General features: G+C 33.3%; 4 protein-coding genes and 1 pseudogene across 7 annotated transcripts in view; 1 reads left to right on the top strand and 4 right to left on the bottom strand.

Annotated features, from left to right (window-relative positions):
- Positions 1-14,790, bottom strand: part of LOC114739951 (protein STRUBBELIG-RECEPTOR FAMILY 3) — a 16,492-nt gene extending 1,702 nt beyond the window's left edge. The window contains exons 1-13 of the mRNA XM_028928061.1: positions 14,610-14,790; positions 14,197-14,326; positions 13,895-13,963; positions 12,414-12,479; positions 12,217-12,288; positions 12,041-12,112; positions 11,889-11,960; positions 11,737-11,802; positions 11,527-11,592; positions 10,969-11,315; positions 10,511-10,860; positions 774-1,036; positions 351-489 (exon numbers count right to left, since the gene is read on the bottom strand). Coding sequence (XP_028783894.1) covers positions 351-489; positions 774-1,036; positions 10,511-10,860; positions 10,969-11,315; positions 11,527-11,592; positions 11,737-11,802; positions 11,889-11,960; positions 12,041-12,112; positions 12,217-12,288; positions 12,414-12,479; positions 13,895-13,963; positions 14,197-14,326; positions 14,610-14,694 — 1,797 coding nt within the window. The 5' untranslated portion in view covers positions 14,695-14,790. The remainder of the gene's footprint in view (positions 1-350; positions 490-773; positions 1,037-10,510; positions 10,861-10,968; positions 11,316-11,526; positions 11,593-11,736; positions 11,803-11,888; positions 11,961-12,040; positions 12,113-12,216; positions 12,289-12,413; positions 12,480-13,894; positions 13,964-14,196; positions 14,327-14,609) is intronic.
- Positions 14,791-20,591: 5,801 nt separating this feature from the next.
- On the top strand, positions 20,592-22,019 carry LOC114739939 (anthocyanin 5-aromatic acyltransferase-like). The gene has a single exon (XM_028928050.1). It carries the CDS (start codon positions 20,640-20,642, stop codon positions 22,017-22,019), a length of 1,380 nt encoding a protein of 459 aa, XP_028783883.1. The 5' UTR covers positions 20,592-20,639.
- An 8,991-nt stretch (positions 22,020-31,010) lies between these two features.
- LOC114739929 (zinc finger protein WIP2-like) lies at positions 31,011-52,035 on the bottom strand. 2 transcript variants are annotated; one of them, XR_003739651.1, is made up of 3 exons: positions 51,423-52,035; positions 48,969-49,628; positions 31,011-31,024 (listed from the first exon to the last, which is right to left on the bottom strand). XR_003739651.1 is itself a non-coding variant. In XM_028928038.1 (2 exons), exons 1-2 carry the CDS (start codon positions 52,005-52,007, stop codon positions 49,179-49,181), a joined length of 1,035 nt encoding a protein of 344 aa, XP_028783871.1. In that variant the 5' UTR covers positions 52,008-52,035; the 3' UTR covers positions 48,879-49,178. The 2 variants fall into 2 exon arrangements, 1 of the variants encoding a protein (XP_028783871.1); XM_028928038.1 differs by lacking the exon at positions 31,011-31,024 and having other exon boundaries at positions 48,879-49,628.
- On the bottom strand, positions 36,078-40,463 carry LOC114739914 (putative RING-type E3 ubiquitin transferase C3H69). Of its 3 annotated transcripts, XR_003739649.1 has the most exons (8): positions 40,175-40,460; positions 39,196-39,283; positions 38,280-39,097; positions 37,907-37,976; positions 37,309-37,397; positions 37,129-37,189; positions 36,682-36,761; positions 36,078-36,452 (listed from the first exon to the last, which is right to left on the bottom strand). XR_003739649.1 is itself a non-coding variant. In XM_028928026.1 (7 exons), the coding sequence occupies exons 1-6, from the start codon at positions 40,183-40,185 to the stop codon at positions 37,153-37,155; spliced, it is 1,113 nt and encodes a 370-aa protein (XP_028783859.1). In that variant the 5' UTR covers positions 40,186-40,461; the 3' UTR covers positions 36,078-36,452; positions 37,129-37,152. The 3 variants fall into 3 exon arrangements, 1 of the variants encoding a protein (XP_028783859.1); XR_003739648.1 differs by having other exon boundaries at positions 37,129-37,397; positions 40,175-40,463; XM_028928026.1 differs by lacking the exon at positions 36,682-36,761 and having other exon boundaries at positions 40,175-40,461.
- Positions 43,119-46,667, bottom strand: LOC114739907 (E3 ubiquitin-protein ligase makorin-like; annotated as a pseudogene).
- Positions 52,036-72,089: the final 20,054 nt, after the last annotated feature.

Raw genomic sequence — 72,089 nt, 5'->3', positions numbered from 1 at the left:
GTGTAGGGAAAAGGCAGATAACAACCGTACAATAGGGAGGATATTTGAAATTTATCCCCAACATGAAGATTCTTTGGTACAAAAACCCCAATCTGTGGAACGCAATTTGCTGAAATTCATCTCATTGATTTTCATAACTGTCATTTCACAGTTTGACCAGAGAAAAAAAATTGATCCCCTGATTTTTTACTTCCACATCTATTCCATAATGTCCAAAAACTCCCAAAGTGTTCAACAACATTGGGAAGCATCCATTTACCATATGTTTCGTTCACAAACCCCAACTATAAATCATTTGACAATTTACAATTTAAAAAAAAAAGAAAGAAAGAAAGCTTTTAAAGCCATGCCTGACCAGCAGATCCAGAAGATAGTAAAGGACCAAATCCACAATCAGAGACAAATACTTCAAGCTCAGTATTCAGTAGAACATTATTTGATTTTATATTTTGATGCACAATAGGTGGCTGGAAGCTCTCATGCAGATACCTGATTCATGGGGCAAAAAAAAAAAGAACTTCATCAATTCAAGGTTGTCCAGAAAATCATGAATGCCCAGCCTAATGTTGAGTCTGAAACATGACTACTATATTGGATTGAGAACCAAAGTTTCACTGAAAAAACACAACTTTCAAGTCATGTCATTAGGCCTTGGTCATTAGTGAAAGATGCAGAAGATATGTTTCAAACTTCCAAGGTAAGAAAAGGTTTACAGAGTTCCAGTGGTTAATAGAAATTAGCAAAACTTTTTCAAAGGAGGTCGCTAAACTCACTCTAAAGCCCTTGCAGCTCCAAGTGCCACCTGAATGCGTGCATTCCATGACAGTTTAGCATGGAGTTCATTATCTTCATGTAGTGCATCATGAAGAGTTCCAATGCTCAAGTAATTATACACAAGAAGTTGTTGACCATTCTCAGCACAGTAGCCCATAAGCTTCACAATGTTAGCATGTTGAATTTTGGAAATATTGGACACTAATTGAAGAAACTGTTCATGTCCTATAGAAGTAGCATCCAGTTTTCTCACTACAAGTTGCTGCAAAGAACATTTAGAAGACTTAGAGCCTCAGCCAATTAAGAATGTGAAACAAGGAGAAAAATAATATGTCAAGCAAGCAGGGAAAATGCTCATTTAACAATGTTTGGAAAATAATAATCATAAAGCTTATAATTTTTTAGACTGCACAAATTGATAAGATAATTAATGTACACAAGTCTGAGAGGAGTAGAGGAAGGGGCATAGGGCTCTATGAAGATATGAATAGATATGTAAATATTATGCAATTAGTATAGGATTTGATATGATATTATTATGCAATTAGTATAGGATTTGATATGATATTATTTCCTCATAATGAGCCATTAATGCATAGGCTCCTCTCTCTTGTATATATATGCATGGTCTGATCCTAAATGATACAAGGAATTATTTCACAATTCTCTCTGGAATTAACATGGTATCAAAACACTCCCTTTAGACTATTATTTTCCGGTCACTGCCTCTGTTTTGGTCTCTATCTCCGACGAGGTTCTCGACGGCGTTCCACTTTTCTGAGGTCAGCTACATCTTTCCGGCTTGTTTGTGAAGGTTTCAAGGTTTGGAAGCAACGTTTGGTAACTTGGCTCTCTCTATTTGCTCCTTATTTATAGTACATTCACTCTGTTCTTAAGCTCCTGGTGTAGTTTTTGTTCCCTCGTCCTCTAGGCTCGTCTTGTGGCTAAAGGCTATGCTCAAACCTATAGCATTGACTACTTAGAAACTTTCTCCCCTGTGGCCAAGCTCTCCTCTGTCTGTCTATTTATTTCTATAACAGCTAATTATGGTTGGGACCTACATTAGTTAGATATTTTTTTTTTTTAGCAAAACAGAGTCCATTTTATTACCAAATCAAAGGAAATACAAACACCAATCCCCTGTAAAGAAAAAAAATAAAGCCTAACAGTACAACCTAAACAAAAAGAAAAAGTAAGCCTAGAATACAACCTAAAGAAAGACAAAGAAGACCAAAAAAGGGAAGTCAACCAATACCTTCTCTCTTCACAGAAGTACCACCAAAGCTGTCTAGGTCGTGCAATAGAACAAACTTTAGAGAGGGTGGTGGATTGTCAATCCATCCTTGCGGAACCACACCTCTCATTACCCAAGCTGCAATTTTGTCAGCAGCATTATTGCCTTCACGTGACACCAAAGACAAATCCCAGTTGCCCTCTATCCTTCCCAGCTCCAAGCACTTCAACAACAAATCGGTACACCTCCAATCACAACCCTTCACATCACAATTTTTTATGCGCCTGTACAAATCCAAACAGTCAGTTTCCAGAATCATTTTACCCCCTCCGAATAAATCCTTGATTCTTAAAGCTTCTAATAAAGCCTTGCATTCTGCCGTAAAAGAGGATTGAGCTTCAATCTTTAAGCCCACACCCCCCAAAAATCTTCCTTCGCTATCTCTACCAATCACCCCTATACCAGCAGATCCATCTTTTACATTAAAGGCACCATCAACGTTAATTTTCACCGTACCTTGGTCTGGTTTCTGCCAAAACAAGCCTCTTTCTATATTCTGTACATCAGTAAGTCTTCCATTTTTTTTCCTTAAGCAGCCCCAGAATTCATTACTAAGTTTGATTGCTACTTTGAGACACCTTACTGCATCTACTTCCTTCTCTTCAAACACAGCGCTACACCTCATCTTCCAAATCTGCCAACAGATACAAGCAAACAAAGTTACATTAAATTCATCATTCATAAATTTACTGGTAACCCAACCTTCAAACCAGCAGTCAAATTTGATCATAGTTTTTTCATCAAACATCAAAGCCAGCGGCGAACCAAACCAGCACATTCTTGCCCATGGACAAAGAAAGAGAGCATGTTCTACTGATTCCTCATGCAACTTACAAACACCACACGCAAGGTTTGGAGCACATTTTCTCTTGTACAAGGCTGATTTCGTGGCTAAGGCACCACAGATAACTCTCCACAGAAAGTGAATAACTTTTGGAGGAGCCTTAACCTTCCAGAGAGCCTTCCACATTCCATCGCCTGCTTTATAAGAGCAAGCCGGGACCTCCTTAACAGTAGCCGACATCACCTCTCTGGCTACCTTATAACCCATCTTCACAGAGTAAATGCCATCCCTACACCCTATCCATACATACCTATCTTCATCTTCAATTATAGGGATTCGTACTCTGCCCATAAGCTCCTTATCTTCACTTGACAGCCATTGATCCACCTTGTCAAAGCACCATTTCCTCTCCACAATAATATCAGCAACCTTTATCTCCTTCATCTCATTAGTCAAAACCCTTTGCCTCAGCTTATAACCATCAGCATCAGGTAACCATTTGTCCTCAAACAGGCTCACTTTATCACCTTTATTTATTCTCCAAACCAACTTCTCTCCCAATAGTTGCCTACCATCCAGGATGCTTGACCAGCACCAAGAAGCTTTATTTCCTTTCTCAGCATGCATAAAGTCTTTATCATGGAAATAAAGACCCTTCAGAATCTTGCTCCACAAATCATCTTGATTCTAACAAAGCCTCCAAGCGGTTTTGGCCAGTAAAGCGTCATTAAACTTCATGAAGTCTCGGAACCCCATTCCTCCCTTCCCCTTTTCTTTACACATATAATTCCAGGATTTCCAATGTATCCTTCCCTCTTCCTCCTTCTATCCCCACCAAAAACCAGCCACCAACTTATCAAATTCCATACACACCTTCTTAGGAAATTTAAAGCAGGACATAGGAAATACAGGAATTGAATTTGCCACTACCTTCACCATAATCTCCCTTCCTGCGAAAGTTAACAACTTTGCTTCCACCCCTGCACCTTCAAACACATCCTATTCTTCACAAACTTCAAGGCTTCTGACTTTGATTTGCCCCAAACCACTGGTAAACCCAGATATCTACCAGGATCAACTAAAGCTTTTATTCCCAGTAACTCGAAGGCCTCTTGCTTCACACGATCAACCGTATTTTTAGAAAAGAAAATGCAAGACTTATCTAGATTGATAGTTTGTCCAGAAGCTTGAGAATATACCTTCAAAATCTCCATAAGCCTTTTGCAATTATTTCCTCTGGCATTAATAAAGAAGAGTGAGTCGTCAGCGAAAAAACAATGAGATAGAATGGGGCAGTGTTTCGCGAGTTTTATCCCTTCCAGCAATCTCTTCTCCACATGCCATTGTATCATCAAGGAGAGTGCATCTGCTGCAATTATAAACAAGAAGAGGGATAAGGGATCTCCTTGACAAATTCCTCTCTTCATCTCAATTTCTGCAATTTTCTTCCCTCCTACTACAAGATTCAGCTGCACAAATTGCACACATTCCATAATCCAGTTAAGCCACTTCTCACTGAACCCCATCTTTCTCATAACCTCTTCAATGAATCTCCACTCCAATCTGCCATAAGCCTTATTCATATCTACTTTCACAGCCATTTCATACTTCCTACCTTTCTTCTTGTTTTTCAGGTAGTGGTATGCCTCGTGAGCTATAATAATATTGTCCTGAATCAACCTTCCTTCTATAAAGGCTCTCTGATTTTGCGATATGATCCTAGCCAACACAGGTTTCATTCTATTGGCTAAGATTTTAGAAATGATTTTGTAAGCAAAATTGCAAAGGCCTATCGGCCTAAACTGTCCCACGCTCTCAGCATTATCAACTTTCGGTATAAGCACCACATTTGTTTTATTCAAAGTTTCCAAACTCACATTATTATTGAAAAAATCAAAGACCATTTCAGTTACCTCCTTCTCTATAACTGACCAAGCAGAATGATAGAACATTCCAGAGAAGCCATCAGGGCCTGGTGCTTTTGCTCCACCCAATTGGAAGGCTGCTCGCTTGATTTCTTCTTTCGTAACTATCTTTTCAAGTCCTGCATTATCTTCCACTGTAACCAGCTTTTGTACAAAGCTTAACACCACTTCCAGATTCCTGCAACCATCTGAGGAAAACAGCTTCTTATAAAAGCTAATAAAGGAATCATTAATCTCCTCTTCACTTTCCATCCATCTCCCACCTTCGCCTCTCAGCTTTACAACTTTGTTTCTTGCTCGTCTTTGAACAACACTAGAGTGGAAAAACCTAGTGTTTCTGTCTCCAGCATCCAGCCATTGTACCCTTGATCTTTGCCACCAATATAGTTCTTCCCTATTCCATGCCTCTTCGATTTGACTAATTAGTTCCTCCATTTCTTCTCTCTTGGCTACAGTATAATCCCCTCTTCTACACTCTTCCAGTCTTGAAGTCAATCTTTCTACAGTTCTTCGAGCATTCGGGCAAAGTCTCTTCCCCCAAGCAGAAAGAATTCTTTTACAGTTCTCAAGTCTACAAACCAGCTCCTCTACCTTGTTTCTTCCCCCCATAGTATTCTGCATCCATCCCTCCTTAACTGTAGTTAGATAATCCTCATGCTCTAACCATATGGCTTCAAACCTGAACATTTTTTGGCCCCTTTCATGCTTATATTCACAGTCAATAGCAAGCATATGATGATCTGAACCCAAAGGCTCTATATGCAACACCAGAGCTGACTGAAAAACCTCTCTAAATTCCACATTCCCCATAGCTCTATCAATCCTCTCCTTCACATGAGCTTCACCCAGTCTTTGGTTGCACCAAGTAGAGCGAGCACCAGAGTAGTTCAAATCCATTAGAGCACAATCTGACATCATACTCTGGAAATTCATTATTCTTCTCGTATCAACCGGTCTGCTCCCCATCTTTTCATATACTGAGGCCGTATCATTAAAGTCCCCCATACACAACCACGTACCCCGGATTCTGCTCGCTATACTCCTCATCTTCCTCCAAACCTCTAATTTTTCTTCAACTCTAGGCGCACCATAAACAAAAGTAACATAATTTAGCACCTTATGCACAGTAGAGTGCATACTCGTGTGGATAATATTTTTTGAATAGTGCCAAATATTTATTGTTATATCCTTCCTCCACTAAAGAGCTAGGCCACCACTCCTTCCTACCGATTCAACATACACATCTTCGTCCATCCTACATCTTTTCTTAATCCTTTTCATACCTGCTTCCATCATTCTGGTTTCCATTAGGAAGATGACTGAGGGATTTTTCTTCAAATTTTCCTCCCTCAGTTTTTTCACTGTCAAGGCCCTTCCCAAACCTTGACAGTTCCACACTAAGAAAATCATGGCCCCATGGTGGCTGTTTGAGGCCAGCCACCATCACCTTCAGCTTTACTTCCAAAAGCATCCCTCACATCTGCCCCAACTGTGTCAGTTCCCACAGAGTTCATATCAACTAGTTCCACTTCTTTATTACTTTTGAACTTATGCTTCATCCCCCCTTCCTTTCTTAATCTTCTTTTCAGAACCCTCACACTCCTCCTTTCTCCAGGCATATATTTCCCTTCACTTTCTTGATCTTTCTTTTCACCATACTCAGCAAAGATCAATTTTCTCCTTTTAAAACTTGCATTTTCCATCTCCTCCATCCTATTTCTCTTCAAATTAATCCTTTTGACCCTAAGAGCCACTTCTGAAATAGGAGATGCATTGTTATAGACAACAATTGCCTTAGAAAGATCATCTTTCCTTTTAGGGGACTCCGTATCTTCCTTCTGCACTTCCTTCCCTTTCTCACATTCCAGAGTTACATTGTTATTCAACTTTTTGGCCTTGTCATGCTCTGAATCATCATTTGGCTTTTCCTCCTTATCCCCAGCTTCCCCATCATCAATTCTTTCTCATCAATTTTGCTTCCAGATCCCTTCTTTGTTGTTTTCACCGAGATCAATTTTTTAAAAGAAGTTGCCTCATTACTCCTCATTTTAGTCCGCTCCTCTACATCCACCACCTCTTCCTGCAACAATTTAGTATACAAAACATCACATGCTTCAGTTTCCTCCCACCTTTCATTACAGCTCACAATTTACATTAGTTAGATATTAAAAATGCTTTCTTGCATGGTGATCTCCATGAAGAAGTTTATATAGAGCAACCACCAGGTTTTGTTGCTCAGGAGGAGCGTGGGAAAATATGTCGTCTTGAGAAATCCCTGTATGGTTTGATAGAGTCCTCGTGCATGGTTTGACAAGTTTAGTACCATTGTGCAAAAGTTTGGCTTGAACTAGAGCAAGTGCGATCATTCTGTGTTTTACCAAAAGACAGAGGCTGGCATGATTCTTCTAGCAGGGCATGTAGATGATATTGTGATTATAGGTAGTCATAGTTCGGGAATCACGTCCCTCAAGTCCTTTCTTAATTCTCACTTTCAAACGAAGGATCTAGGCCCTTTGAAATACTTTCTAGGCATTGCAGTCATAAGAAACAAGAAAGGCATACTCCTGACAAAAAAGAAGTACATCCTTGATTTGGTAAAAGAAATTGGAAAACAAGGAGCTGTACCAACTAGCTTTCCTATGATCCATAACCTACTTCTTGATACTGATGGGAGCATACCACTTGAGGATTCCCTTGATGATAAGAGAAAACTTGAGGCTGAGAAGAGTAAACCATTTGAGAGTCTCGAGAGATGCAAAAGATTGATTAGCAAGTTGAGCTATCTCACTGTGACTCGCCCAGACATCATTATCCAGTCAGTGAGCTTAGCCAGTTCATGGCATCTCCGACTGTCAGACAATGAGAAGCCTTGGAGCACATTTTACATTACCTGGAGGGATGTCCAGGTCATGGTATACTGTACAAAAATCACGGTTATACAAACATTGAGTCTTTTTGTGATGCAGATCATGGTGGATCAAAAGCCACGAGACGGTCTACTACAGAATACTGTGTTCTTAAGGGTGGAAATTTGGTGTCCTAGAGAAGCAAGAAACAAAATGTGGTATCTAGGTCAAGTGCAGAGGCAAAATACCGAGTTATGGCACAATCCGTATGTGAGGTAGTCTGGATACAGTAACTAGTCTCAAACCTACGTTACCCGCAAAACTGTGGTGTGATAATAAGACCGCTCTACATATAGCCTCCAACTTTGTGTTTCATGAACGTACAAAGCATATTGAGATTGACTGTCACTTTGTCCAAAACAAGCTCAGAAAACTTTATCTCTACCGGGCATGTGAGGTCTAGTGAACAATTGGACGACCTGCTTACTAAAGCTCTGAATGGGACTCGGGTTGACTATCTTTATAACAAGCTGGGCATGATTAACATCTATGCTCCAACTTGAGGGGGAATGTAAAGATATAAAAGATATATAAATATTATGCAATCAGTATAGGATTTGATATAATATTATTTCCGCCATTAATGCATAGGCTCCTCTCTCTTGTATATATATATGCATAGTCTGATCATGAATAATACAAGAAATTATTTTACAATTCTCTCTAGAATTAACAGGCTCCAAGGATCATTTGTCATATTTTGGCCTTTTGTTTGTTGATCAGTAGATTGAAAATGATAATGTCCAAATGAAACAAGGGGTACCAAAAAACATGAACAAATATAAACATGTCTATTTACCAAAACCCCTCTTGAATACGAGAAGATGAAATAGCCAGAAGCAAAGATGATCAGTTACTATCAGGCCAAAAAAAAAAAAACAAGATGATCAGTTACTAAGTAAAAAGCTTAAGTGCAGGTTGAATCATGTCCACAAAATCCAAGTGGCCCCATTAGTTTTCTATTAGTTCAATATTAATTTATTATTTCAATATTTTGTTTCTATAAGATAGGAATATAAAATTAAATAATACATTTGGTTTTATCTAGATTGGATTTATTTTATCTAGATTGAAATTTTTTAAATTTTACAGTAATTTTCTATTCCTATATGTATGGACCTAGCATCAAATAAATTCTTGAAATTGAGAATTCAATTGCTCAGCTGATTTATTCTAAATTAACATGGTATCGGAGCCATGTTACTTTTGATGAAAAACTTCCTTACTTTCCCAAAATGCCCATTTAGGGGAAGCGTTCTACGATTGAATATCCATTTTATGATCCTTTTTCTGACCTTATGTCACAACATAAGCCTTCTCATATCCAAACCTCTTATTTCCAACCTCTTGCTAAGCCTGATCCTTCATCATCTAAACCAGAATCCATTGATAATGGTTCCAACAGTGAGATAAACATGAATACTGAATCTAAGGAAACAATTCAGACCAACTAGAATAATGTAGAAGCTCAACCAGACACTAGCATAGAGCTAAAACAACAACACGAGGAGACACGTACCTCACACCAATCATTCACTCCAGCCTCAAATCCAGTACATGATAACCTAAGTTGGCCCATTACATTAAGAAAAAAGGTAAGATCTTGCACTATTAAACATCCTATTAGTAATTTTATATCTTATGAGAAATTATCCCCTACCTTGAGAGCTTTTACTGCTAGAACTTCTGGTGATGATATTCCCAAAAATATACATGACGCATTGGAGATTCCTCAATGGAGAAAGGCTATTAATGAAGAAATGACTGCCTTGATCAAAATAGCACTTGGGAATTAATTGAACTTCCTAAAAGACAACAATCGAATGCAGATGGGTTTGATAAAGAAATGAAATTCGGACAATTCGGTGAGTATAAGGCGAGGTTAGTTGCTAAAGGTTACACTCAACAATATGAAATAGACTATCAGGAGACATTTGCTCCAGTTACTAAGTTTAACACAATCAAAGTATTACTCTCTCTAGCTGCTAACCTTAATTGGCCCTTACACTAATGTGAGGGGATATGGCTTGATAGACTCTTTAAAGAGCTAAAGCTTCACGAGAAGGTCCAAGGAGGGTGTTCTATGATAACACCTCTACTATCAAACTTGTAAAGAATCATGTACGTTATGACAAGATGAAGCATGTTGAGATAGACTGATACTTCCTTAATGAAAACATAGAAGACAAGAGGGTTGAGGTAGCATACACTACTTCTAGCCAATAAGTTACTGACATCTTGACCAAATCGTTATCAATAGCAAAGTTTGATGATTTCACGAGCAAGTTGGGAATGATGAATATCTATTCTCTAGCTTGAGGGGGAGTGTTGAATAATGTCCAAAAAATCCAAGCCCATTAAGAGCCCATTAGTTTGTTGTTAGTTTAATATTAATTTATTATTTCAATATTTTGTTTCTATAAGATAGGTCTGGTTTTATCTAGATTAGATTTTTTTAAAATTCTGCAGTTATTTTCAATTCCTATATGTATGGACCCTAGCATCAAATAAATTCCTGAAGTTAAGAATTCAATTGCTCAGCCAATTTATTCTAAATTAACAAAAACAATAACGCACCAAAGATACCAGCCGATAACTCATTTCAAACTAGAGCATCATTCAATATTTTTAAAAAAAGGGGGCAGTTTAGTGCACAAGGCTCCCACCAGATGGGGTCCGGGAAGGAATAGATGTACGTAACCTTAGCGTACAAGAGGCAATTTCTAAGGTTTGAACCCGTGACCTCCAAATCACATGACAACAACCTTACCATTGCCCAGGCTCACCCTCTGAGCATCATTCAAAATATAAAATAAAAGATTTTTACCTTTCCATCAGGGAGCTCAGCCCGATAAATGACACCCAGTGTGCCTTCACCAATATAATTTTCTTGGGAAAAACTATTTGTATACTGCTGAAGCGATGCAATAGTATAAACATGCAATGAACTAGTCATAACATGTCTTTCAGTAACTTTGGTAGGCATAACTGGCTTGGTTAGGTCCTCTTCGCCAAGATTGATGGGAAGGTTAGATGGTGGTGGCTGCAATGTTGCAAGTTTGGAACTTGCTGATACTCTGTTCATATATATTTCCTGTTCATTCTGAACATCTGGAGTCATATTTGTTCTTCTATTTTGTTCGCCATATCCAAGAGATCTTATTGGTTTCAAAGATGCTTCAAGAGAAATTGCCAGGAGAGTTAGAGAAGTTAATTCACAATAGCCCAAAAAAAACAAAAAAAAAAAAAAAAAAAGAAGCCTCACATGAGATTAGTTATAGTTACCTTTCTCCAAAGGGTCACTGTATTGATGTTTATGCAACGACACTGGGCCCAAACCCACATCACTTTTTTGAGCATTTTTGTTTTCCGGCCTTTTCTTAAAGCACCACAATATAAAAAGACAGACCCCTAGTGCAATAAACACCAAGAACCCAGCAATGACAATCCAAATAACATTCTTAGATACAAAATACTTCCTAGCACTTGCAGGTATCGCTGCAACCAAGGTAAATGGACTATTTGCCACATTCCAAGATGCTTCAGCAGGTGATGGGACCATAGCAAGAGGACCTGGGGCTGCAGCTGGAGGTGATCGGATGACAGTAGTATTAAATGGATTTCCATCTTTTCTGCAGGGGGAATGCTCTTAGAACTAGCTTGAAAGCAGGAAATAAACAATATGCTGCGCAAACCTATAAAAGAAGAATCTTAATACTAAATTTATATTGTAATTATTATAAGAATAATACTATAATAATAATTTTTCTCATGCAAACCAAAGTTTTAAGAAAATAAACCTTTTTTTTTTTGGGTGGGGCGGGGGGGCACAAAAAGGCTAACCTGAGATTTGGGATACTCAACAATTGTGGAGGAATTGGCCCAAAGAATAAATTGTTCTCTATATTCCTACAAAATAAAAATTGGTGCTCAACATTTCTTTGCTTTATATGCATTATAACAGGTTTAGATATTCAGTTATACATATGTATACAAATTTATATTTCTATTCATTAATGTCTGTAAATGGCATAGGGGTAGTAAGAAATTTACAAATCCTGAAGAGGAAGGTCTTGCAAAACATTAAGAAACCCAGAAAGTTCATTGTTCTGCAAATGTCTGCAAAAAACGTTAAAACAAAATCCTCAATTCCTCATTAAAAGGTTGGCAACTAGATTATAAAATTGACGAGAAAGTATACTCACAATGTTGAAAGCAATGACAAATTTCCCAGTGAGAGGGGTAGCTGACCACTCAACTTGTTAGCTGACAGGTCTCTGCAGTATCACATGACTTCTGTCAATGCAGGATAAAATAATGATAGAAATATTAAGGTGAATTAAAACCATTTTCTTACATGTTTATCAGGCCAGTAAGCTGCTGAAAAACATCAGGGATTTGTCCATCTAGAAGGTTATTACTTAATGACCTAATTGAAGGAACACAAGCCCATCAAAATGAACAGGCTATTTTCATTACGAATTATAACAAGCCCATATTGCATTATGGGAAGAAGATAATGAATTAACTCACAAATCTGACAATTGTGTTAGAGAGGAGAGGGCATCTGGAATACTTCCATTTAACTGGTTACTTGAAAGAGACCTAAAGGTAAAAAGGAATGAAAATTTACTTTAAGACATTCGGACAAATGAAGAGAGGGAAAAAATCACTCAACACAACTAACCAAATGGTCAATATACAAAGGAATAGAAGATAATGATGCTTACAAGTTCCTCAAAGTAAGGGGTAGTGTGGATGGAATAGGTCCTCCGATGTGGTTGTTGCTAAGATCTCTAGCAAAATATGGAAAATAAAGCGTCATGAGATATTGTTAGGGATCTGACCATTTCTATCAAAACAGATTGAAAAAAGAGACTCATGAAAAAGAAGAGCTATACAAGATAATGAAAGAAACAGTACTAATGAGTAGTTACTTTCAGTTACAAGTTAAAATACCCTAACTTGGGCCATGTTATGGAAAGTAAAGAAATAGATGAGAGAATGAGGAAAGAGAAATTAGGGAAACGGAGGAGATCAAGAGAAACTGATAACTTCAATCACATCACATTGCAAAACTAAGTTACGAAGAATAGTGGGTACTTATTTATAAGCAAAAGCCCTAATAAATATAAATCTAAATAGATATCCTAATATTATTTAAACATTCTCTAGATATCCTAATCTATCCAAATCCTACTAATATCATTAAATCCTATCTAAGTTCTACTAATATCATTTAAATCTTGTTTATGCTATTTATATCATATTTAAATGTTTTCTTATTTATAATTATGCACTCTAATATAAACACATAATAAAGCTGATGAACCCGTAACTATTGGTCCTGGGGTTGCCAATGATATACGTCTGCTAGAGAATATTAAACTTCACAGATGTTACAAATGACAAAGATATAATGAAGATATGGATTACACTTTCAGAAGACTAGCAAATAAGATGAACAAAAGGACTTAAATACTAACTACACAAATACACACCAAACTCAACCATACAGGACCAGAACCTCAAGAATATAACAGGTTAGCCAACTTTTGAGAGGTTGGTCGTCTCCACTAAGAACTGACCAAAATTCTTCTTTTTTCCCTCCTCAACTACTCTCCATTAATATCCAACTCAACAACTCTTTCATTGCTCCATCCTACCATCATTACTCCCTCCTTTTGCACACTCACTCATCTATTTTTTGGCATATAAACATTTGGGTCCTTCATTGTGCCACTAGCCCCACCTTTTTGGCCCTCTGTCACTTCCTTACGTCTCCTGTTGCACATTTTGGTGGCGACAATGGATTGAAACCTGTCAGATTCTCAATCCAGCCACTACATAGTACAGACCCAAAACAAGTTGACATTTAAAACATCCAAGTTCAATATGCATTCCCAGTATTATTATAATACAATATAAACATGCAAAGTTGTCTCTTGTGGATCGAGTCAAAACTGAAGGACTCCTCCAATCACCAGAGACTTAGGACTCATGGGAGCATGACACGCATATTTGTTGGTATTTCAGAGGCAAACAAGTAGGCCACAGCTAAAGGCAACTTAAGCTCATTCAAAATTATTTGTAGCTTAGATTAACGAATTTAGTTAGTCTAAAGACAATAGATGCTACAACGTGGATTGTGGAATCAATAACTACAGGCTGATTACGTACGTGTACTGTTATCTTGGAAATCGATACTTACATCTCAATGATGGAAGGAAAATTTAAATTACTGCCCAGCTCTCCACCCAAGTTCATGCCTCTGAGACTTCTGTTAATGGAAATGCAATGATTAAGTCTAGAGCCAATTCTATCAATCAAACAACGTAGAAACATAAATGAAAGACTTTATATAATAAATCAAATTTCTCAATAATTTGAAATCCAACAGAAGCAAGGATACCTGTGCTAGTCCCCAAAAAAACAAAACAAAACAAAACAAACAAAAAAAAACAGAATATAAGATTAACCACCGGGTATTTAAGGGCGATACGGTAAACATACAATTGAGTTATGTTGGAGAAGACACAAGCCACGCCTTGCCACAATTCTGCACACGGATCTCCCCCAGTGGTTTTCCAACCTTGAAGAGGCGGTGAGCCCAGAGCAACATATAAACTATTAATTGCTGCAACTGTAACAATAGCACATCATTTAAAAAAAAAGATACTTTCATTAAATTCTGCGTTAAACAAAAGAACATGCCATGATGTTTAACCAGGTGACATTTCCCAGTAAGTTTATGCTCATTCACATGTAAAAGTTCCAGACTGTCCGAGAAAGCATTGAAAATTTTACCGCCACCATGATGACTCTATCTTAAATATGAATTTTGAGGAAAAAATAATAATAAAGGAGCAGCTTCAAAAATAAGACCAAATGGGCTAAAGAAGACAAAGAAGGAGCAGGTACCGTACCGTCAAGTAAGTCGGTATCTCCAGTACAAAAGGTTCCTGTAAAAGCTATCATCAACAAGACAAAGATTCGAACATGCAAGCCCATATTCGTATAGACCACTCTTTCAAATAAATCGACTTCCAAGGACCACCAGCTTTTCCAACTGGGGACGTCTTCTGAGGATACTACGAAAAGCCTCTAAGCTGACAGTGAAGATACTCAAACTCATTTAAAATTGAACAAATAGAGCAACACACAGGAATGGAACATTCACAAAACTCTGAAATTTCGAGAAAATAAACAAGGCCTTCGCAGAATGCAGCGAAATAGTGGAAGGAATGAACAGCAGGAAAGTGCCCGAAAAATGGCTTGCCTGGAGTCAAAAATGGAAGAGACGGCGAAGGAGAGAAAAGGTCACAAGAGATTGTTGCGACGACGAAGAAGGAGAAAGGGAGACACAATGCGCGAGCGAGAAGCCCTAGTGATGATTGCAGAGCTTCGTCCCGAGCACACACAGCCTCTGGGAAGCAGAGGGGTCAAGCCTGTGCTCATTTCAAAAGTACGAGCCATGGAAAGTGTTCAACGTTAGTTTCATTTAGGGCCTGTTTGGATGACATTGTAAACCATGGTTTGGAAGCTCAAATCATGGTTTGCCTAAAATGTCATCCAAACAGGCTGAAAATTGCAAACCGTGGTTTAAGATAAAACCATGGTTTTATCAGAAGCTAATAATTGTCGCTTGTAGTAAAAAATTTGGAACAACTCATCAGGTGGCAATAGTCATTCCAAAAACACCCTCTTCCTTCTCTTCTTCGCTGGCCGACACTCCTTCATGAACGATCAGAGTGATTATTCTCTCCATTCAGCTTGAAGCTCGGCTCTTCGCCCCTTGATCATCAGCTCGTCTCTTCGCCCCTTCATCATCAAGTCGCGTCTTTGCCCGTTCTTCATCGCCAGCTCGCCTCTTCGCCGTCGCTGCTCTGAAATTCTACACCGGTGAGATCGCCCTGGCCTCGCGAAAACAGGGGCTGGTCATGTGTTTCTCGGCTCGCCAAAACCAGATCAAGCGTTGGGTAGTCCGATCCATCCATCCTCTGTCTCCAATCTTCGTTCTTCAGTTCGCTCGGTGAGGTCGGCTTGTCTAGTTCGGTTGGTCAGATCTTGTACTCAGGTTAGCTCTCTCTGGTGATATTAAAAATTTTGTTCACTCATGTATTTCCTCCATTCATCGATCTATCAGCTTCCTGCTTATGGTTCTGGTTCGGTCCCTCCTCTGTCTTCGATCTGTCATCCCGTTGCAAGTCATATGAATTTTTTTAGAACCGTGCCTATTAGTATGTTGACTGTGATATGTTGATTTGGAATGATTTGGCTGTATATCCTCTTCGAATTGCAAGCTTCCTCTCGGTTCCATTTTTCAACTTGCTCAACCAGGTTTTTGTTGTTCGAAGGAATGATATCATTATTGCTTAGTTTGGTAAATTGCTTCTGATTTTATGAAACGAAGAGGGAACAGATTCTGGTAATCAATGTCTGGTTTTGGAGGCAGGGGACGTATATGGATGAGAAAGTCTGGCAATTGAATTCTACTGGTTATATAAATTCAATGCAAGTTGTTTTTCCTGTTGTTGCTTGGCGTGGGATCCTTTTTTCTGTCCAGATTTCCCCCGGAGAAGAAGCCTGTGAAGTCGAGACTTTGGTTTTTTTTTTTGCCGTGGATAGTACTTGTGATTAAGTAAATTCATTAATATTATTTGTTAAGAGTTGATCTGATTTGGGATGAGATAAGAATTGTGTTGTCCTGTACTGTTGTATTAAGGATTTTGATAAATTTATGGCCAACTTTTGAGAGTGAGGAAAAATGAAATCACAACTGAAATCCATGTATATATATTGAAGGAAGTGATTTGTATTTTGGTCAGAGGTTTATGTTGCTAGTTTTTTTTATTTTCGGTTGACAAATCTGATAAGGATATAATTTTTAAAAAATATTATGAAAGGCTTGTGCAACATGTTATTTTTTAAAAACAATAATGTGCTTTATAATATTATTGCGTTCATCATGAACATTTGTATTCATTACACAGTTGAACGAATTTTTTTCAAATATATTCGTAATACACAATCATTCAAAGGTTAAGTACAAGATGATTTATAGTGCATGATAGTTCAAATATGGTTATTCTTATTATTTTGGCCTCCAATCGTCTTTCTACAATAGTTAAGAAAAAAAAAGTATATTTAATTAACATGTTATTTTGGACGTTTTAAAAGTTTTAGTATTTTGAAGTAAAAACAGATAATGAAGTTTAGAAAGGAGGGGGTGTATTTTTTCTAGCCATGTAAAATTAGAATTTTCTTGTGTTTGTTAATTTTTGTCACGCATGGTTTGGTAGGAAGGAATTGAGATTTAAAATGTGGTCAATTTTTTCACCTATTGCAGTAGACAATATGATTTTTGTTATTTCATATGATTTTGGGTTGATTAACTTGTGATGACTGAAGAGCTGTAATTGTGCTATAGCATAATGGGTAAGGATACGGTGAAAGCTTCCTGGGATCTAAGAACCACTAAAGTGTTTCTTGACTTATGCATTGAACTTGTGCAACAAGGGGAAAGAAAAAGTACTAGCTTAACAAAGAAAGCTTGGGATATTCTTGGTGATAAGTTTACTGCCAACATTGGGAGAGTGTATGAAAAATCTCAATTTAAGAATAAATATGATTCCCTACAAAAGGAGTGGCAGACATGGGATAGGCTGCTTCGCGAGATAGGATTGGGATGGGATACTGAAAGGAATACTATCAGTGCAACTGATGATTGGTGGGAGAGGAAAATAAGGGTAATTATTGAACCTTTTGATCTTACATTTTCTCTGCCTGTTAATGTTTTGTGCATATTTACTGTTTTTTTTTTTGAATATTTTATGATATTATTGGTGTCTAATGTGCAGGAAGTTCCAAACTACAAAAAATTTAGAGAAAGAGGACTTTAATTTAGGGATCAATTAACTCAACTGTTCGAGAGTATGGCTGCAACTGGACCACAAGCATGGGCACCTTCTTCCATGATACTTCCAAGTGAAGGAACACCGAATGAAGATTTGGAAGAAGGGTCCGAAGATAGCGATGAAATTTTAGGTGCACCAACTGGTATAAGTAGGGAATTTAACACAGTGAACTTCAATGATAATAGTGGAGGTAGTGGAGGCAACACTGAATTGAGGCAGGATAACAGTGGTGGGGGTACAAGCAGAGGTAGGAGTCGACCTAGTAGCTCACTGGGGGTCAGAAGAAAGAGTGAAGTCAAGAAGAAACACATATCTCCCTCTATGAAAATAGCGGATGCACTTAGCAAGATTGCTGAAACAAATATTTCTGAGGCCGAACGTGGAAATGAGGTCATTTCATGAGTGGAAGCTAGAAGGTTGGAAGAAGAAGCTAGAAGGTTGGAAGAAGAAGCGCGTGCTTATGAGATTTCAATTAGGGGAGTCCTGTCTCACCTGAAATCAGTTCCTGAAGTTGTCAGTGATCCTGATTTCTTTAGACGGTGCACACAACTCCTTATGGAACGGCCGGAGGCACGGGAAATGTATGCAGCTCTGAAGGATCAGAAGGAACAACTTCTGCCTATTTTGGAGTATTACACTAGGGATTTATGACTTGTTTATTATATTAGACAGTTCCATATGTGTATCGTTTTATGTTACTAGTGGGTTGTTATATGAATCAAACAACTCTGTAACTTTTATAAATGTTTCGTAATTTCTACGTAAGAATTCTAAATTTTATGTGTATGTGCACAGGATAAAACGAATATGGATGCTGAAATTAAATGTGTGGAAGAGCATGCTAAGGGACGAAAAAAAAGGGTTAACAAAGTTGCAGCATTGGTCGGTGCATACGCTACTTTGAACTTGTGTAAAGAGCCTCGACATACAAGTGCTTATACAGGCTGCTTATGGGTAAGGGATGTTTTAGATGGCAACTCCAGTCGTTGTTATAACATGTTTAGGATGGAACGGGATGTGTTCTTAAGTCTAGTGGAACAATTGCAACAACATGGTCTAAAAGAAACTAAAAATATAGGGATACATGAATCAGTTGCAATGTTTTTACATACCGTTGGCCATGTACTTAATAGCAGAATGCAACAAGAAAGATTTCAACATTCAGGGGAGACAATTAGCAGACATTTTCATAATGTCCTAATGGCATGCTGTAGACTTGCCATGTCTAATATCAAACCAAAAGATCCAACATTCCGGCATGTTCATACAAAAATTCGGTTTGGTAAATACTGGCCTTTTTTTAAACATGCTATTGGAGCAATTGATGGCACACATGTTTCCTGCGTTGTCAGTGCAACAGATCAAACTAAAATTATCTCTAGAAAAGAAACAGTGTCACAAAATGTCATGGCAGTTTGTGATTGGGATATGTGTTTTACTTTTGTCTTCGCCGGATGGGAAGGTAGCGCACATGATGCTCGGATATTTGATCATGCCCTCACAACTCCTTCATGAACTTTCCCCATCCACCTGAAGGTATTTTTTTATTTCCTACATTTTATTTATATTTAGCTTAACAATAGAAACATAAATTTACAATAATTTCATTTTTTATATAGGAAAATATTATTTGGTGGATGCTGGATACCCAACACCAAATGGATATCTCGGCCCATGCAGACGGAGCGTTACCATCTGCCTGATTTTCGAAGGACATCTGGGTTTGAAAATGACAATGAGGTCTTTAATTATTTCCATTCAAGTTTAAGGAGTACAATTGAAAGAACTTTCGGAGTTTGGAAAAAAAAGTTTGCAATCTTACAAAACATGTCATCCTATGATTATGAAACACAAGTTAAAATCGTTTGTGCAACGATGGCTATACATAATTTTATTAGAACGACATCTATTACTGATCCTGGATTCGTTCAGTTAGAAGAAGAAGGTACTTATGCAGAAGAAGATGATGATGGGGTTGGATTTTCATGTATACATTCATCAATTCAATCTTCATCTTACATGGCTCAGGTTCGTGACAGCATAAGAGACGAACTTGTTAATTCAATACAAGGATAGTAGTCATGTCTTATTTATTTCCTTTTATCATAGATTGTAATATGTAGTTAAAAACAAAACCTATTACAAATGCTTTGTATCGATGCATCATCTTAATTATTATGAAACTTGTTTATTTATATTTCTTTTATTAATATTATACCTTATATTCTCAAGCTAATTATTACTTACTTTAATAATTAATAAATTGTTTTAAGACGTGTTTATTCTATTTTATCAAACAATATCATCCCATTTTATGTTTATAATCTTCATGAAAAATACATGATTTTCTGTTTGCAACAAAATAATTCATCTTCTCTAAAAATATTTTTACTCTTATATTTTATGAATATATATATATATGTGGTGTGAAAATTAATTAATTAATTGTATTAAACATCAGAGGTTATTATACATGTAGTATGTTATTACAAAAAGTAGTTGTGAAAAAATGTTATGGGATTTCATGTTTAAAATCTGTAAAGAAAATAATATTTTTTTTTTGTTAGCAAAAAAAAAAATCATTTTTCTATAAACATATTTAATATTATGTTTTATAATATATATACACATATTAATTATGTATTAATTATATTATCCTATATATTATTAATTATGTTAGTAAAAAAATTTTCATTAACAATTTATTTCTTCAATCAAGATATATCATAAAATCTATCCCTTATATAAATATCATATTAACTTATACCCTTTTTGGTAATTTTCACATGTAAAAAGTGCTTCTGGTAATAACTATCCAAACACCCTCACTTCTCATAATCACTTTTTCTCAGAATCTATTCTCCACAGAATCTATTCTCCAGAATCACTTTTTCAAATCACGGTTTGATTTCATCCAAACACACCCTAAATCTAATTTTTGTATGGTTTAGATTTCAAATTTCATTGATACTGAAATAGGCTGTCCGCCATCCTGTTATCGTCTTCTTCCTCTTGGGCTTCCTCCCTCGGGTGACAATCATGTGCGAAGGTCTCAGAGTGAAGATTATGGAGCAGAGCCGAGTCTCTGCTCCTCCACATTCAACCTCACCCACCTCTCTTCCACTCACCTTCCTCGACCTTCCATGGCTCTTCTTCTCCCCGAACCAACCTCTCTTCTTCTTCCCCTTCCCTTTCTCTCTCTCTCACTTCACCACCTTCACTCTCCCTAACCTCAAGCTCTCCCTCTCCCTCACCCTCCAACATTACTTCCCCTTCGCCGGAACCTTCGTTCCCTCCCCGGAACCTTCCAAACCCCACATTGTTTACTCCGAAGCAAGCTCAGTCTCTCTGGTGGTCGCTGAATCCTCCGACGACTTTAGCCATTTATGTGGCAACCATGCCAGAGATGCCAATCGCTTCTACTCACTTGTTCCGAAGCTGAAATCTGGAAAGGAGGAGATTCCTTTGATGGCAATTCAGATTACTGTTTTCCCAGATTCTGGTATTTGCATTGGACTCGCTTATCTGCATATTGTCGCTGATGGAAGGACCTTCCACAATTTCATGAACACCTGGGCTGCGTATTGCTCCTCTCAAGCTTCATCGTTTCCACCCAAATCTCTACCCTTTTATGATCGAAGTGTGATTGTGGATTCTCATGGGCTTGAAGAGGTTTTCTTGAAGCAATGGCGTCGCAAGAAAACGTCTTTCATCGACGAAACAAAGGTCAAGTCGTCATCTTCTTCATTGAGCGACCTGGTTCGCGCCACGTTCTTGATGGATCCTACTCAAATGGAGAAGATCAAACGCTTCATTGTTTCATTATGCAGAGACAAGTCCCAGCCTGAGCACCTATCTCCTTACGTCTTAACTTGCGCTTTTCTATGGGTCTGTTTGCTCAAAACTCATCAACTTACTGACAATGATGAAGATGTCCATTACAAGGATCCGGCTTATTTTGGGTTTATCGCCGGCGGGATGACCCGGCTGCAATTTCCGGTGCCGGCAAATTACCTTGGGAATTGCGTGGGGTTCGGCCGTGCATCAGCGATGAGGGAGGAGTTACTTGGAGAAGGTGGGATTGTTGTTGCAGCGAGAGCCATTGGAGGCACAATTAAGAAGCTGGATCATGGGATGCTAGTGGGGGCAGAGAAATGGGTATCGTATTGGGAGGTGATGAACGGGTCGGAGCTCCATGTGGTTGCAACATGGTCTCCAAAATTGAAGCTTTATGAGACGGATTTTGGATGGGGGAGGCCAAGGAAGATAGAGGAAATCTCCATTGATAAGAGCAGAGCCATTTCACTTATTAACAGCAGAGAAGTTGATGGTGGGATAGAGATAGGGTTAGCCCTGCCTCATAAGAAAATGGATTCTTTCACCATGTTCTTCAACCAAGGCCTGAATGCAGTTTCATAATAAGATAATGTAATTTTTTTTTAAAATTTTCTTCAATTGTGTGATTGATAATAAATGAGTGGTACGACCTTTTATTTTATTGGGAAAACACCCCATTTACAATTTATCCTTACGTTTCATTTAGCATGAACTCGGCCTCTAGAATCTTAAGAGGTTAAATACACAGCAGTTATGTTTTAGATATATTTAAATTTGCTAATATGGTTTCAATTTCATCCTTTAATTTTAAAAATTATGTTTTATTCATTTAATCCTAACATTTTCAATCTGTAATTATTATTTTTTTATATAAACCATTGTTATTTTTAAAATTAAACTTAATATATTAGCATTTAATAATATTCTTTCAACATTTAAAATTTTAATGTGATACTTTTTTTTTTGTTAATGGCGTTGCATTTAAAAAACTTAAAAAGTAAGAGTAAGGCATTATAATTAAATATTTTTAAAGTTAAAGGGCTAAAGATAATTTTACCATTCTAAAAAACTTGTAATGAAGGGTTTTGAAATATTAAATAAATTTGATGTCAAGAGTAATATTCTCTAATAAGTAATGATCGACAAAAGAGCATTGCATATTCATTAAAATTTTATTTAATATATGTGTATAATAATCAAAGTATGAGTACCATTTATTTAATATTTTAAAATCCAAAGGTAAAACTTTGAGTGCCAAAAATTTCATTTTTTTCCTTTTTGATTTGACTATTAAATAATTTGAAGGTTTATTTCTCTTTAACTTCTCATTTTATTCAGGCAAAAAAAATTTTATTTGAAAGAATTAAAAAGCTTTTTATTACCAATCCTTTTTACCGTATGCTCTTTTTCTTTCTTTTTGGCAAAACATTAGATGCTCTTGTTTTTTGAAGGCAAAGATTTTTTCTTCACAAGGCACAAGTATCTCCCTATTAGAGATAATGTTATATTTCTTTTAACGTGAATTCGAACCTTAATTTGTCACGTTGTGAGCAATTAACCTCTTTTATTAAACACATCCCTTAGTATCCTCTTCTTTTTTTTTTCCCGGTTGAACCTCTCCGTAGAAATAACTAATCCCTTAGGTATCCTCTTCTTGTTCTTTTTTAACCCCTTTTGTACAACGTTGGTATCCTCTTGGTTTGTTTTTTTGGGCATACAATGCTCTTGTTAACTGACCCCGTATGTGTTAGTATATGACCGTGATGGGATTGTGGGCCTGAGCCCAAGTCCAGAAGTGAAATAACAATATATGCCCATATGTGTGAAACTCCTGCTCTTGTAATTGCTGGAGACAAACAACACAAAACCCTCTCAATTCAATCTATAATGTGCAAGAAGCAAACCACAAACAATTGTGATCGTGAGAGCCTGAGAGGTATAAATGTATAAGCCTTCGTAGGCATACATTTGAGAGAACTGAAACAGTGGAGAACAATGCAGGATTTCATGCGCATCTCTATTGTGCGCCGTTGGAGTGATAAAGGCTTGGTGAAACGATAAGTTTGAAAATGAGAAAATCAATCTTTTCTTGTTTTTTAAATATAACTCAATATTTATATTTTAGTCATTTAAAAAACAATAAACCCTGCGTTTTGAAAAATAAATCTGTTCCTTATAATTTTTTTAAAAACAGTAGACTAATATTTTAAAAAATTAAAACTACAAGAACTGAATTCACCGATTTAAAGTTAAGAAACTAAATTTTAGCCAAATCAAAATAATAGGGACTAAGTTATACTGAATTAAAATGTATGAATCGAATTACAACTAAGTTAAATTACAGCAAGCAGATTAGTGATGTACGATCCCTTTAACTGCCAGAAGGGACAAAAAAAACATAGCACAATGGATGGAAGTACTTTCACTCAGGGTAATTGGATAGAAACTAATCATGATTTTAAAAATGCTTTTACAATATACAAAGTAAATATGTGGAGGAGTTTATCTCGTTTTACAAAAAAAAACCTTCTGAGAAGCACTTTTGGGTGCTTTCAAACACCTCTTGAGCTATGCTCAAATCGTAAAAGATGACTTGTATGCTGAAAATCATAAAAGATGACTTGTATGTCCTCCGGTCGTTAATGTAAGATCTAATTATAAAGTTAATTTTAGTTTTATATGTAAGACCTATTTTATATATTATTAATTTTTTTTCAAAATAGCCCTATTGATATTTCCTCAATAATAATCAGATAAGAGAAGGAGTGAGGAAATTAAAAAGATGCTTATAATATTTGAAAAAAACATATGATATAACTAATTTAACTAACATATTTAATTTATTCAAATTAATTAATTAATTCGTATATTAAGTACTGAGGAATACATACCGAGCAATTAATAGGTGTGTGTCTGGCTGCCAGTTTCCAGAATCTAGTGTTGCCATTAACTTGTGAAGAGGACGTACTACCATGTAAAGAAGAATCACCCAAGCTTGTGTACGATATGTGAAAAGACCTCTTCTTAATACATAATTATAAAACTATTTTTAAAATGATAACCATGGTAGAAAAAGAATTGAGTTAGAGTGTTAAAATACTACCATGGTTATAAAGAGTTTGACTTATTTCGAAAACGTCCCAAGTAGCTCAGGATACATAAAACACCCATGGATTTAACAACGTAGAACAAAGCCTCATGGCACAGTAACCGCCCACAAGCCCAACATAATATTCATCCCACAAAGACTTAGGGCACAAGAAACATAGGTTGCTCAACCCAGCCCATAAGGCATACACATAAGAGTATCACATACAGCAGAGTCTTATGGCCTTCAGCCATTTTAACAGCATTCCATCAAATACAGTCATCCAAACAAAAGAAAGTATATGTCAACACAGTTGTGGGCCCTAAGATGGCAATATACATAACATTACATGCCTAAACCAAAAGAGGACTACTAGGCTATGCTCGCCTATGCCTCTGGTTGCTTCCCTTCACGCCGAGCCAAACTAGATGGCTCTCCTGAAAAGTATTGATGAATAGCGGGGTGAGACGTAAAGTCCCAGTAACCAAGTATTAATTTATGACATATACAAGTAGGATGGCAAGTTGGTGAAGTAGTGCTTAAATATAGTTTAAGAAATAAATGGTACTTTAATAGATATAATCACATAAAAAGAGTATATCTCTCCATCCACAACACAATTCATATAAAAGTACATATATGCAACAACACAATGAAATATGCCCTCCCATCACCTTGCTCCTCCTTATGACTCCTTGACAAGGACCCGGGCTTTCTGTGCTGAGTAACCCGGCCAAAGGTCACCCCACTCACATCAAGCAACGGGCCCCCTCCTGTACCTACACCGCCCAAGAATGGACTATGGTGCAAGAGGTGTCTACCCAAGAGTTCATTCTCAATTCCGGGCCAAGGAAAAGGAAGAACTACAGGGGTCTAACAATAAGGCCAAACACTGGGATCCGTAGTGTAGGCATGCCGCGCGGGCTTCAAGAACAATTATCCTCCACATAACAAAATCCCATCCTCCACATATGAACCCCATGCATAGTCACAATATAAATCAAAATATCACAATCTTCAAAGTAAGATGATATAATTTCAAACAAAGTATAACACATTTTCATTTCATTTAATAACATAATATTAGTATATTAAATTCAGTACTACACGAAAACACAATTTCCAATAAAACACAACTCAAACATAATTAGATCAACATACTTCCCACTTCACCAAAATTTGTCATATAATAAAATATATATTTTATTCACAGGCATACTTTTACAAATTAACTAGGAAAATAAAAACATAATAAACACCTTACAATCCAAAGCGTGTATATAAAATAAATTAACCCGGTTACCTCTACTCCAAGCTTAACCTCACAGCTTGAGAAATAAGAGCGCAAATTACAAACTCCGAAGTACAAGATAATCTACAAATAATATAGATACAATTTAATATACATACAAATAATTAACTTAAATTACATAGAATTTATTATTAATATATTATACATATATTACTATCCAAAAATTCTTACTTCAAATAACAATTTTTCTCTACCCAAATAACTAATTTAAATTATAAATATTTATAAAATATGGTTTTTATCTAATATTGTAAGAATCTCAATTTATAACTTAAGTTTCCAGCTTCAAAATTTTTCTAATAATATAGTCTTAACCTATTTTACATTTTAAACCGATTAAAATATCAATAATATATTAAGTAACCCAAATAAGTTATTTAACTTAAATTTAATCGGTAAAAACATTCTATATATCTTGAATAATACATTTTTCAACTAAAATCTTAGTTTAAAATTCTCAAAACAATCAATAAACAAATATAAACCGATTAAAATTTTAATAATATATCGAACAACCCAAATAAATTATTTAACCTATTTTTAATCGGTATAAATATGATATATATCATAAATGACAGATTTTTCAACAAATAAATTTAATTTTAAATACCATAGATAATAAATAGACAAATCTAAACCGGTTAAAATTAACTACTTATATCTCTAAATTTCTACAGTCATATATTGTCAAAAATCATTACTTACTCTGTACCCAGCTCACAAAATTTTCTCTAAACATTGTAAATATACTAATATAAAGTTCTAAATATATATAAAATATTCATAAAAGAAATCTAATAGAAAGAAGTATTTTTATGTACCTAAATGATCCCCAAATGCTAGCACGTCCTTGCAGAAATCTTCACTCACTCTCTTGTTCTTTGTTTTTCTTCCTGCGTCTCTCCCTCTCTTTCTCTATTCTACGTAACACTCCCTCCTCTATTTATCATTCTCATTTCAACCGTCCACCCCAAATTTTCTTCTCTCATTTATTATCCTTCCCCATTTTCCTCCTCCCTCTTTAATTAACCGCGTCAACATTCTTCTTTGCCTTCAATTCACCCCAGCTTTTCCACCGACTTGGTGGAAAAGTTGGGGTGTGTTGTTTTTTTTTTTTTTTAATATAATAAAATATTATTATTTAATAATAATAAAATATTATTTTACATTATTTAATTTATTATATATATATTTTTTTAAGGATGTTACAATATGGTCCCTCATTAATTTATTAAGCATCCGCATTAAGCAAGCATGGCCAAGGGCAATAACATAAACACCATAAAAATTTACAAATAGCATCAAATTAAATTTAGGAATAGAGTGTGAAGCACAACTTATAGCGCCATCAATTCTGGGGCATCATCACAATGTGAAGTGTGTTTCTATTTTCTAGTGTGTGGTCCTCTATTGTTGCTTAGACTCATATTGAAAACCTAAATAAATGAACCCCATGTGCCACCAATCCAACCCCTTTCATAAATTTGCTTAGTCTTACCCAAATGAATGAACGTGTACGTCCTAACTAAGTGTCAGTAAACTCTTGCTTCAGGCAAAGCGGAAATATCAAACTCTTAATAGCTTGGTGACAGCAAAGCTCTTTATTTTTTCATAATTAAGAAGAATAAACACTAACAGTATAAAGTTGAAAATAGGATCAAATCCATGACCTTTCATTCATATTAAAACTTACATATCAATAGGCCAAAAAGATATCACCTCCGGCACTTAATATAAAATCTAATTGACTAATTTCGAGAGATTAAAAAAATTAGTTAAGTTGGTTATTTGTTATAAATATATACACTGTCTTTCCCAAAATACCCTTGATAATCATGTATATTAGCTAGGATTACTATTTAATGAAACATTTAACATGTGTAATTACTACAAAGATTGTTTTGAGAAGATGGATAAATATGAAAAATAAAATGGATTGTAGTATTATATTTAAAATCAAATTAAAGGTCAAATAAGCTCCTATATTAAAAATCGAAGTAGTATTAACGATATCAAAACTCCTTTTTTTTTAAAAAAAAAAAAAAGGAATATGAGGGGTCTGTGTGGGCGTAACTTGAAAAACCCATGGGAAATGAAAGCAAAATTCTTGCACTTTTTTTTTGGGGAATGAATCACCACAAAGGCGCATAATTGTAGTGAAAGACTAAAAGACATACATATGTAGTGAAATATGGTCTAAAATTTATTACATGGTTTATTATCTATACATTTTTATATTTATAATCAAAACAAATTTCTTAACCGACTTATTTAGTTGCGGATGGAGTGTATCATAAAATATGCTTAGTTTAATGGGTAAGTACATAACTTAACACCCTGCAAAACCATGAATTCAAATATTAGTGTTAATATAATGAATCTCATTACAAAGTGTATGTCTTTCTAGGTGGTTAAAAATGGAAGATTCATGAATTGAAAGTTGAACAAGGCACCATATATTTCTTCAGTTGGTCCACCAAAAACAAAAAAGAAAAACACTGTTGCACGTTGCGCAGACCGTCCAACCAAAAGTTTTTCTTTTTTTTTTTTAGAATCATTTTTGTGTGTTAAGTACTATGTTTCTGTCAAGAGACAATTTTATTCGAGTTACTAAGGGTCTGTTTGGTTGAGGGGAGGGAAGGGGAGGGAGGGGTAGGGAAGGGGAGGGGAGGTTTTATCTTCACCTTGTTTGGTTTGATTAAAAAAAGAGGGAGGGGAGGGTATTTAATGATCCCTTGTTTGGTTCAAGGAAGGGAGGGGAGGGATAGTAATAATCAATTTACCATTTTACCCTTACATATTAGTTTATTTTTTTATTGATATATTATATAAATAATTTACATCTAATTTAAATTATATAATTTATAAAAATTCAGTCTTATCATTTAATATGTGTATTAAAAAATTGGTATAGTAATTTTTTTTATTCTAATTATATAATATATATTTAAAATAATCAAATTACATTTTATATGCTCTAAGAAAAATGAAATTTTATTTTCTTTGGCTTATCTTTTTTTTTTTCCAGCTTTAAAATATATTTAATAAATAATATATTTATAAAAAAAAATTAATTTTATATATTATAATTTTTTATTTAAATAAATTTTTATTTTTAAATAATTTTTTATAATATATTTTAATTATAATAATGTATATATTTTTTTATTCTTTTACTTAGGATAATATATTTTTTATTTGAAATAAATATTATAATAATATATTTTATATGGATAGAAGTGGAATATTAAAAAAACCATAAGAGCATAATGGTCCAAAATTTTGGCTCCCCTCCAAAAACCCCAATTTGAAGGGGAGCCAAAATGGGGGAGGGGGGGAGGGAGGGGACATTTTAGCTCCCTTCCCCTCCAAAATTTTTAACCAAATGAGGGGAGGGGCTCATTTCCCTCCCCTCCCCTCCAACCAAACACACCCTAACAGATACTAAATATAAATTTTCTGAGAGTATAAGTGATTTTTTTTTTCTGTTAGATCAATTCGGTGTTGGGTTTTAGAATAATTATTAGGAGAAGAACAGAGTTTATGTGAAAAGCGAAAGGGCCCAAATTCACACATTACTACATTAGCTTGCTTTCCTTGAACGCCAAGGAGACGCGCCAACCTATCGTGTTAAACAAACTACACTCTCAAATTACGTATACTTTCGGAATTCTTATTCTTAATTCTTAAACAATGTCTGCTTAATTACCTGTACATTCCTTTGAAAGAGAAATACTTAGACCTGTCATCACGGTGTAAACACCAAACATGAAGAGTTCATTTGCATTTACCACATGGCTCCCAGGTGTAACATATTTTTAGGTGAAAAAATGTATATTTTTAAAAATTTAAGGATATCTTACATTATAAAAGGTGCCTGCTAAAACTTAAAAAAAAAAAAACACCTTTAAAAAGTAATTTTAAATAAATCACCCCAAAATTTTTCTTATATATATTTTTATGTCATAAAATCAATTTTAAAATTATGATTCGGTTGTTTTTCCAAACATCTATCAGCAAAAAAAAAATAATATATAGTACTTTATTTATAAATTATGAATAAGATTTTATAATTGAAATAAAAAATAATATATAAATTAGAAAATAAGAAAAGGACATCCAGATCCAGGCTCCGGCAGGTAATCTCCCAGCCAGCCAGAGGCAGCCAACAGAAATTTCAAAGTCTTAATTATATATACACTGATTGATTGACGTTACACCTTTAAATTTTTTTAATAACTATTTTTCTGTACTTCGGAGAAAAAGAATAAGGAATCAAATAAGGTCGCGTCCCACCACAGGCATGCCCAGCACACAAACGCCCACACACTTCCTCATCTGTTCACATTTCCCACCAATACCACGGCTACGCACATACACTAATCTTTCTCTCTCTATTATTTCTGTTGTAACCACGTGGCCAGCCCCTCTTGCCAGCTGTCCCAGCTTTCACTGGGTCCCACGCGCCTCCCCATCACCACCTCCTTCCTATAAATACCAACCATTCCAAGCAAACCCTTCCCACTTCTCGAATTTTCTGTTCTCTCTAGCCTTGCAGTTTTCACAAAGTTTCTCTTTCTGGCCGCTTTGCTTTCTCTCTCTTGCTTAACACAATGGCTCCAGTGACTACATTCAAGGCCTTGGCCGTCGTCTTCGCCGTCGTTCTCTTCTCCGCCGCGGCCCTGGCTCAGGAGTCCAGCCCCTCGTCTTCTCCAGCTCCCGCAGCCGGTGCCGCGGGATCTGTCTCCGCCTCTTTGGCCATGATCGGCGCTTCCATCGTCATGTCAATTGCGGCCATCTTGAAGCACTAGGTGTAGATCTGAGGGAGGAGATGTGGTCCATTCATTTTCTCGAGATTTATATTGTTTTCATGGAGCGAGCGAGTGGATCTACATATACTTTAGAGAGAGAGTTAGAGAGTGATTTTTACTGTTTTTTATTTATATTGATCGATGCTGTTAGCAGTATTATTATATTTGATACTCTATTATTTATTGTAGGTGTTAGGGGGAAATAATCTGCAGAGTTTGTTCTCTGTGGCTAGCTTGTTCTTATATTATATGATGTGTATGTAATATTATTTGATGATTATGATTGATGGTTTTGTTACATTCTGAAGTCTTGATGCGCTCCTTTACCGGTCAATGCTATGTTCTTTCTTTAAGATAGTAATAATTAGAGTCTGAGCTTCGGGAATTTGACCATGGATCTTCAGTGTGATCGAAAGAAGTAGGGAGGGGTGAGGTCGGATGAGTCGCGTGGCAAAAGGGACTGACGCAAAAGTCCGAAGGATGCACTTCAAATTTTGATACCTCAAGCAGGGTGTTCATCCATTCCCGCTTGAGCATGACAGTGAAAAATCAACGAATTTGTTAATTCATTAAAAATAAGAGTATCAGATATAAACGATTTTATGAGTTATTAAGAAAAATATTTATTTTTCCAACGAAAGAATGTCTATCAGAATTGAACGGATTTGCCTTGATTTATTCAACAACATCGGATATCAGGAAGGACAAGAGAAATTTCATACAAGTTTTTGAAGCAAATTTACAGCTTAACTAAGGACATTAAGGATGGCAATTTGAAAGTTGTACATTATGAATTGTAATGGGAGAAAACTGATTTTTAGTCCAACTGATTTTTATAATTGAAGTTAGAGTAAAAGTTAGTTAAGGTATGTTTGGATAGGTACTTTTAAAAAATCAATTGAAAAAGTTAAAAGTTGTTTAGATGATTAATAAAAAAGTTAGTTTAGTTGTAAAATGAAAAATAATTGAAAAGTTTATGTTTTTAATATGATAATAGTTTAAAAAAATACATAAAATTATTATAAAATATAAAGTTTATTTGTAAAATTATAAAATAAAAATATTTGTTACGGAAAAAAAATTTAAAAATACATTTTAGATAATTAATTATAATTATTACCGTTTGAAACTACAGTTAGAAAAGTCAAATTTTTCTCCGTTGAGTCCAACTGAGATTGAAGGCTAGAAATTGATTGGAAAAGTTAGCCCAACCAAATAATATTTTTTGTCCTACTCAGTTTACAATCTCAATTTTATCATTTTAAAGACATTTTTATCGTTAGAATTTAGAAACGGCAATCTAAACATGCTCTGATACGCTGTGCCTTTTGGCTTCTCATAAATAGAAAGCAAAAAAAGAGAGTAGCCGAAAAGAGAAGCAAAAACAAGGGTAGAAATTGGAGGGAGGAGGCAATAATGAATGCTTCTTTTACGGCAAGAGACAAATAGGGACCCTACCTTGATGTTGGACCATAACTTTTGGTGGAAATAATGCCCTTTCGCATTTGTGTTGCTCTCTTTTGGCTGCCTAATTTTGATTGCAATCAATTGTCACTCAGTCTTCTACTTCTTGTCTTTTTACAAATTTTTTCTGCCAAAAAAAGAACCCATAAATCTCAAGTAAAAAAATAAATAAATAGAGAGTTCAAATAATTCAATCCTTTTTCTTTTTACAAATTTTATAATCATGATTTATAAATAACATAACTCCACTTATAAATTCGAAAGTTTAAGTTACAACTTACAAGCATAACTTGATTAGATTTTATTTGTAAACATACAAGTTTAATTTTTATATATATATATATTCAAAATTTATTTGTAGATATGAATTTTTAAGATCTTTTTGTAAATAGGTTTTCAAATATATAAATGTAAATAGTACTATTTTTTTAAATCTAGCTACAAATGTAAGGATTTTATTAGTGAATCATTTGTGAGCATCTCCATTCGTATTTATTGAGTCTAAAGACATATCTTGAACTCATTGAGCCCAAATGATTTAATTCATCTGAATTTTTTTTGTTATAAAAAGTATTTTATAAATTTTCTTACATTTTCATTCTATATCAAATTATTTATCTTTAGTCTGAAAAACATAATTATTCCTAATTTATGGAATATATATTTTTTTGAAAAAAAATATTACAATACCTTACATAGCAGCATCTAATTTTTAATTTTTGACGTTGAGTATATAATTTTTAATTAAACTATATATTTTTTAATTTTTCAGAAAACTTTAATGAAAACATTTAAATTATCATATACTGCATAATGCGTAAGGTACTTGGTGGGACAGTTGAAAAGGAGCTATCACGCAACTGGCAACAACTAAGCGTATAATATGTAAATAAATAAATAGAAATAGACACATTAGTTTAATAAATTTAACCATAGATTTACTAAAAGGCTAAGATGCATCCACCAAAGTATTTTATTAAGTACATTTATTATCCTAAAATATTTAAATACATTGAGCATCTTAAAATACTACCTCCAGTCCTTAATATAAAACCCTGTTTGACTTTTATTTTGGTCCCAAATATAAGATCCCAATCCACTTTGTCTATCATATTTATACATTTTTTTTCAAGTAGTCCTTCTAACAATGATAGTTCTAGTCAATACACTTGATTAGCAAGGATATTTTAAGAAAGATAACACCTATTTAAGACAAATAACTAACTCAACTTATTTCCTTAATCTCCTCAAATTAGTCAACTAGCTCTTATAATTAGGATCGGAGGTAGTATTTTTTTTAAATGCATCCAATGTATAAAGTATTTTTTATACATTTAACATCTTAACATATTTTTTTTAAATACGTTTAATATCCTAAAATATTTTTTGATACACCGAACACGAAGACAAAAAGAAAAATTTTACGATATTGAATGTACCTGGAAAATACTTTAAGATGATAAGTGATAGATATTTTATCATGGTTTACTTCTTATTCATGACTTAATGTGAATGTTCTTTTACCCAAAGAAGATAAACTTTTGAAGGAAGGGACATTTTATTGTAGGGATAAGTTAAATACCCCAAAAGAATTACAAAAGAGCACTTAACATTGAAATTTTTTTGTTACTTTTAAATGTTTTGTAAGTTTCATTTTGTAGTATTTTTGCCTTGCACGATTATTCGTTGTTAAGTTTGACTGTTAGAAATACTAGTCAAATCGTATAATTTAACAGTTAAATTTAATGATAGATAATGATCAGGATATTTTTGCTACGAAAATAAATTTTCAAGATATATAAGAGTCAAAAAGAACTTTCAAGTGCTTAGTGCTTGTTTGTGGATATTTTCTGGGTATTTAAACACCTTATTTCTTTCATTATATCCTAAAATTTTGAAATATTAAGAAATAAATATATTTTTGTTTGCAAATTTAAAAAGAAAAAATGACAAAAAAAGAAGTTGAAAATTACAAAATGTCAAATAAGAAATATCAACAAAAATTTATTGTCATTGACAAATTCAGTATTGTCAACACCAAATAAAATGTTTTTTGGAAAATGACCAAAAAAAATAGAAATTACAAAATACAAAATAAGAATGTCAACAAAAATTTATTATCATCTGTAAATTCAATGTTATCAATACTAAATAAAGTGTTAATACCAAACTTGATTTAAAATTAAATAATTTTTATTTTTATTTTGTTATTTTTAATTTAAAAATAGGGGGTTTTTTTTTTTGGTGCTTTGAACAGGAATACTGCTGCTGCAAATAGTAGTAAAATCGAATATGAAGAAAAAGGGGTAGAGAGTTGAAAGGGGCGTGAACGTGAATGTTGGCGGAACCTGTCACATGATGTTTGTCAGCTTTATTTGCAATACTTACATATCTCATTGGATTGCCTCTCTCTCCACGTGATTTCTGCTCCCTCCGCCCATTTTTGTCCCCCTCTTTCTCTTTTCTTTTTTTCACCTTTTCTTTGATATGAACATTATCGTTTTTTATTTGCTGCATGCTGATAACGTTTCAAAGTGACATTGAATTTAAAGCTTTTTTTTTAAAAAAATAAATTTGAACGGCATTAATGAGTTTTTGCTTCTCCTAACAAATACGCTTTTTAGAATTAGAATTTTTGATCTCTTTTTTATAACAAAATTTTTTTTGGGCCAAAATTTATAACAAATTGACTGCTGCTGTATAATAAATTCACAGTTGCATTTATAACCATGTTTTTGAAATTGACAACTACTGGATAAGATATTAACAATCATCCTTAAGAAATTGTCAGCCTTTTTTAATGGGTTGGAGACTGCATTTGTATACATATACACATTCATATAGAATAATTTGTATCATAATTTTAGATGTATCAGCAACTCAATGATTATGGGTTTACTTGGAGCTGCTTATATCAAGTCTTGTAGAGACATTTTTATAAAACGAGATAAAATTTTCCTCATGTAATTTATATTATCTCAGTTCTTAATATAAGAGTTAATTAACTTTCAATTTAATTTTAAATATAAGACTTAAATTCATTTTGTTGCTCATACTTATTTATTTTTTTTAAGATAGTCCTTATAATAGTTCATATGTTAAATGTTTCATTACATGGTAGTTTAAGCTAATATATAATTAATAAGAATACCTATTTATTATAAATGATTAACTTAACTAACTTTTTTAATCTACTCAAATTAATCAATTAGTTTTTGGGAGTGATATTACTCCTCCAGTCCTTAATATAGGACCCAATTGTTGAGTTGGTTTTGGTCCTAAATATGAGACCCATTTATCATATTTATCAATTTTCTCTACATTATCCCTATGAATACTCCCTCAATCATAATTAAATAGAAGAAGAAGATGAGGTATTAATAAAGATGATTATAGCATTTTAAGAAAAACGTATCATATTTCTTATAATTAACTAACTTACCTAACTTTCTTAATCTAATCAAATTAGTTAAATAGGTCTTATATTAAAAATCGAAAGAGTATTTCTTAAACTCACGACTAGGGCTTTGGGATGACAGGATGAGCAGCTAACAGTGGGGGCACATCGAAGCGGATGACCATGAACCAGAGATTTTTTTTTTTTAAAAAAAAAACTTTTTAAAGTACAGATATTTTGATAAGTGTACATAAAACTTATTTACATTTAAAGTAAGACTTTGGAGTATTTTAGATGCTGTGCTTGAAGTAATTTTTCCGCTAAAGTTGGTGACAGAACAAGCGATGTGTAGACCCATCAATCCTAACTTGGACGGGTCGAAACACTTTTTCAAGTATTGAAAATTTCTTAACTTGCATGATTGACAATTTTCTAGCCATATATCAACGATAGGCACAGTTTGAAATCACCTATAAATACATTTCATACAAATCGAGATAAAATTCTTCATTCATACTTCATATTTCGTAAATTACGGCTAAAAAATTACTCATAAAACATTCCAAACAGGTATAAATGAGCACCTGAATTTCTTCCAACATAAAAAGAAGGTACGTAAATGATGCTCATAACTGCAGAACTTCATTCATCACCCAAATCAGTTATTTCACAATTCACATAATCAATATATGGGCCATCAAAGTGCTTATTTTCTCAATTCACACTCGCTGAGGGCTTAAACAAGGAATGTGGACACATGAAGTTCATGACACCATCATCAAAAATACACACTTGCAGTTCTGTATGATGCCGCTTTCTTTAGAGAGCTTATTGAGATTACAGTCGTCATATACGTCCTTCCGTTCATAATCATACACTGGTGCACTTTATTACGCTGCCCACACAATGCGCTGGTTTCGCCATTTCCCTCATACTGATACTTCTGCAAAGTCACAATACAAGTCAGAAACCTCTCACAGAATTTGGTAAATGATCAGTGTGCCTTGCATCCAAGTGAAGCTTTTTTTGTTTAAGCAATGTTAGGGATAGCAAGAACATAGAATCCAAGAAGATAAAATCAAAACAAAGAATTAAAACACAATTTCAGCATGACTTATAATTCAGAAAAATTTGGTCCTTAAGAATATACGGTTAACTGCAGAATCACCAACCATGAAAACAAGAAGAGCTTGACTTGAATAAAAAGGAACTTTGACATTGAAGCTTATCCGTTTTTCTTTATACAAGTATCCTGCAAAGACAAGACAGGTGAAGCGATTAGGACAAACTGCGGCCAAACTTCTAGACCTTTATAAAACCTGCAGGAACTAAATGATGTTTGTATTTGTTAGTGAAGACAAACTTCAAACCATGCGTAAGAGTAAACCAAGTAGTCATCTGAGCTAAATAAATTGTCGGTTTAGATGTCGCCGCTGTGAGTAAGTCTTAAAGTCAAAGGGGAAAAAAATAAATTTAGAGAAGGAAAAACATAAAAATCCTCAACAATAACCAAGAAAAAAAAAGAATTTTTTTTTTTTTTTTAAAACTAGCATCATAAGCATAATCCACTTAGAGAAGGCATTTTCATACGAAGAGAGACTACAAGCTTAGAAACTTACATGAGAACGTATGAGCATCACCCTTCATCTTAAATGCATGTTAGAAAGGAAATCTGATAGCCTGTTCGCCCCATGTTTCAGTTAGTAAAATTTTTTGCATTAAACAAGTTATAGGAAGAGAGGACAGGTCAAACGGAGCAGAGCAGAAGATAAAATAAGTAATAAAATGGAAAAGCAAACCTGACGTCTTTAGCAATCACAGTGTTGCCATCTGCAGCCCCAAGATGCCTCAGAACTACTTGCTCAAGTCTGCCATCTCGGTAAGCATGCTGTTAAAAGAGAACAGAGGTGAAGGCTACCATCAATTTCTAAACATCACTTTAAACTTGAGCATCAGAATTAGTATGGGCCAAAGTCAGGACATCATCTAAGCATTTCTATGGACTGGTGCATGGGAGAAGTAGAAATCATATAGGTCCTAAACATTAGACCTAATTTGTAGTATAATTTACGTTACGAACTAGCTTTTATATTTATGACTAGAGGTACTACCACAAAATAAAACCTCATGTCTATATCTAATTAGGAGGTAAAATATCAATCACTTAATTATTCTATTCTTGTATCATAAATCAAACAAATTTGTTTTGCTTAGAAAAATGGATTGAATTTGGCCTTTGTTCACGAGGATAAATTAATAATGTCAAGTCTCAGGACCAAGAAAAACCAATATTCCATATATACAGGTTTAATGACTTTTTTCTTTTATTTTTAGGGGAAAAGGCCAATAAACAAAAAGAGCGTACAAAAAATACTACTAATAACATTCATAAATTACCTTGTAAAAACAGCTAGTACCAAAAGGGCAGTTTCCATTCCCAAAGTCAAAATGCTTGCAATCAATTGATCTACAAAGAGCAATCATTAGCTACAACACATGCCCGCGCGCACAGAGATATTAATGTTCCAACCAAGAATCATCATGTAAAATCAGACTTTGCTTACACATGCATACCAATGAAGAATGAGAGGTGAAGTAGAATTACCAATAACCCCCCATAGATGAAATATGCAATTGTGATTCGAAGTAAAAACACCCCAATCTAATTAGTGATCTAAGTCATAGATTGATTACAAAAAACCTGTGGTTTTAGAGTGTGTGTGTGTGTGAGAGAGAGAGAGAGAGCATTCTTCAGTAGTTAAGAAATTACTTGAGCTTTTCCTTGTAGCTGTCGATGATTTCCTGTTTTTCTTCCGTTGTAGAGTACCAAATGACACTTGGAATCACAAAGTAAGAGAGCTTACGACAAATTGGACAGGCCCTCAATGTGGTATTCACGTCCATTCCCAGAGTTGGGTTACTATTACGCCAATTCCTAATACAAGATATGCAGAAGGGATGATCACACTCAGAGAGCAGCCCAAACTTGCGTTCAGCTGCAGTGGGCTTGGAAAGAACACGCTCAAGGCAAACACTGCATTCAATTTCTTGACTTCGTTTCAAAGCCTCAAGATGCTTTTGCTTTTTTTGGCAAGCATTCGTATGTTCCTCTCTTTCTTCAGGTCGAAAAGGATGTAAGCAGTGCTTTCCACAGGTAGGACACAAATCTCCGTGAATAAAAGGGCATTTCTCCTTCCTAGGACAATTACCAGCAGCAGCAAAAGAACAGATAGGACGCTCAGAAGGATCATTAATTCTGGATTCACTGACATCACTATCCTCTAAAAAATCCTGATGCCCAGGTTCTGGATTCCAAGCTTGAAAATAATCAGGAATATGAGGCTCAGATTCTCCATTCCATGCAGGAATAATAGGAAAGGAAGGTCCACTACGAGTAGTCAATTCAGGAATTGTAGCAGCCCCATTTGATGCAACTCTAGTACTACCAACTATAGAAGAATCTGAATTTAGGGGGTGTACACTGGCAGAAGAAGATGGATGATAGGACTGTTCACGGGAAGCTTTGACATGGTCATATCTGCAGCGACTGCCATAGGCACAGGCTCCTTTCTGATAAAACGTACATATCTGTCAAAACAAGACGAGATGCAAGCAGCAATTAAGAGCAATGTATATCACCGAATATTTAAAGGAAATCACTGAAGCAAAGAACTTGTATCAAATACGTTGTTTGGAGGATCTTTCCAGTCATGAGAAAATTCACAATGCTCCCCCTTCAAACATGCTCCATGGGCAAAGAATTTGCAAAGAACCCTAGAGGATTCAGAAAAGGACAGTATAGAAGTTAGAATAATATGCAAGCTGAAATAGAACGACATACCATCTCAAAACAGGGAACAAGAGCATTGATTGTCCCATAAACTTCAGAAAACAGGGTCAGAATTAGAAATAGTTAGACTCATATCCACAAAGAAAGACACCGTGCGCTAGTTAAAAGATTAATTCATGGCGAAAAAAAGACGTCCAAGGCCAACTATAAAACTCATAAACAAGAGCAACGAAATCAAATTCCACCCCTGTATAGAGTTCTGAACATTTCCTAGCAACCGAGGAACATTTTTGATATTCATTGGCTATTATGATAAGAATTAAGTAAGTCGGATTGTACACAACAATAAATCTACAATTTACCTACAGCTATTTGCATCGAACAATAGCTTCCCAAAATCAAAAACAATAAAAGGAAAAAAACTTATGCCTTCGGAATAATTTATGGGCCATAAATCGATTGAAAATTTTCCCGGTGTAACATAATAGCACAAACTTCGGGCGAATTGTTATCCATTTTGCATCGTTTCTTGGCTTCCCTGCATTTGACAATCCAACAAGCCAAACAACCTAACTTTCATGGTCAATACTCATTTCATACACGCTCTTTTGTTCATAAAAAGATTCAAAATCTCACTCCTTTTTCATTTCTATCTGAAATATGGAAAGATTACCCAACCAATAAGAAAAACTAAAGTGTTTCCTTCAAACACCAGAAACCAGAAATAAAGAGAACCAATGACACAAACGAAAACAGATAAAGAACCAACAACAACCATAGCCAAATCACAATATCCAGAATCAGGCCACAAAAATGGAAACCCCTGCGTACAAGAAAACAATCAATCACACATTTAATAGCTATAAGGTCCTCACCTCTTAGACATGGTGGGATTTGAAAATCCGTTAAATTAATCGAGAGAGGCGGGAGGATCAAAACCCTAAACCTCGAATAAATTATTGTTGTTTTGAAATAAAAAACAAGAAAGAAGAATCAAAATCCAGAAATCTCTGTGAAGTATGATTGGAGTCCCGCCTGAAGGAGGGCGGTGTAGGGGGCGAAGGATAAGGAAATAGAAAAATTATAATTATGAGAAAAGATAGATTTGCGCTCAGAGATTTGGACGGTGAGCATAAAACAGCCTCAGTGACTGCAAGTCGCAGAAAAATGGTTGAAGCACAACAAACCAATCTAGCGCCGTTTCAGCTCGGTGGGTTAACTCGCCCGAGTCCGACCGTCCCCTTCCTCCCTCGGGCAGTGTCCCTGTCTGGCACATAATTTTTTGGGGAAATTTCATTGTAGGACCGCAAAAGATAATTAATTTCAAAAAGCCCCCAAAACTTTCTGAAATTTCACTGCAGGACCAAGGGGGCAAACTGATATTAATTTCACAAAGAAAATGACCCTATTGCCCCTCATGTGAACAAGTATGGGAGAACCCATTTGCAAGTGAGGTTAGATAATTTACAACATGTATAGATATATTTACAATTAAAATTAGTCCATTTACATATTACCTTCTTCACCTGAAGAATGTGTCTGGGTGAACAAGTGTGGGACAGCCCATTTGCAAGTGGACTAGACAATTTGCAACATACATATATTTATTTACAACTGGAATTAGTCCATTTACATGTCACTTCCTTCACCTGAAAAAGGTCTCCGTGAGTGAACAAGTGTGGGAGCGTCCATTTGCAAGTGGAATTAGTCAATTTGCAACATACATACATTTATTTACAATTAGAATTAGTCCATTTACATATCACCTCATTCACCTGAAAAAGGTGCCTGTAAGTGAATAAATGTGAGAGAGCTCATTTGCAAATGAAACTAGTCAATTTGCAACATACATACCTTTATTTACAACTGAAATTAGTCCATTTACATGTCACCCTGCAATAAGTATTATGAGAGGCAATAGCGTCATTTTCTTTGTGGAATTAATATCAGTTTGCCCCCTTGGTCCTGCAGTGAAGTTTCAGAAAGTTTTGGGGGCTCTTTAAAATTAATTGTCTTCTGCGGTCCTACAGTGAAATTTTCCCTAATTTTTTTAATATAGCATATAAATTAATATCTATATGTAAATATTATTTTTCAGAAATTATACCAAATCAAGTGCATTATTTATTGATGATATATTGATTGATTGGATATGTAGAACACTTGATTATTGGTTAAGAATATTTCCTCAATAAAAATAAAAACATCAACTATTATTTTTAATATCAATTTTTAGTGAAATTTCTTTTGGATTAATATCATTTTTAGTCCATAAAATTTATTCTCATTTTGATTTTAGTCTCCAAAACTTTAAATCAACAGCTTTGATTAATGAAATTAGATTCATTTTGGTTTGGCATAAAAAATTTTGCTTTTGAACCAAGGACCAAAACCAAAATAACGTTAAATTTTAAGGACAAAAATTACCTGCTTTAATTGTGAGGGGTCACAACCAAAATAAAATTAAATTTTATGATCAAAACTATTAATTTCAAATTTTACAGAATAAAATCAAAATGAAATGCCAAAACTAATACCTAGCGTTGACTACCTGCCATTGAAAACGAGATTAATGTAATCAATTAATCATTTGAGTCTCGTGACAGAATTTTGATTCAGTGTTTGCTGAAAGCAACTTGATTATTGATAAAATGGCCAAGGCTTCACTTAAGAAGATGTGTCATGTAGATTGAATTAGAAAAATGTTTGAGGATTCAAGATGCTGGATGAAGTCTCTTTTTCTTTCAAGTTAAAGTGCATTCAGCATCTCAAAATATTTTTTCGAGTGTATCTAATACCTTAAAGTATTTTGTAATGCATTCAACATTCAAAAAATTTTTTGGATGCTTGGATGCACCACAAAATACTCTAAGATGCTAAACGCACCTGAAAAAATATTTCAAAATACTAAATACACATTAACCCCTCTTTTCTTTCATGTTTTTGTTTTGCTTATCCGCTTTTTTCTTAAACTTTGGTGTTGTTATGCCTAAGCAATTAATATCTTGTTGCCTTTTGAAGAATTATTCTAATTAGGTTCAATAATGCTTGAATCTCATACAATCATCAAATAGTCATTCAGGCCAAAAAAAAAAAAAATCAAATAGTCATAAAAAAATGTTGTTTCTTTGTTGGCCCAAAAATTCGGGGGGAAAAAAAGTGACGTGCGGTCATTATGCAATATAAAAATAAGCTAACACTCAAGTCAACCATGCAAACTGCCTAAAGAGCGAGACTTATAGCGGAGCAGGGAACATAGTTAATACTTCTCCGGTCCTTAATATAAGACCCATTTAATTAATTTAATTAGATTAAGAAAGTTAGGTAAGTTAGTTAATTATAAGAAAAGTGACACATTTTTCCTAAAATACCATAATCATCTTTTTTAATACCCCTCTCCCTCTTCTATTTGATTATGATTGAGAGAGTATATATAGGAGTAATTTAGAGAAAATTGATAAATATGAAAAATGGGTCTTATATTTAAAACCAAAACCAACTCAAGAATTAGATCCTATATTAAGGACCAGAGGAGTATTTTAGGTTTTCAAAAAGTTAAAATCAGTTCTAAATGAACATGCTAATATTACAGATTAAAGACAAAAATAATGTTTATTAAAAAAAACAAATAATGTTAAAAATATTCTACGCATGATTTTACTTATTGAGGAGTAAAACAAACACTTAATTTCTATAAAGCTGTATTTCTATTCTTTTCACTCCAACTTCCTTCATGCTAAATAACTCTCAAAATAGATAGCACAAACTGTACTGTTCACGTGATGCATCGGTTCTATTTGTGAAGAGGACCACAGTCAATAACTGAAGAAAAGCTTTCCATTTCAGCTTCAATCTTAATATAACCTCACATCAAATATTAAGCAAATTTAACATTCCTTCATGCCAAACCAACTCCAGGGCTGTAAGGATCAAAAGAACCTTGCCATGGGAAATCTCAACCTGTAAAAGTAGGCTGACAAGTAACATCTTCGAAAAGATTGCAACCAGCAAAATATACAAACCGGCAAAGGATCCACAAAATAGAAGTGCAAGAGCCAAAAGCCTTCAGTTACAACTGACATTTTCCAATATGAAATGTAGATGCCGTGCATTAGATGTAAGGAATCACCTCCAAAACCTAATTAATCATAAACATTAAATAAAGTAAAACTAGTCATCCTCGTCCCCTTCACTATCTTCTTCCAAGTTAGATTGCATTATCATTGATAAGAAGGCTGCTTGCGAAGGATTTAATTCATCATCATCCCCAAAAGGGTCATCCAGCGATGCTGATAGATCCGCCATATCCAAAAAACCCATTTCATCATCAGAATCTTCATCATCAAAAAGTCTCGGTCCTGAACCAGAGGAAGCCAGCATATCTGATACAGCCATCATCTCATAAGGATCCATATCTTTAAAAAACTCTGATTCCCGCATGATGGAATAGAATTCACCACTTTGTAAATCAAATTCACTGAGCATATCTATCATTTCATACATATCCATATTATTTTGTGCTCTGGAGCGGCGACGACGTGGTGGCTTGCCATGTTTCCATGTCACTGAGCCTGGCTTCACAGTATGCTACAAGACCAACCATCAAAATAACTACAGGTACCACGATAATTCTTCTAATGAATAAGAAATTGGAAACGATCCTAGGCAAAACCGTAGTCCCTGATTCAGATGGGTACCGTTAACCCATATTACATAAACTCATGATCCAAGTATCACAAACGGTTCATGCTAAAATGTTTACAAACAATACAGAAAAATCCCACACAAAGGCTTTTTTTTATTTTATATAGAGTAACAATCAGATTGGAAACATTATTGTTCAGTTAATTAAGTGGACAATTCCCTATCTTTTCCTTCCCCGGGGGGGGGGGGGGGTTGGGTTGGTTTTCAAAAATTGTCCAAAGAAGAGTGCTTCATGCACTTGTCAGCAATCATGACAATCAACCATACACGGAGATGAGAGATGATAACTCTGTTACCTTATAGAAACACCTAGCTCCAAATGGACAGTTCCCATTTCCAAAGTCAAAATGCTTGCAATCAATCAACCTGACCAAGACAAGAGCACATTTAATAAAACATTCGAGCTGTTGCATCACCCAAAAAAGGAAGGGGGAAAAAAAAAGCTCTTTAGCTTTTAATGATTTATTGTTGAATTTACCTAACGTTCCACGTAATCAGATTGTTCCCTAGGTAACCTAATATATTGTGCCCAGAACTACATTGTAAATATAAACCAGTGCATGATAAGAAGAAAGCATGCATTTGAAAGAGAGGGTGCAAAAGGCATAAAGCAGCCAAGATAGGAAGGGAAATTTTTGGACAAGAAATCACAATTGGTTACCACAATTAAAGAGAAAATGAAATTAAGCGGTTAATAAGTTTAATGATAATGTTGAAGAAGATAACTGGGTAAGAAATTACTTGCAATTTGCCTTGTAGTTATCAATAATTTCCTGCTTTTCTTCCTTTGTGGAGTACCATATAGGACTTGGAATCACAAAATATGATAGCTTGCGACACACAGGGCAAGTCCTCACTGTATTATTGTTATTAGCAATTTGAAAGACATCCGCTTCAGAGTTCGAGGCACTGTTCCGCCAATTCCTGATACAGGATAAGCAGAAAGCATGGTCGCATTCAGGAAGCATCCCAAACTTACATTCAGAAGCTTTAGGCTTTGAAAGAACACGGTCCAAGCAAATATTGCACTCTATTTCTTGACTATCTTTTAATGCCTGATTGTATTTTTCCTTTTGTCACAAGAATTCAAATGATTCTCTCTCTCCCTTTGGTCAGCAGGATGCAAGCAATACTTTCTACAATACAGACACTGGTCTCCATGAATGAGCAAGCATTTTTTTCCCAAGGGACAGTTGGCGGCAGCATAGGTACAAAAGATATGCTTTGAAGGCATAGCATTACTAGATTCACCAACATCACCACTCCTCGGAGAATTCGCATGCTTAAGATGACCAAAGCTAGCAGAATTTGTATTCTTGGGGATCCACCGTGATTTTCCTCCGCTAGTATGATCTATGACAGACTTTGAAGACAGAGATTGCCGACCATTTTCTGAAGATGATGCAGAACTTGCCTGAGAAGCTTTGACATGTTTATATCTACATCGACTACCATAAGAGCAGTGTCCCTTCTGATAGAATGTGCAAATCTGCTCTCAGCAAATAAGACAAGTGAGAAACATATACAAATAAATTTTTGCATGGGATACATATACTATGGGCTATGGGATACTGATATTTCAAAATGAAACCATGTCATATCTGATGCATGTTTGACACATATCAAATATGATAAGTAACAAATTACAATCGTACGGAGATACTATTTTTATTTTATGATGTCTCATATCCAAGTCAGAATCCACTCTTTAAAGGAAACCAGTAAGGCAGTAAATTACATCAACTGGAGTATCCTGTACGTCATGAGAGTAATCACATTGCTCGCCTCTGAAACATTTTCCACGGGCATAGAACTTACAGACCCTATGAGGAATTAAGAAAAGAATTAGAATATATAAATTACCGGCACGAATAATCAAAGAGGAGTCTGCAATTCCAATGGAAAGATATAAAAAAACACAATGACATGATATCATACAAATTAAATCTCACAGTTTTGAACTTGCTGAAAATTCTGACATAGTATAAATTGTAAAGTTTCAACCAACGATAGTAACGTAAAGTTACAGCAAACGCGTGCCAAATAATGAGGTCATATATTAACCCACAATAATCCCTCAACAGGCATCCATTCTTTTAATATCAAACAAAGTGGAAGAAAAGCAATCAAATAACTACACGAAACGCTTCTTCCAACATCGTTCATGATGTCAATCGATAAGGATCCATCCTCCATCAAGAATTCGGAGAACACTGCCCAATCGATATCCCCAAGCCAGGTTCATTCCACATATATCAGCAGCCTAAATCATCCTAGAAACCAAACGGCCAGCATGCAAAATAAACGGCAAATACTTAAATGAACGAATGAACATCACAAAATCACAAGAAAAGACACCAACAGCGACGAAAGTAGGCAACATTCGAAACCCCATTTCCCAAGAGAACAACGAAGGATTAATCAATTAAACCTAACAATTATATACAAAATTTCACCAAATAAGACCAGAACAAAGATAAATTGAAACTCTTGCCTCTGAGACATAATGATCAACTGAAAAAGAGCGAGCGGGCAAGCGCAAGGAGGATCAGGAGTTTAAAATTGAAGAATAATAGGCCTTAGAGAGATGGAGATGGATATGAAGCGCCGATAATTTCGCAGATTAAAGGCCTGACGCCTTGACCTAAGCAAGAAGTAAAGCTTGACCCATTTGAAAGATGATGAGCGAGGGTTTTTGGCGGTTAGGATCCTATACAAATACGAGCACCAGAAGGCTTTTATTTCAAGCTTGAACACTCCCGTCCGTATGAAGTTACCAAAACGCCCCCACCGTGCGGTTTCCGCGTGAAGACTACGCGCTCTGTGGCGGAAAAAAGAAGTTAAGGACTGGATTTTCTTTCGTAACAAACAAATTCAATACAAATTTCCGAGCATTAATTAATTCTTTTCAGATTTTAAAAAACTGGGCTGTTTGGTATTTGTCACGTCGTTACGGAGTGAATGCGATTTGATGTTGATTTGAAAATTTATTTACCATGATATCTTATTGATTTATGGTTATCTTCATTGATACTACCTCATGGTTTAATTATAAGACCCAGTTAACTAATTTAAGGAGATTAAAGAAACAAGTTAAGTTAGTTATTTGTAATAAATAGGTGTTGCCTTTTCTAAAATATCCTTACTAATCAACTATATTAGCTAGAATTATAATTATTAGAAGGACTATCTTAAAAAAAATGCATAAATATGAGAGACAAAGTGGATTGGAGTCTTATATTTAAGATTAGAATAAAAGTCAAACGAAATCTTATATCAAAGATCAAAACTTTACTAAATATATATGTTGGCAAAAAAAAAAGTTTACTAAATATACACACACAAGTATGGTTTTTCTAAAAACTTATCACGAAAGAAAAAGAATACTTAAAGGCTTGGAATTGGAGCTCCTCGGCCCATTAGGTGTATCAGGCCTTTGCTTAGTCTACTTACAATCTAAATATTCTCTTTCTTGTTTGGTAAAAACCAAGCCAACCAAGAAGATGAGTTTAATAGAAGAATTTAGTCCCTCGTAGTATAACAAATTAATGTTTAAATTTTTATTAGAAGAAGTACTCATATTTAGTTTTTGACAGTGTTTCGAATAAGATTGTATCTAATAAAAAAATATTTATGTGTAGGAAAAAAAGCAAGCCAAAATATTTTCTTTATGAAAAATATTATGAGTGTGATTTTCCCCAATGCACTTTTCAATTAGATGTTTTTTCCCCAACCAATTAGAGAGCGTTTGAATTTTGAACACTATTGTATATTTCGTTCACTACTCTACCTGCACTATGAACTTGGCCTTTCTCCTGATCTGTTATGTTATGTCTCCTCCTAATAATAATAGGGGGTATTATTACTTTATGTTGAAATAATATGATCTTCTAATCCTAAATATAAAAGTTTATTAATTCTAAATATGTAGAAGACTTTATTTTACTCTATTTCTTAATATATTTTTTTCAAGCTGTTCTTACTGATTTCATACATTAAAAGAGAGGTTCTATATGCTTCTAAGGTAAATAATCAAAATATATTTTTATATAAATAATAAACTTGAATTAATTTTTTAATACTGTAAATTAGTTATTTGAAACAGTATGTGCATAGCAAGATTATGGGGGTGTTTAGTTGAAAATCAAACCATGATTTTATAAGTAATTTTATGATGTGAAAATTATTACGTAAGAAGAGTTTTGTCTTAATTTGCATGAAAATAATTTTTAAAAGTACTTTTTGAATAAATCAAACATCCCGTCGAGAATTGCAACGTTATATGCATAGAGGTAAATGAAGGAACACATACATTAGGGCAGATTAAAGTTTGTTACGTAATTGATGGGGTTTTGTGACTCCATACTCTAATTGTAATTGTAATACATGTTCAGAAAAAATTATAATTGTTATAACCTTAAGCTTTTTTGTTTGTTTTTTGCAATAATAATACCCTTAAGTTTGAGAATATAACCCATTAACGTCCTACAATATAATACCACAAAAATGACGTAATTAGCTACATATTAATAAGTTAGTGTATATATAGTTTATAGCAATAAAAACCTGATTATGTATATTTTGAGAGAGCACATAACATTACCAAGGTCTTCAGCCCTTGGAAATCATGTCATTTTTTGTAACCAAGCTCATAAAGATTTTTGAAAAGGAAAAAAATGTTTGAGGGATTAAACATTGATCTACCATAAAGATTTTCTCAAGAACGTGTAGATGAGCATACATTAATCAACGCATATATATACATGAGGAAAAATCACGGTACATTCAATCACATGCATGAAGAAAAAGTACAAAAAACCTTTTTTAAAAACCATATTTAAGCAGAAGAAATTAAACTAGACACTAGCAATATCACAACATATATAAAAAGACAATAATTAATATCTAAGAGTATATATATAATACATGATTCTATTGTTTTTGGTTCCTATTTCCAGAAGTGACACTGAGTCCCGACCAATTGGAGTCTGAGTCCGAGTTAAATCACTGATTCCTAACAGTTTTTTATTCACAAACCTCAAACTCACAAGATCTTAATCAAACTTGGAGAGAAGAAGTCAGGTGTAGTAGAACCTCCTGGAATAGGAAACATGTACATATGCAGATAATTAACTAGAGGATAATTAATGAGTTGAGCCTTAGTTTTAATTATCTTCACATTGAGTTTTCAGCATCATGTTCAATCTCAGAATTTGCTTCATCTTCTTCCAGCAAGCTGCAATTATCAAGGCCAGGAAAAGCTCCGCCATGGCCATGGCCAAAAGCCCTAATGTGGTCTTTAAGAGACCTCTTGTGTTTGAAGTCAGAACCACAAAGGCAATACCAAATTTTGCCACAGTTCTTCTCGTGGGTCCTCCAATCACCTTTCACAGCGAAAGCTTTGCTGCATTTTCTGCACATGTAGGGTTTCGTGCCGTGCTTCCTCTTGTAATGAGTTTGCAGGGTTCTGAAATCCTTCAGAGGCCTTGCCCTTGGATGCTCTATGTTGTGCTTGCAGTTTGGCGCACAACAGAAACATGGTAGCCTTAGCATTGCCGTAGGTTGTGTTCCTCTTAGAGAATCTGGACCCTTTCTGTACTGAGACCCATGCCCCCACATATGCATCTGCAAAACCTTATAGTGTTAGTGTCATAGTGGCATTTCTCATGTTTTAGACATAGTCTAAGCTAAATGGCATCCAATAACAGGTTTTATACATGGATATGTAGAAGATTGAGAGGGTGTTTGGCAACCCTCAAAAGTGCTTCTGAGAAATACTTTTTCGTAAAACGAGACAAACTCCTCTACATGTTTACTTCTTAAACCATAAAAACACTTTTGAAATTATGGATTGATTTCCATTGAAATACCGCCTGAGTCATATTTTTCTAACTGGTGTTAGAGATAAGAGATAAAGAGAATAAAATATATCTAGAGTCTACTAATTCTCTCTTTTTACTCACTTCTAATTAATTTCCCATCTCTAAATCCATATATATTATGCGCTTACCAGCTTAATTTAAAAGATAAAATATGTTAGATGCTTGCATTAACATGACACAATTCTTCAATTAGAAATAAATATTTGGCACGGGGTGCCTTGCTCTAATAGTAAAGCTAGTCCCCTTGCATGGGGGAAGGTAGAGTGTTCTATCCCCACAGGGCAAATTTCGCCTCCTTTACAATTCAAATAATAATAAAAAAAGAACATTTCCAAGTTTATGATCTGACATGTTTCTGATATACTACCTCCTGTCTTAATTATAAAACCTCATCTATAATCTATAATCTTAAAACGAAGTCTGATGATTATTACCAAAAGCAGTATAGAATGTGTTGGCTTTTGTAAGCTTTATAAGTAAGGTGTTTATATAAAGCTAGCCAATTTCTAAGTCCTTGTGGCTTCATAAGTTGAAACTTGTAATGCTTATTGGAACCCGCATATCATAGTTCTTATTTGCTTCCAATAATTAAGAGATAACCACAAATTTAAGCTTCTTTTCAAGGGATTAAGAATGATTCAGAAACTGATCCAACCAGTAATAATGTTATGTAGAGCTAGAAAGAAATGAGATAATATAGGGGTTTTGTTTTTTTCGTAAATGAGTCAATAATACTCCATATTTACACACACGTTCACATGATACGCTTTTACCGATAACTTGAAGTCTCCGTACGGTGTTTGGAAACAAGTTTCATTTAGTTCAGAAACCAAACAGGTTTTCTGTATTCTAGATCTGGGCTCTGATGAGAACAGGCTTCAAGAATAATGACTTCATATAGATGCAGGAGTAGTACTACTGCCTTTGGCAGAGAAAAGTGAGCTGATGAAAGACAAAGGCTTGATGAAGTAATTAAGTAACATCTCAAACAGACCCTATATATATATATATATCATCATTAACTGGTAATTACTAATTTGTTTTCCTTTCCCATATTGCACAGTTCTCAAGGTCACCTTCAAACAGAAGAAATTAACATCTCAAAGTTCAAACAATTACTCTAACCCTTTCCATGAAACGTAATCAAAGTGCTGAGCCTGGGTATGTGAGACCGAACAAATAGTCACGTTTAGATATGAAAAAAGAAAAGAAAGAAAACCAAACAAACACATGCAAAAAAAGGGTACAAATCAAAACATAATAATGGCCTGGAACTGTATTGTAACCGTAGTGTACAGTAGTGTTTAAAATAAGTAAAAAATAGGTATTTTCATACCAGTTAGAACATATAACTCTGTGGTTGTGATCGGGAAGTCGTAAAGGAGACGTATGTGTAAATGAGTGGGAAAAAATACGGCCGAAAGTACAATTATATAATTCGCATCACGGTATCCACAACAGTAGAAACAAATAATCAAAATTTAAAGCTAGCAAGCACTTTCAGTTCTCACATATCTAAACTGGAGAAGGAGAGTACCTGAAGATTATTGTATCTGTTGAAGGTTTTGGAACAGACAGGGCAAGAGAACTGTGTAGGGCCAATGAGAATCTGAGAAGGAGTAGGGATCCAGTATTGGCCTTTGGCCAAGGGATCAAAAGAGTAGTGCCCAGAAATGACACCACCTCCACGACCCCCACCACCACCACCAACTTCTTCTTTCTCCATGGTCATCGTTTCAATGGAGGAACAGGAGTTTGAAATCTGAGTATTACTACTGCTACTGCTAGTGGTAGTATTAGTAGCAGTAATGGAGGGGAGTCCTATGCGTAGAGCAACAGTCACAGTTTCATCGCTGGAAGTCTCAGCCTCTCTATCTAGAATTAATGGTTCCTTACTATTGCTTGAAGGTTGTTCAGCTGGTGCTTGCTTGTACTGGTTTGTGAGAAGACTGAGATTGTTCAGCAGAGGAAGGGCTTCTCTTACAGCAGGAGGAGGAACAGAAGGAGGAGGGGGTTGGAATTGAATGGAGAAACTACTGTAAGAATTGGAAGGGTAGAAGTGAGGATGGAGGGGGATGAAGTTGAAGGACTTGGAGAAGAAATTGGAGGGAGGATCTGTCATGATGATGAAGAAGAAGAAGAAGAACGGTGAAATCAACCAGTTGTGGTGATGAATGGTTTTAGGTGTTATATATATATAATATAATGACTATATATAAATATCGCGTGTAAGAAGTGTGTGTGACAGCGACATAGAGAGAGGGGGGAGGGAGGGATGATGATGAAGATGAAAGAAGAAGGGAAGGAAAGAGAGGGAAATAAGAAATTACCCGATGATGGGAAAAGCGAAAACCAAGAAGGGAAAAGAAAACAAAGGGACAAAGTAAAAGCGGAGGGCAGAGTCAGAGGTTAGACTAGCAGCTTGTCTCCCCAAAAAGCTTGAGAATTGTGGCTGTTGGGTTGCACCACCCGCACTCCTTAATTACATGGCTTGACCAGCATCAAAAACACATGCTTCTTCCTCTAACATGCTATTCTTAATATAATACTCCCTCTGTTTCTTATTATAAGAGACATTTGATACTTATGGCATGTTCTTATATATAAGAGACACTTACAAGTTGTCTCTACTTTTTTGTTTTAATTTACTATTTTGTCCATATTTATTATCTCCAACTCACACTCTCTCTCCCTCTCACTTCTCTTTCTTTTAATAATTTAATTGTTCTCTCTCATGCTCTCTCTCCTTATTAATGAGGGCATTTTTGGAAAAAAAATTATACTTTTTACACATTAATTGTTCTTAACTAATTTTAACTGTTTTTTTAATCAACGTACTTCGGTTATTTGTCTCTTATAATAAGGAACGGAGGGAGTAGCTATCTAAGTACTTCTCTTGTCATATTTACAAGGCAGAAAAAGAAGATCTTTTTTTGTCCTATTTATAGAGTGTTAAGAGAAATTTTTTACATGAATGTACAATTGTATCTCTTATTTATTATTGTGTTAACTTTGTTTACATGTGGTATAATGTATATTAAATAGGAAAAAGTTAGAAAGTTGTTAAATTTTAAATGAAAGTTAATGAAATTTAAGGTTTTTTTGGTTTATGTAAAACATGCTGAAAGTGACTTATAAATAGGACCAGAGGAGTACCAAATTTTAGGAGGTATTTGGATATCCTCAGAAGTATTTTTTAAAAGCATTTTTTTTACAAATTGAGACAAACTCCTTTACATATTTACTTTGTATACTGTAAAATCACTTCTAAAACGTCTTGTTTGGTATCTATTCAAATACTCTCAATCTATTTTATCTTTCTTTCGTATTTATTATTTTTCTAAACTAATTTACTTAACTTATAAAATTATATAAATAATCTAATATTATATAAGGTTAATATATAAATTTGCCCTAAAAATTTTTACTTATATGTAGTGGGTTGCAAATTTATTCTGAAAGTTTCAAATCATAATAATTTTATTCCTTACTGTTAAAAATGTTAATGGTTAATATCTCTGTTTTACACTCAAGCTAGATTAATTAAAATCAAATGTGACTTCCGAAGAGCAGGTGGTTTGATTAAAAGAAATGAAGTAGAAAGCTCTAATCAAACTTTTTATCCAAGCTTTTTGGTCTTCATGACTTGTTACTATGTATGCTTCAAGAAATTAATACCATTTCAACAGAACCCAGACTCATGGGACCATTCGTCTCTATTTTATTTTCTAGATGACTCAGCATGAAATTATATATCCTATCCCAAATGAACAGTTATATGATAAAGTTCAAAGTTTGAACATCATGTTAAGGATAGTTGTTGAAAGTGAGACATTACAGTTACAAGGAGTAAAAGGCAACGGCGTATAAAAAAGAAAGACACATCTATATCACATATTTTAGGGAGTGTTTTGCAACCTTCAAACCATGGTTTCATAAGCACTTTTCCACAAAACGAGACAAATTTCTCCACGTATTTACTTCGTAAACCGTAAAAACACTTCTGAAATGATAATTTTTGCTCTTTCCCTTCTAAGCTGGCAAGACTAAGCTAAGTATATATACAATAAATTGTATTTCCTTCCATCCTCATTATAAGAGCACAATAACAACTTCGTATAAAATAATAAAATTAATTATTTGTCATAAAATATTAAAATTATCTTCAATAAAAAATATTAGTTAGGGTAGTTTAGTGAGTTAATTAAGATTTTGTAATCGGTTATTATATTATGAAATACTCCTCCAATCCTTAATTAAAGACTTATTTAACTAATTTGATTATATTAAAGAAATTAGGTAAGTTAATTAATTATAAGAAACATGACATGTTTTTTCTAAAACATCATAATTATCTTTCTTAATATCCTCCATCCCTTTCATGTTTAATTATGATTGAAGAAGTATCAATAAAAATAATTTTAAAAAATTAATAAATATAAAAAATAGGTTTAATGTTTAGAACTAAAATCAACTTAACAATATTAAAATATTAAAACATAGGAGGAGTACTATGCTGAAAAGTTGCTTATTATAATAAGAACGAAAATGGTGGGAAGAAGTGTGTGTATACATATATGTATGTATATGTGCGTGCGTGTGTGTGTATAGATTATGTGGATATTAATACATAGGCCAGCATTTGCCTGGGTAAGCGGGTTTAGTGTTCCTTACAATTGCACACATATTCTTAATACTTTAGTTAATTCCACCATTCTTCTATTTCAGTCAACGACACACTCATATATTAAAGAGTTTACAGGTTTTAGAGCCGTTTAATTAGTTTTGATGATTTCTAAATCACTAGTGGCTTAGTACGTAGTAGTAGCTTCTACTACCTGCTTCTTCTTCTCTTTTTAGTGTCGCTTACGACTACAATTAGTCATAAGTTCATCTTCCTAAGCACGAAATTAATTAATCTAGTTTGAGGTTTATTAAAAGAAAATCTATATGCATTGGACTTTTAACTCCGCAATTCCTTGCACGTGTGTTTGCATAGACCTAATTATAGCTTTCAGATCGTACGGCGTTTGATCAGCTAACGTATTTATGATTCATAAATGGTATATTTTTTGAAACAAAAAATTATCAATATACAACACTTTTGACGTCAATCAAAAGGACGAGGAAAAGGGGAAATTAATATGAATTCCAAAAGAAAAAGAAAATCTTTAAAAAAATCTCAATGATGAGTGAGGCGCATCGGTCATGTATCCTTTCTTATATTATACTCTCTCCGTTCCTTATTATAAGAGACAAATAACCGAATTACGTTAATAAAAAAAATAGTTAAAATTAGTTAAGAACAATCAATGTGTAAAAAATATAATTTTTTTCCAAAAGTACCCTCATTAATAAGAAGAGAGAGCATGAGAGAGAACAATGGTAAATTATTAAAAGAAAGAGAAGTGGGAAGAAGAGAGTGTGTGAGTTGGAGACAATAAATATGGGTAAAATAGGAAATCAACACAAAAAAGTAGAGACAACTTTTAAGTGTCTCTTATATATAAAAACATGCCATATGCATCAAATGTCTCTTATAATAAGGAACGGAAGGAATAATGTGTTAATTTTTGTTTTAGTAATTGTATTCTTTCTTTGGGTTGATGTGGTGACTTCTTTATTGAAATAAAAAAAAATGTCAGCTACAGATTAGAATTGAAGTTATGTTTTTGACAACTTATCTTTGTTTCAGTAGAATATTTCAATGGCATGTTTTGGTCCATTTTCTCATCAGCTAGAAAAAGTGAGCCAACAGTTCAGGTGCAAAATACTATTATTACTGTCTGGACAATTAGACATCCGACCTATAATCACAATGATCTGATTACAAGAACGAGTTCTACTAAGTATGAATAGATGAATCTCAGGATCACAAAAAAAGGTTATTTTAGAACAAATATCAAAATCTAAATTATATAAAAGAAGTTTTGTTTGCTTTTTTACATTATATAAATAACAATCTTATTTATTATTTTAACATTATGTATACTGAATATTGATTAGAGGACTTCAATAAAGGCCAACTCAGAGCACACTTCATCCTCACCTTTTTGACGAGCATCATAATTGACCGTCAACATTAATTTTGAATTATTTGAGTTATTTTAATTTTTCAAAATTTAAAACTATTTTTACTTAACAGATACAAAATTTAAAATGAAGATAATCTTTATATACTACTTTTTTAAAAAATAAATTTATTATTAAAATATAAATTAAAAATATTAAATCTAAACTATTGATACCAAATTTGAATGATTCAGATTACTTTGTAGGAACAGAAAATTAATGAAAAGTGCATGCATGTGATAATTCCTCAAGATTGAAGATATAAACAGGATGGATTAAGAGATGTCAGCATTAGGAAAGCAGCCAAATATTGATACGAAATGTCGTTTTTAAAAGCACATAATAATTCCTATTTTTATTAAACAGGGTCAGTACGGAGTCAGTGATAAAGAGGTGTACTGAATGAAACGAACCACCGTATAGTTTAGAAACAAGAAAATGACAAGGCCGGTTGTCGTTTCATTCTGATATGAACTCCACTCGCGCGTAGTAGTAACGACAACGAACAGAATTAGGTGACGGTGGATCAGTAATCAATACATCATCATCAATTATATAATAGTATAGTACTAATTTTTAATTCTAGGCATGCCCTATAAATAGTACCATTCCGTAAGCTTTGCTTTTTAAAAGGACAAAATACAATAAAGTCCCAAAATTAAATAATTTTTTTTTTGAAATTATCAAATTATCCTGAAGTGTCAAAATATCTTATTACAAGAGATTTCAATTATTTAATTATCAAATTATCTTTATCTTTTTTTAAGTATGTATTGATAATTGAAAGTGTAATCATTATTGTTAATGACCGACTTTTTAGTTATCAATACATATTTTTTAAAAATAAAAATAATTTTAATAATTAAACAAATAAAATCTCTTACAATAAGATTTCTTAAGACTTTAGAATAATTTGATAATTTTAAAAAAAATTTATATTTAATTCTTTTGATTGCGATCTTGTTACAATTTTTCTTTTTAAAAAGTTAGAAGTGATAAGTTTAATTTCGCTCATAATTTTAAGTTATTTGTATCTACTCTTTTAACAAGAAAGAGCTAAATAACCAACTTAAAGATGTTAAAAAAATTAATTAAATTAATTATTTATCATAAATATGTGTTTGTTTTTCTAAACTATCATATTCAATCATGTGTATTGAAATACCTTCTAGTGATAACTTCTTACAATTAATATGAATATTTTGGGAAAAAATAGAAGGTAGAGTAAATTTTATATTTAAGATTAAATTCAACTTCTAATTAACTCTTATATTAAAGACCAGAAGTAATAATAGAATTCATTTTTCATGACAAAAGAAAAATCATTTAGGAAAAAATAGCAAGAGATTAAAATTTGTTAACTCATACTCACCAAGGAAATAACTCAGGAAATTGGGAGGAAATTTATCGTCGAAAGTTTTATTGCTGAGAATGATTTAAATTATAATACTGATGTTTTGTGTGCATAAAATTCGTAAAATATCAAATACTTTTTATACATAAAAAGCCTAGAACTCTATGTGAACAAAATATTTGGAGTATCAAAATTTGTTATTAATGAAATTATTAATGGGAGGATTTTTTCTCTCCATTTTTTCAGGTTAGCGTGGTAATGTGAATACACATCTAGAGACACTTAGAATATTGTACATGTGAAATAAATAAATAATTATATATTTATATCCTATTTTTAATTCGTAACACTTGTTTATGAACCTTTCTGGCCATAGACAGTTTTTTTTTGGGCAACAAAAGTTTTTCTTTAAAATAGTAGGAATTATATCTATAAATTAATTTTTTTAGGTGAACTAGAGATATTCCTAAGTCATAATGAATTTGAGACTAATTCTTTTTGAGTCTGGAATGGTTAAAGAATAGCCATCCCAACAAGTGTTTTCAAGATTTGAATTTGTATTCTCCTCTTTACGAGTGTAAGGGTGCTACCACTTGAACCAATAGCTTATTGGTTGTTTGTAAATTAATTTTAACCAAACTAAAGTCTTACCTAATGTTAATCCAAACACATCGCTTTGAAAAGTTTTGAACTTGGAGAAATCGGTTTTTGGCCTTTTTTTTTTTTTAGGGGGGTGATTTTGGGAATTGCATGATGGCTACAAGTGTGATTGGGGACATGGGGAGCGGAAATGAAATGGAGAGGAAAAGGGAGACACGCACAAAAGAGTCGGCAAAAACACTGTTTGGACGCGTGCAGGACAAATTGCTAAGTGATGGAGCCACGAAAGGGAAAGAAAGAAAGCGGCCTTCAAGACAAAAACGTGACCACTGCACATGATACTACCTCTTTCTGTTTTTATTATAATATCTGATTACTTAATTTGAAAACATTAAAAATATTAAAAAATTATTTAACATAGTATATATTACATCATTTTTTAAAATACTTATATGCATGATTAAATTATATTCTAGTTTATAAGACAGACAAATTAGTTTTAAAAAATTATAAATATAATATTTTAAATTAATTTTTTAATTTTTTTAAAATTAGTTGATCGGATTTTATATTAAGATTAGCACGAAATACCATATACAGCCGCGCCCGACAGTGGAGATCAAATTCTGTTGAATTCCCTTTCCATCACATCACGCTTGCTAATTAATTCATGACCCTACATCAACGGAGGCATTAATATATCCAAATCCAAATAGCATATTTGACTAGGCCTGAGCAAGCAACCCGCAACCCGCACTACCCGCCCGCAACCGGTAAAAAATTTGCCCGTTTAGGCCCGCCCAAAAAGTGTGCAAAATGGGCAGGTTTAAACGGGCGGGTTATTAGAATGAATGGGCGGGCTGCGGGCACAGCCACGGGCTGCCCGTACCCGCCCATTTAATTTTTAAATTTTTTATATCTTGCATTTTATTATAATATATTTAGTTTGCACCACACTCACAAAACTTGCCTTCAGTTTAGCGGTAAAGGAAAATTTATCAATTGCAAGGTAGTAGGGTACCTGGTTCGATTCCCATACTCTTCAAAGTTACCGTTTTTTCTTAAATTTTTTAGATAAAACATTAAAATCTTAATTTTTTAAATCCTTAAAAACTCAAAGTAACCCTACTTTTTTCACTGCAACTTCGTTCCTCCTTCTCCCTCCCTCCGCCGATTTTGCTTTTTTCACTTTTTCAACTTCGTTCCTTCTTCTCTCTCCTTTTGCTGATTTTTTTTCCTTCACCTCATTAATTTCATTCATTCTTCTACCTCCCTCCATTGATCATCTCCTCCTCCCCCTTCTCTGCTCACTTTCTCCTCCTCTTCCTCTATTGAGGATGCGACCATGCGACTTCGTCTTCCTCTTATTCTCCTTCTTCCTCTTCACCAAGCTGCTGTGGTGCTGCTATTTTTTTTTTCCAAACTTGTTCAATCTGATTGCTTTTTCTTCTTCTAAAACATGTCGCTGTAATTTTTTTTCCAAGATGCTGTTGAAGCTGATTGTCTATCCTGAAGAATGAGGAGGGATGAGCAGATAAGGGGTCTCTATTTTTCTCAAAAAATTTTTCAATATATAAATGGGTTGCCCCGAACCCGGTAAAACCCGCCCATTTATCCTAACCCATTTATAACGGGTTTTAACGGGTTGATCACGGGTACGGGCTAACCCGTACCCGTGTAACACTAAACGGGCGGGCTACGGGTTAGGCCACGGGCTGCCCAACCCGCCCGTTACTCAGCCCTATATTTGACTTTCGAATGTTAAATGGATTACATGGGAAAAATAACAGAAATGTTAATTTTGCAAGTTTTTTTTTAATAATATTCTCTCTTTCATATCCTAATGAAACTTAAGAGCGAGGGAGGCAATTCGCCATCAGTTCAACACTCACTAATCAGATCTATAATGAATTATTCAGATATAATATTTTTTAAAAAATTACTAATATAATTCTTATAAGAAATTTAATCTATTGGTTATTATATTGTATGGGGAAACTAAATATATTTTAAAAGTGAAGGAACTAATTTATATATATTATGTGACTAAAACTAGGGAGATTGAGTTGAGTGAGTGCATGTTTGGTATGGCGTTTTTAGGAGTAAACATGCATTGGACAATATAAACCGTAAGTTAGAAAAAAAATTTAAAGATTACAGATGTTTGGTTTGCTGTTGAGTAACTTAAGTAAACATGCATTTACTCTTTCGAACGCCCCAAAGTGTAATTTTTGCCTTTTGCACCGCAACTCAATGGGATACACATAGGTGAATGATAAGATATTTTTATTTTTAGTTTTTGCCCGAGAGAGAATACTTTTAGCCTTTTAATATAAGATTTAATAGACTAACTTGAAGAGATTAAGAAAGCTAAATAAATTACTTAATTATTTGTTATGTTACATGATCTCTCCAAAATACTTATATATATATTATTAGATTCTATATTAGTTTACAAGTCAAGCAAATTAATTTGAAGAAAAAAATAAATATACATATTTCAAAATAATTTATTAACTTTCTTAATATTATCAAATTAATTATATATATTTAATTATATTCTATGTATGTTCAAAATTTTCTCACTAACAGATATTTTATTTTACAATTATAATTTTAATTATTTTTTGACAATTATCATATTAATATCATATAATATAAAACATTAATATTCAATAAAATTCATGTCATTTTCAGTTATTTACATCTAAACTTACTTTTTTATTAATCATTTAAATAAGTTTAAACTTTTTTAACAAACTTTTATAAAGGTCAATTTAAACATAAATCACATTATATTAACTGACTTTTACTCTAACATAAGTTTACAAAAGTCAGTTTTGTCACGGTTAATTCAAATACTCCCTGAGTTATCTGGCAGAATAAAAAGGAATTCAGTGAGTTAAATTTTAGGATCTGATTTATAACCAAATCAAAAGTGCAACAATTAAATGATTGGTTTTTCCTAATATTTAATTTTATAAAAATATCCATAAAGTGCCAAACTATAATAATTAAATCTGATTTGTTCATCGCAAATGTAATAGTTCGGATCAAAAATATCCATAAGTGGACTCTGGGAAGTTCCATTTATGGGGTGAGCAAAACTGAACCGTAACCGAAAACCGAACCGAACCGAATTTAATTTTGGTTTTTCGGTTTGGTTATTTCGGTTTTCGGTTATATTCGGTTTTTATTTTTTAAACAATTCGGTTTCGGTGTTCAGTTCGGTTAGTAGAAAAAAAAATTCGGTTATAACCGAATAACTGAAATAAATATATTATATATTTATATTTAATAAATATTATTATAATAAATATATATGTGGGTATATGTGAGCTTTTTAAATATATTTATATTCAATAAATATGGTTATAATAAATATTATTATAATAATCACATTGAATGATGAAATATTTATTAATTAATAGTTGTAATTGTGTTTTATTATTATTTTTAATTTAAAATCATTTTCCATATTTATATATTTCGGTTAATCGGTTAACCGAACCAAAATTTTTGATTAATTCGGTTTTGGTTAGTTCGATTAACCGGTTTCGATTTGGTGTTTAAAATTTACTCTATTCGGTTATTCGGTTAATTCGGTTATCACCGATAACCGAACCGAAAAACTGAATACTTACTCCGATCATATCTACATGCCCATATGTTTTTGTTTTGGAATAAAAAGCCACGTAAGAAACTATCTAATTTAACCTTTATATACTGTCTCTAGTCACCTAAGACTGAAATTTTTGAAGAAAGTGACTCTTAAATTTATAAGGAAAATATCCACTCTAACCTTCATTTGATGATACTAGTCGGTTAAACAATTGACAATTTGGCATAATATAGCTGAATTCAGTTATGCATTAAAATGTTGCTTATTCGTCTAGTCAAATTATTAGACTATCTCCGGTCCTTAATATAAGATTTGATTGATTAATTTGAAAAAAATTAAAGAAGCTAAAAAAAATCATTTAATTATAATATGTGTTACATGATCTCTCGGAATGTATATTATTAGATTATATACCAGTTTATAGGCTAGACAAATTAATTTGGAAAAAAAATAAATATAATATTTTAAAATAATTTATTTAATCTTTTAATATCCCCAAATTAGTTAACTGGATCTTATATTGAAGATTAATATAGTATTAGATTAGTGAGTTGTTTGCAACATTCTAAAAGTACTTTTAAAACGTATTTTTTGACAAATTAAGACAAACTCTTTCACATATTTATTTTTAAGAGTTAAGGTACACTAAGCACCCTGAACTATTTTTAGAGGTGCAACCAGCACTCTAAACTATTTATTGGTGCAATTTTGCCCCCATTGTATTAAAAAAAATGGAGCAATTCCCACCCCCAATCTAACAGAGTAAAACACCATTATGTACACCCCCAATCTAATTGTGCCTCTGTTCTTTCCCTCTCTTACTGAAATAGAAGCACTAAGAGTTGCACAAGGGTAAAGGACCAGTAGCAGCGATGGTGTCCTTGGGGTCTTCCTCCATTTTCTCCTCATGGCGTCTTCTTCATAACAGCCACCGGCATGGAAGAGAGGATAGATCGGCACTGTGGCTGAAGCTAGACAAAGACAATTTTAAGAAAATTAATCAAGCATAAAGTGCAATTGCCAACAAGTGGCGACTCATGAGGGCTGCTGGAGTTGCTTGCTTGGAGAAATTTCTCATCGCCTCTTAAACCTTGGATACAATTGTTCCATTTGAAAATCAAAATGGAGTCCTCATAAAAAATCCTATCGAGTGCGTTTTAATTAATAAGTTGGTCAAATTTATTTTTCATCTCTGAGCAAGCGTAAATAGATGGCTCAGGCTAACAATAATATAACCAATTAATTAATCGGTTACTAGAAGTGTAGCAGGAAAAGTAAAGAGATTACAAGTGTTGGTTAAAATTTTGTGCTCAGTTTCCAAACAATGCATGAAGACCCAAGGATGCCATAGCTGTTGGTGGTCTTTGCTTCCTATGCCACTAGTAGCCCTTCTATTTCAGTAAAAGAGAAGCGTGTCTCAAGTCATGATCAACAGTGCACATAACAGTTATTTAACTTCCGTTAGTTTGGAGGTTGAAATTGCTCCATTTTTAATACACAGAGGGCAAAATTGCATCAGTAAATAGTTTAGAATGCTAAGTGTACCTTCAAAAATAGTTTAGGGTACTGATTGCACCTTAATCTTTTATTTTATACACCGTGAAATTACTTTTAAGATTATGATTTAGTTTCTATCTAAATATTGCTATTTAGAGGAATCCCCATATGGTTGATTTGATCACCATAGACATGCATTATTGGGACGCAGAAACGATTGGCCTCCTGCCCTCCTCTTTGTTCTTTGGATATTGAAAAGTCGGTTTCCATACTTGAAGACAAATTTCTCAAAAAATAAACCCGGTTGGGTTTGACTTTTGCTCTTTAGAAAACTAAAATAAAAAAAGATTTGCTCAGTTCGATTTGGTGTTCAGGGGTGTTTAGATCGAATCTAAATTATGATTTCAAAAATGATTTTATGATATACAAAATAAATATGTGGATGAATTTGTCTTAGTTTGCAGAAAAATGCTTTTTAAAAGTATCTATCTAATGTATTTATGAAGTCTTGTAATACCCGCTAATGCTTAAATGGGTCGGGTTGAAGATCCATATCTAGATTTATTTCAATTTCATGCGTCCTTTTGTCTTCTGTATCAGTTTCTCATGTAATTATAGTGAGTTATTAATAATAATTTAATCCATTCAACTTTATACAGTAATACAGAACTAATAATTTTTATGGCCAGATAACCCAAATTTATATGTGCATATGCTCTCTCTCCATATATACGTGGCTTATTTTTATTATTTTATTTTTTTATAAAAATTTATATTTTTAAAAAATACAAAGCAAAAGAAGAATATTTTGGGATGGGGAGAAATGAGAATTTCTTGAAATAAGAGGGGCCGTGAATACAATCCATATACATATGGCTTATTTGTATTATTTTATTTTATAAAAGAAATGTTATATTTTTGAAAATACATAGAAAGTTATAAATTTTTTATAAATTTTCAAGAAAAACATATCATAATTGTTTCAATAAGAAGTGGCAAAGAATATAAATAGAATAACATATCCTAATTGAATCAAATATGAAATAAACCTTATAAAGATGTTTCACTTATTTCAAATCTAATCATATGTAGTTACACACCACCCTGTGCATCGCACGGGAAGACATTTCTAGTTTTTTTCAAATGCCAAACACCCCCTTCAACTAATTTTTGAAAATTAGGTGTGCTTTCAATTTTCCTTTTTGCCCCCTGTGTGCTTTCAATTAGAAAATATAGCTTATATATATATATATATATATCTCTCTCTCTAATCAGCTATAAATTATGTTAATTTATCCTTCAAATCTCCAATTGTATGGAAAGAAAAAATGTTTATATAAATATATTACAAGAATTGACGCGGGGCGTCACATAATGTCTGAGAAAGATTGGTCCTTGTTTAGGAATTTAATAATCGGAGTAAGTCCGCGATTTCCGGCAAGTTGCGAAGACACGTTAGTTTCCTAGTTTTTTTTTTTTTTTTTTAGCTAAATATACTTTAGTTCTTTTAACTTTACATAATATTTCAATTTAAAATATTAATTTCTTTAAAAATACATTATGACTTTTTAATCATAAAACTGTTAAATAATAAATGATGATATTGAAATTTTAGATGTTGATAAATATTCTTATATGTTGACATATTAAAATTAAAAAAAAAAGTTACTAAACTCATCATGGAATGCTAATAATTTTAAGGTTCAACAATCAAAAATATATTTTTCAATTGAATATGCCTGTAGGAGAATTAAGATCTCAAATATTATACCAATAGAGGCTATTAGATTTTATATGACAAATTAATTTGAATAAGAAATGCTCATATTTAATATTCAACTATAACAAGTTTTCAACCAAAGAATGTGTGTTTAATAAAAAAAAAAATCTCAAATAATATAGGAGAAATAAGTATGTATAGGTGTGCATAGTGGGCATTCTTTTTTATGAAAACAGATTAGGATGAGGCAAAAAAAAAAAAAACACTGTCTCTTATTCTTATTATAAGAGTTACTTGTTATAAGAATTAGTTTGACATTTAATATTGTCTTAGTTATAAGATCACAATCCATTTTGTCTATTATATTTATCTATTTTTTTTAAAGATAATCTTTGTAATAGTTACAAATTTTAAAAATTCTATCAAATAGTAATTTTAGTTAACACATACAATTAGTAATAGTATTTTAAAAAAATATTTATTTATTATAAATAATTAATTTAATTAATTTTTTTAATCTATTATAATTAGTCAACTAACTCTTCTATCACGTATCACGCACCGTAAGCTTATGCATGCAATATTCTGTCAGCTCCAACCATGATGTATGCGACTGAATTTAAAATTATTACTACCTCCAATCTTAATTATAAAACTTTGTTTATAAATTATAAATGAGGTCTTATAATTAGAATTAAAAATAATATATTTTATTTTCTTATTTAATAAAAAAGGAGTTAAAGTAAGATTATGTTACTTTTGAACGAGGCAATATCGATTGAATAAACTGAGCAGGTCAAATTTATTTTTTGGAAGATTAAAACAAAACAAATAAAATAATAAAACAATGTGAAGTAATTTTTCATCCTGAACTGCTGGTCAATGAAGCTTTGGAACTGAAGCGCCGTAGATGTATTGACTCATTAAATTTTGAAAATTTATTATTAATTTGTAGCATAAATGTACGAGTACTATTATTTTCTCTTCTAATCCTATTTATAAGACACTTTCAACATGTTTCATATAAATTAAAAAAATTTTAAATTGTATTAACTCTTTATTAAAATATAACAACTTTTTAACTTTATCTCTATTTAATATATACTCCCTGTAAAAGAAATAATTATTTACATTATAATAAATGAAGGACAATATAGTATATTCATAGTAAAAATTTAATGAAGTGACTTATAAATAGGACAAAAATTTTTTCTCTCTCTGCCCTATAAATAGGACCAAAGTATTTATCATTATATAAATTGTTATTTTGCTGCAAAATGCATGTATTCCTTTGCTAGACGCATAATTGAGGAGTTTATCTTAATTATAAATCTAAAACCTATTTTTTATATTTATTAATTTTTCTCAATTTATCTTTAATGATACTCTCTCAACAATAACTAAATAGAAAGGAGATGAAAGGTATTAGAAAGGATGATTAGAGTATTTTATAAAAACATATCATATTTATTATAATTAATCATAACATTTTTAACCCAATCAAATTGGTTAAATAGATTTTATATTAAGGATTATATGAGTATTAAATAGAATTAAAATTGAACGGTTGTTATATTTTGTCCGCGGACAATTGGTCAATTCATTTGATACTTTTTTCAAGAAAATTATTAAGCTCGAATGTTATGATAATAAAAAAAATATATTCAAATTCATATAGTATGATACGGCTCAATTCGAATTGACAAAAACAAAGTGCTCTTTCCAAAATCAAGTGATTTTATAATATGAAGGTGTAAATTAAGATCATAAACTTTGAATAGTCAAAGCAAAAAACACACAGTCGAATTTTATTGAAAATCTCTCAACACTTATCTCAAAGCCACTCGTGCAATGAACAAAGCAAAATGTACAGAATTTAGATTATTATACTCAAAATAGTTTATGCTTTCAATGTGATTTAAATGCTTAAATTAATGCAGGATTAATGCATTCGAAGACCTTGAGGTTTTCATCCCACGTTCGTTCTTTCTTTCTTTTTATTTTATTTTATTTTATTTATGCCATCCAGAAACATTTAATCGAGGCATATTATATCCCTCCCGCCTATAATATAAAACATTTTAAACATATATTACCTATATCAAGAAAAACTAATTTATTTTTTTAATTTTATGCAATTAACTTATTTGTTTTCGGTTGGGAAAAATATTTTGGAGATAGTTATATTTTCTCTCAATTTTTAATTTGACATGTATAAAACTGATTTTGTTGGAAAAGACAGTGTCTGCTTCAGGGATTTCTATGCCTCAAGATGAACTAGTTTTTAGGGGACTAGGGAGAGTTGGTAGTACATACCAAAACAAAGGAGTATATACTCTTTTGATTCTATTTATAAAGTATTTTAATATATTTCACACATGTCAAAGAAAATATTAAATTTCATTAACTTCATTCAAAATTCAACAATTTTTTAGTTTTATCCTGTTTAATATATGTTGTGCCTTGTATAAACAAAGTCAACACAATAATAAATAAAGGGTAAAGTCATACATCCATACAAAAATTTTTTAATACCTTATAAAAAAATCTTCTTTCTCTAACCCAAAAATAGGACCAAAGGATTCAGTTCTTTTATCTTCAGATGTACAAAACATAAAATTTAAAAAGGCAAAAGTGGAGTTGATTTGGGAGATTTAGACATGTCCCTCTTTCAGGTGCGAGTAGTAATTTTCCAAGACATTATTGAGTTCATGAATTGGCCTTTTAAAATAGATCCACCATGTCTCCTTGTGACTCCATATATAGATACCTTGAAGGGTATATAAAAAACATATATATAACAATCGTTCAACTTTACAATCAGCTATTGCCCAAAAAAAAAAAACCTTTATAATCAGATTACAAAATTCTTGTAATACGACGACAAAGTTTTCTTTAGAGTCTTATTATTTCAGCATCATCTTCATTCCATTCCACCCCAAATCATTAAAATCTACAAGTTAACTGCATATTTATGAATTATATGTACTACTAATATAGATTAGAAATACACATACATATATATATATACATTTATGAAGATGTGAACTGAATTAAATTTAAAACCATTTTTACAAGCCAATCCAAACACACACAAAAAAGGAAAAAATTATTTTAAAAAAAAGGTGATTAATGAACTAGAAACCATAGTTAGGAGGTAAAACCATGGTTCAAAGAAAAGTTGGGTTTCTGGCCAAAAAAGAAGGAAGAGTTGGATTAATAAGCTTTTGAGAAAACATATTCTCTGAAACAAACGTTTTCCCCAATCCAAACACACTCTCAATTTGTTAATTTAATTATGAAAAAAATTTAGAAAAAGAAACCTAAAATTATTAATTTTCAATTCAGGCACTTAAGAGTTGAAAATAATAGAAAAAGAAGTATTGCATAATTTGACATTTTGCAAATATAGTTAAATGACTAAAATATCCTTGTATTAGATTTTTAAAAAAAAGCCATCAAACTTATCATTGTCAGTTATTTTTTGTCATCAGCTGTTCAACACTTATAATAATCAGTTCACAACTTGTTAATAAATAATTTGTCATTATCAATGTATTTCTTGTCATTTTTTGTTCATCACTTATTATTACTAGTTTAGAACTTATTAATAAACATTTTAATATAAAGATATTTTAGTTATTTAATTACATTTGTAAAATAGCAAATCAAGCACCAATTCCTTTTGTGTCATTTTCAACTTTTAAGTGCCTGATTTGAAATATTATATTTTTCAGTTTCTTTATTTATCAGATTCTCTTTAATTATTTGTATATCTTAAGTTTGAAATTTATAATTTGAAAAGACTAGTCTTTCCCCTTTGAACTAACATATCCATACCTACCCAATTAAAGGGTGTGTCTGATATCATTTACTTCATGATTGAAAACAAGCTCCTTTGGAGGTATGGTCTTATATTACTTTTCATTGACATCATATGCAATTAATTAAGTAGAAAACACAATGCAAAGAGAATATCTTGTTTTGACATTTGTGATGAGGTTGTGAAATGTTAACAACGGCTTTTGTTTTTTTTTTTTTTTGCCCGAGGCTTTTGTTAAATTTTATATAATACATAAATATTATTAGATATAGAGACGAATACACGGCTATAAAAATCAGATACAGATATATAGATTGTAGTACCTCTGACTTTAATATAAATGATAGCTGGACATTAAATTACGTTTTAAATATAAGACTTTAATACAATTTATCTTTCAAATTTAAAATGTTTTCTCTAAAATATTCCTGTTAATTGTAAAGGTTTCTATCAAGAAATAATTCTAATGTACATGATTAAAAAATTGAAGGTAGTTTATAGAGATCAACTCAATTGTTGCAATAACTAACTTAACTATTTTTTTTAATCTTTTCAAATTAGTTATCTAGGAGGCAATAATAATTAAGAATTATATTATACAAGTAATATTTAATAAGACTTAAAACGAAGTTGAGTATTAAACTGAGATTTTATGATTTTTAAGTGATAAAACAATTATGCTATTCAAAACAATGAGTTTTTATAACACTCTTACACTGGATAGTCACATCTCATATATTTAATATGTATATCATCAGTACCAAATACAAACATTTTAAATTAAGATGTCAGGAGTAAGATCACATGGCACCAAGCTTTGTCCATATATATGCACTTATTTGAACTGAATTGCTTCTCTAAGTTCACTGTAACCTTACAAACTCATCAGGCCAATAATGTAGCAATTGCAGATCACTACTTCACATCCAGACACACATATAATATAATGCAGCTTCATCACAAGCAGTTCCAAAACAAGAAAAAAGTTAAAACCTTACAAAGGAAACCCAGAAACTAATGGACAATGTTGAAACAGATGCCACTCTCAAATGGGGGGGAGCCCCTAGCTAGGCCCTCACCAATAATATTTTGAGCCGAAAATGTTGGTTTTATCATCTATCTATTTGCAGCAAGATGCTATATTCCCGCTGCTATATATAAATCTCTTCCCCATTTTCTCAGGAAAATTTCTGGCCCCACCACGCACCACCACGCACCCTCGTCCTCTTCACCATCTTTTACGTGAAAATGGGGATATTAATAAGGTGAAAAAAAAAAAATTGTCTCCATCTCAGCTTCTTTGTCCCCTTAATACGCATTGAAAGTGATGTATCAATGGAGGTGTATAGCAGCAGATTGCAGAAACTGCACAACACTCCCCTTGTATACAAAAGGGCCAAAGTTTGTGTAGGTTTGATATATATATATATATATATATATTATGTGTAGCTTTTGATTCAGAAAAGGGTTTGTGTCAGTGAGTAGCGGTGAGGTTGACGCATCAGGGAAGAAGCACTCCATATCCTTAGCCTTCGTCCCAGTTTCTCACTGCAATGGTACAAATACAATGGCGTCAGAAAAAGGATAATATAGGCTTTGACCCTTATTAGGTTTCAACATCACAAGGACGCTTCAAGCAAATTCTAAACATTTCATTTCTTCTTCCTTATTCAACTACATATGTGCTTTTTCATAAACAGTTTTAAGCTCAAAGTCAAGAAAAAATATGGATCCAAACACAAACATGGATATACACCAAGAGCACGCGATAAAACTAGAAGGGTCCTGGTAAAAAAATATTTATTTAATGTGTCACATCCTATTAAATTTAAATGTCTAAGACGTGTCAGACATTGATAGTGTTTTTTTCTTCATTATATACGTTCTTCATGTGTCCAAAGCAGGTTAAATTATTACTACATGTATTATTATAATAATAAAACTGGAAACCCACCAATGTAAGGTACAGCTTGAACGATGCAAATTATAATAAATGAAGCACAGAATTAGGTAAAAGCTTGTCCTTCAGTATTCAGTACTATATAGATCAGCTATGTAGAAGTCTAAGTTTTCTCTGGCTCCCATTAAATATGATGTTATGTTCCAATAATATGTATACAAGTTTCCAGAGCAAGTGATAGCTTGTTTCTCTGTCTTTTGAAATTTATGACAAACAAGGGGAAAAAAATTCATGATCCTAATTCTCATGTCTACACTCTGACGTAACTCTAAAATCTGTGAAGATATCATTTCTGCATTAGTTTATTCAGTTGTTTATTTTCTTGCATGCATGATTTAACCTAGCTGTCAGGGGTTAATTGTGCTGGAATTCTCTGCCATAAGGACTTATAAGGAGACTTTTTCTAATTCTTGTCCTAATTTTTCTAATAAAAGCTTTTTCACCCATTTTTTTTTATGCTAAGAAGGTTCGTGTTGTGGACAATACACATGCATTATATTTTATCTTTATCACCTGAGTTAGTCTGAAGGGACCAATTAAAAACTTTTCTACTCACCGCTCATTGCATACAATATTAGATTAGGGAAGATGAGAGAAAATTTTTGGATTCTTATATCGTGTTTGGCCTCATATTAAAAGCCACCAAAACCATATTTTTTCTGAATGAATATGTATGTCATTAAGTTAGTCAAAGATAGGTTATTTGATTTGCAATGATGTTAGAGAATTCAAGAGGAATTCTCTCACAGCTTGTGATAACAATAGGTTTAATTAATCACACTGTACCTGCCAACTCCTATCACAAGGTCAATCCTTCAAATTAAGGGTAGTATAAATCTTGTGAATGGTTTTGTTTGAGACCTCTCAGATATATGGAGTTCAAGATTTTCTGAAAATAGATGCTTCCTTTAATCTTCACAATAATTCTTAATTAGCATAAGTAGCCTTCAACGGTTAGCTTTGTCAAGATTCAAAATGCAAGTAAGATAAGAGCGAATGATTCCTGCACATAAAAGTAACACAGAATGTCAGTTTGGCCCCCACACGAATGCTTCCAGTTTTCTATCAATCTTTTTAGGAAAGGGTCAAATCAAAGGCCTTCTTCGTTTTGAAAAGGTTCACTAACTCCCTTCCCTTCAGCAATTAAGCAAAGATTAGACTGCTCAGATTCTCCATCCTCTCATTATTGTAATTAGGCGACTGAACATGAGAGGCTAAAACTACCTGAAAAGTTAAGGAGGGAGGAAATAGTATCAACCATGCCTCTTTTCTCTCTATGGTTTACCTTGTTCTGTAATGGATCATCGACATAGATGAAAACCTCAATAATCAAGCCGCTGTACTTTTGTCGGTGGTACAAATTCAAAGAACAATGAATGAACAGACATGTTAAAACTGTCGAAATAGCAATGCTTTTAACAAAATATGAGTGCCTCATGCACCAACCATCTCATACCACAGTGCTAGCTCAACTAGTAGTAATATTTGTGTTTAGTGTTTAGAAAGCTTTGTCGCCTTTGTGATTCTATTTGGCTCAACCTAAATTAGTCAAAGTC

The sequence above is a fragment of the Neltuma alba genome, unplaced genomic scaffold (assembly GCF_004799145.2).
Source record: "Neltuma alba isolate B1F8T4 unplaced genomic scaffold, ASM479914v2 tig00000506_pilon, whole genome shotgun sequence".
NCBI lineage: Eukaryota > Viridiplantae > Streptophyta > Magnoliopsida > Fabales > Fabaceae > Neltuma > Neltuma alba.
This window is presented reverse-complemented; position numbering and strand designations above follow the sequence as displayed.

Excerpts from the sequence above, each read along its gene's own strand:
- LOC114739939 (XM_028928050.1), top strand. The coding sequence starts at position 20,640 with ATGTGCGAAGGTCTCAGAGTGAAGATTATGGAGCAGAGCCGAGTCTCT.
- LOC114739914 (XM_028928026.1), bottom strand. Across the intron at positions 37,977-38,279 it reads AGCTACAAGGAAAAGCTCAA|ATCAATTGATTGCAAGCATT; the intron begins GTAATTTCTTAA and ends TGCTCTTTGTAG. Across the intron at positions 37,398-37,906 it reads GTACTAGCTGTTTTTACAAG|CATGCTTACCGAGATGGCAG; the intron begins GTAATTTATGAA and ends CTCTTTTAACAG.
- LOC114739929 (XM_028928038.1), bottom strand. The coding sequence starts at position 52,007 with ATGACAGATCCTCCCTCCAATTTCTTCTCCAAGTCCTTCAACTTCATC. Across the intron at positions 49,629-51,422 it reads ACAGATACAATAATCTTCAG|ATGCATATGTGGGGGCATGG; the intron begins GTACTCTCCTTC and ends AAGGTTTTGCAG.